Source organism: Eubalaena glacialis, unplaced genomic scaffold, assembly GCF_028564815.1.
Source record: "Eubalaena glacialis isolate mEubGla1 unplaced genomic scaffold, mEubGla1.1.hap2.+ XY scaffold_350, whole genome shotgun sequence".
Classification (NCBI taxonomy): domain Eukaryota; kingdom Metazoa; phylum Chordata; class Mammalia; order Artiodactyla; family Balaenidae; genus Eubalaena; species Eubalaena glacialis.
This window is the reverse complement of record NW_026871305.1, coordinates 164,989-237,077: the sequence shown is the minus strand read 5'-3', so window position 1 is coordinate 237,077 and position 72,089 is coordinate 164,989.

Sequence of the window (72,089 nt, the reverse complement as noted above, 5' to 3'; positions counted from 1 at the left end):
ATATATTGAGGGAAGGCAACGAAGAGGATTTGAAAGCAAGGCAGATTTGCAGGAAACAGATTTCAGGAGGTAGATTCGACTCGCCTTTAAAGCACATGAAAAGCGGCAAAACGTTGACAATGATGCCCTTGGCCAAAAAGGGCGTATGCGTTTTTTCCTGAATATATTCAGGAAAAAACGCATACGCCCTTTTTGGCCAACCAAGCAAGCCGGAAGTGCAAATCAGCGCTACAAAGAAGTGTAGCTTGCCCTCGGTCAAAAGGGCCATGCTGAACAAAGTGTAAAAACCAGAAAAGCAGGACAGGCCATGGAGACATGGGAGCCTTGCTACGCTGATGGGCGGGATGTAAATTGCGAACAGGCACTCTGGAGAAGTGTAAGGTGTGTCCTGAAAAAAGTAATAAACACAGCTTAGAGAGCATACGGCACTTCCACTCATGGGCGTATAAATTGGGAAAACTAAAAATCTACAAGACACAGGCACCTCAACCTTTACGGCTGCTCTGTTTCCAAGAACCTCCACTTCGGTACACCTTCAATATCCCAGGAAAGAGAAAAATGGATAAACAAATGGTGGTACTTGGCACAATGGAATATCACTCAGCCATGAAATCAATGTCATAAGGCTAGTTAGCAGCATGATGAGTGGATTTAGCGACGATGATTCTAAGTGAAATAAGTCACACAGAAAAAGACACTTATCCTAAGATATCGCTTATAGAGGGAATGTCAAAATCGCTACACTTGAACTGAATTACAAAACAGAACAGAGTCACACCTTTAGAAGACACACTATGGCTGCTGAACGGGAATGGTGAGGTGGGGTGATGCATAAAACAAGGGATTGAAATTAGCTCAGAGACGGCTCCATAAGCCAAATATGTAATAGACAAGGCCTACTCCCTGCTCAGTGAACTGGACACAACACCCCCTAGTCACCGCACAAGAATATATCTGACTAGTAAGAATCTGAAAACCTATGTATCGATATCTCTCTGCAAGTGAATCAAGAGGGTGTAAAGCGGCATAAACACAGCAGGGAAAAGCAGCCAAGACCCATTCTAAACATAAATTACTTTAAAAAACCCACAAAACAAAGACAGTGAAAGAGAGAGAAATTCTTACAAAATCTGTTCAGGGTCTCTGATGCAACCTGGATTGACCATATCTAGATCCACAGCTGGATGAGACATAAGGCTGGACACTCTTGGGGCTGAGAGGATTGGTGAGCTTGGTGAGCAAACGCAGATACTTTAAAGTAACACCGCGGGGTACACACCCAATGGGTCTCAAATCTCCAGGTACAAGGGCATCTTCCTACATCAAAACATGCATGGGAAACCCAGAAGATGCTATGCCGTGAGATCGGGAAAGGTTTCTAAAACGCACCTCATTTCTCCTCTCCTTGTGCTCGGGTTCGCCATTCCAGCCGCTTGACTAACCATCTCCCTACTTGGAGAATCAGCACCTTTAACCTCCTGTTTCGTACAGGTTGCAATTTGTCCTGAGGATGAACGCGAAGACGGGCAACCAACGAGAGACTAGCCCTAGGTGTTGGGACAGGCACAGGTCACTCCATTTTCCCATCAGGAAGAAGAATGAACCACAGGCTCAGCCTGCCCCCTAGAAACAAATAGGGCCTGAAGCAATCCTGCACTTTTGCGGCCAGCTCCCAAAAAAGCGAGTAGACAAATGGAGCTCAGGGGCACTTCAATTCACACACGTGCAGAGTTATAAATGATATCTCTCGTCCACAAATATATTGAGGGAAGGCAACGAAGAGGATTTGAAAGCAAGGCAGATTTGCAGGAAACAGATTTCAGGAGGTAGATTCGACTCGCCTTTAAAGCACATGAAAACAGGCAAAACGTTGACAATAATGCCCTTCACCAAAAAGGGCGTATGCGTTTTTTCCTGAATATATTCAGGAAAAAACGCATACGCCCTTTTTGGCCAACCAAGCAAGCTGGAAGGGCAAATCAGCGCTACAAAGAAGTCTCGCTTGCCCTCGGTCTAAGGGGCCATGCTGAAAAAAGTGTAAAAACCAGAAAAGCAGGACAGGCCATGGAGACATGGGAGCCTTGCTACGCTAATGGGCAGGATGTAAATTGCCAACAGCCACTCTGGAGAACTATACGGTGTGTCCTGAAACAAGTAATAAACACAGCTTAGAGAGCATAGGACACTTCCACTCATGGGCGTATAAATTGGGAAAACTAAAAATCAACAAGACACAGGCACCCCAAACTTTACGGCTGCTCTGTTTCCAAGAACCTCCACTTCGGTACACCTTCAATATCCCAGGAAAGAGAAAAATGGATAAAGAAATGGTGGGACTTGGCACAATGGAATATCACTCAGCCATGAAATCAATGTCATAAGGCTAGTTAGCAGCATGATGAGTGGATTTAGGTACGAAGATTCTAAGTGAAATAAGTCACACAGAAGAAGACACTTATCCTAAGATATCGCTTAGAGAGGGAATGTCAAAATCGCTACACTTGAACTGAATTACAAAACAGAACAGAGTCACACCTTTAGAAGACACACTATGGCTGCTTAACGGGAAACGTGAGGTGGGGTGATGCATAAAACAAGGGTTTGAAATTAGCTCAGAGACCGCTCCATAAGCCAAATATATAATAGACAAGGCCTACTCCCTGCTCAGTGAACTGGACTCAACACCCCCTAGTCACCGCACAAGAATATATCTGACTAGTAAGAATCTGAAAACCTATGTATTGATATCTCTCTGCAAGTGAATCAAGAGGGTGTAAAGGGGCATAAACACAGCAGGGAAAAGCAGCCAAGCCCCATTCTAAACATAAATTACTTTGAAAAACCCACAAAACAAAGACAGTGAAAGAGAGAGAAATTCTTACAAAATCCGTTCAGGGTCTCTGATGCAACCTGGATTGACCATATCTAGACCCACAGCTGGATAAGACATAAGGCTGGACACTCTTGGGACTGAGAGGATTGGTGAGGTTGGGTGAGCAAACACAGATACTTTAAAGTAACACCGCGGGGTACACACACCATGGGTCTCAAATCTCCAGGTACAAGGGCATCTTCCTATATCAAAACATGCATGGGAAACCCAGAAGATGGTATGCCGTGAGATCAGAAAAGGTTTCTAAAACGCACCTCATTTCTCCTCTCCGTGGGCTCGGGTTCGCCAATCCAGCCGCTTGACTAACCATCTCCCTACTTGGAGAATCAGCACCTTTAACTTCCTGTTTCGTACAGGTTGCAATTTCTCCTGAGGATGAACGGGAAGACGGGGAACCAACGAGAGACTAGCCCTAGGTTTTGGGACAGGCACAGGCCACTCCATTTTCCCATCAGGAAGAAGAATGAACCACAGGCTCAGCCTGACCCCCAGAACCAAAATAGGGCCTGAAGCAATCCTGCGCTTTTGCGGCCAGCTCCCAAAAAAGCGAGTAGACAATGGAGCTCAGGGGCACTGCAATTCACAAACCTGCAGTGTTATAAATGAGAACTCTCGTCCACAAATATATTGAGGGAAGGCAACGAAGAGGATTTGAAAGGAAGGCAAAATTGCAGGAAACAGATTTCAGGAGGAAGATTCGACTCGCCTTGAAAGGACATGAAAAGCGGCAAAAGGGTGACAATGATGCCCTTGGCCAAGAAGGGCGTATGCGTTTTTTCCTGAATATATTCAGGAAAAACCCATACGCCCTTTTTGGCCAACCAAGCAAGCCGGAAGGGCAAATCAGCGCTACAAAGAAGTCTCGCTTGCCCTCGGTCAAAAGGGCCATGCTGAACAAAATGTAAAAACCAGAAAATCAGGTCAGGCCATGGAGACATGTGAGCATTGCTACGCTGATGGGCGGGATGTAAATTGCCAACAGGCACTCTGGAGAAGTGTACGGTGTGTCCTGAAACAAGTAATAAACACAGCGTAGAGAGCATAGGGCATTTCCACTCATGGGCGTATAAATCGGGAAAACTAAAAATCAACAAGACACAGGCACCCCAAACTTTACGGCTGCTCTCTTTCCAAGAACCTCCACTTCAGTACACCTTCAATATCCCAGGAAAGAGAAAAATGGATAAAGAAATGGTGGTACTTGGCACAATGGAATATCACTCAGCCATGAAATCAATGTCATAAGGCTAGTTAGCAGCATGATGAGTGGATTTAGCGACGATGATTCTAAGTGAAATAAGTCACACAGAAAAAGACACTTATCCTAAGATATCGGTTACAGAGGGAATGTCAAAATCGCTACACTTGAACTGAATTACAAAACAGAACAGAGTCACACCTTTAGAAGACACACAATGGCTGGTTAACGGCAAAGGTCAGCCGGGGTGATGCATAAAACAAGGGTTTGAAATTAGCTCAGAAACCGCTCCATAAGACAAATATGTAATAGACAAGGCCTACGCCCTGCTCAGTGAACTGGACTTAACACCCCCTAGTCACCACACAAGAATATATCTGACTAGTAAGAATCTGAAAACCTATGTATTGATATCTCTCTGCAACTGAATCAAGAGTTTGTAAAGCGGCATAAACACAGCAGGGAAAAGCAGCCAAACCCCATTCTAAACATAAATTACTTTAAAAAACCCACAAAACAAAGACAGTGAAAGAGAGAGAAATTCTTACAAAATCCGTTCAGCGTCTCTGATGCAACCTGGATTGAACATATCTAGACCCACAGCTGGATGAGACATAAGGCTGGACACTCTTGGGGCTGAGAGGATTGGTGAGGTTTGGTGAGCAAACGCAGATACTTTAAAGTAACACTGCGGGGTACTCACCCCATGGGTCTCAAATCTCCAGGTACAAGGGCATCTTCCTACATCAACACATGCATGGGAAACCCAGAAGATGGTATGCCGTGAGATCGGGAAAGGCTTCTAAAACGCACCTCATTTCTCGTCTCCTTGTGCTCGGGTTCGCCATTCCAGCCGCTTGACTAACCACCCCCCTACTTGGAGAATCAGCACCTTTAACCTCCTGTTTTGTACAGGTTGCAATTTGTCCTGAGGATGAACGGGAAGACGGGGAACCAACGAGAGACTAGCCCTAGGTGTTGGGACAGGCACAGGTCACTCCATTTTCCCATCAGGAAGAAGAATGAACCACAGGCTCAGCCTGCCCCCCAGAACCAAAATAAGGCCTGAAGCAATCCTGCGCTTTTGCGGCCAGCTCCCAAAAAAGCGAGTAGACAAATGGGGCTCAGGGGCACTGCAATTCACAAACGTGCAGAGTTATAAATGAGAACTCTCGTCCACAAATATATTGAGGGAAGGCAACGAAGAGGATTTGAAAGCAAGGCAGATTTGCAGGAAACAGATTTCAGGAGGTAGATTCGACTCGCCTTTAAAGCACATGAAAAGCGGCAAAACGTTGACAATGATGCCCTTGGCCAAAAAGGGCGTATGCGTTTTTTCCTGAATATATTCAGGAAAAAACGCATACGCCCTTTTTGGCCAACCAAGCAACCCGGAAGGGCAAATCAGCGCTACAAAGAAGTCTCGCTTGCCCTCGGTCAAAAGGGCCATGCTGAACAAAGTGTAAAAACCAGAAAAGCAGGACAGGCCATGGAGGCATGGGAGCCTTGCTACACTGATGGGCGGGATGTAAATTGCCAACAGGCACTCTGGAGAAGTGTACGGTGTGTCCTGAAACAAGTAATAAACACAGCTTAGAGAGCATAGGGCACTTCCACTCATGGGCGTACAAATTGGGAAAACTAAAAATCAACAAGACACAGGCACCTTAAATTTACGGCTGCTCTGTTTCCAAGAATCTCCGCTTCGGTACACCTTCAATATCCCAGGAATGAGAAAAATGGATAAAGAAATGGTGGTACCTGGCACAATGGAATATCACTCAGCCATGAAATCAATGTCATAAGGCTAGTTAGCAGCATGATGAGTGGATTTAGCGACGATGATTCTAAGTGAAATAAGTCACACAGAAAAAGACACTTATCCTAAGATATCGCTTATAGAGGGAGTGTCAAAATCGCAACACTTGAACTGAATTACAAAACAGAACAGAGTCACACCATTAGAAGACACACTATGGCTGCTTAACGGGAAAGGTGAGGTGGGGTGATGCATAAAACAAGGGTTTGAAATTAGATCAGAGACCGCTCCATAAGCCAAATATGTAATAGACAAGGCCTACTCCCTGCTCAGTGAACTGGACTCAACACCCCCTAGTCACCGCACAAGAATATATCTGACTAGTAAGAATCTGAAAACCTATGTATCGTTATCTCTCTGCAAGAGAATCAAGAGGGTGTAAAGCAGCATAAGCACAGCAGGGAAAAGCAGCCAAGCCCCATTCTAAACATAAATTACTTAAAAAAACCCACAAAACGAAGACAGTGAAAGAGAGAGAAATTCTTACAAAATCCATTCAGGGTCTCTGATGCAACCAGGATTGACCATATCTAGACCCACAGCTGGATGAGACATAAGCCTGGTCCTCTTGGGGCTGAGAGGATTGGTGAGGTTGGGTGAGCAAACGCAGATACTTTAAAGTAACACCACGGGGTACCCACCCCATGGGTCTCAAATCTCCAGGTACAAGGGCATCTTCCTACATCAAAACATGCATGGGAAACCCAGAAGATGGTATGCCGTGAGATCGGGAAAGGTTTCTAAAACGCACCTCATTTCTCCTCTCCTTGTGTTCGGGTTCGTCATTCCAGCCGCTTGACTAACCATCTCCCTAATTGGAAAATCAGCACCTTTAACCTCCTGTTTCGTATAGGTTTTAAATTGTCCTGAGGATGAATGGGAAGACGGGGAACCAACGAGACACTAGCCCTAGGTGTTGCGACAGGCACAGGTCACTCCATTTTCCCATCAGGAAGAAGAAAGAACCACAGGCTCAGCCTGCCCCCTGGAAGCCGAATAGGGCCTGAAGCAATCCTGCGCTTTTGTGGCCAGCTCCCAAAAAAGCGAGTAGACAAATGGAGCTCAGGGGCACTGCATTTCACAAACCTGCAGAGTTATAAATGAGAACTCGTGTCCACAAATTATTGAGGGAAGGCAACAAAGAGGATTTGAAAGCAAGGCAGATTTGCAGGAAACAGATTTCAGGAGGTAGATTCGACTCGCCTTTAAAGCACATGAAAAGCGGCAAAACGTTGACAATGATGCCCTTGGCCTAAAAGGGCGTATGCGTTTTTTCCTGAATATATTCAGGAAAAAACGCATACGCCCATTTTGGCCAACCAAGCGAGCCGGAAGGGCAAATCAGCGCTAAAAAGAAGTCTCGCTTGCCCTCGGTCAAAAGGGCCATGCTGAAAAATGTGTAAAAACCAGAAAAGCAGGACAGGCCATGGAGACATGGGAGCCTTGCTACGCTGATGGGCGGGATGTCAATTGCCAACAGGCACTCTGGAGAAGAGTACGGTGTGTCCTGAAACAAGTAATAAACACAGCTTAGAGAGCATAGGGCACTTCCACTCATGGGCGTATAAATCGGGAAAACTAAAAATCAACAAGACACAGGCACCCCAAACTTTACGGCTGCTCTGTTTCCAAGAACCTCCACTTCGGTACACCTTCAATATCCCAGGAAAGAAAAAAATGGATAAACAAATGGTGGTACTTGGCACAATGGAATATCACTCAGCCATGAAATCAATGTCATAAGGCTAGTTAGCAGCATGATGAGTGGATTTAGCGACGATGATTCTAAGTGAAATAAGTCACAAAGAAAAGACACTTATCCTAAGATATCGCTTATAGAGGGAATGTCAAAATCGCTACACTTGAACTGAATTACAAAACAGAACAGAGTCACACCATTAGAAGACACACTATGGCTGCTTAACGGGAAAGGTGAGGTGGGGTGATGCATAAAACAAGGGTTTGAAATTAGCTCAGAGACCGCTCCATAAGCCAAATATGTAATAGACAAGGCCTACTCCCTGCTCACTGAACTGGACTCAACACCCCCTAGTCACCGCACAAGAATATATCTGACTAGTAAGAATCTGAAAACCTATGTATCGATATCTCTCTGCAAGTGAATCAAGAGGGTGTAAAGCGGCATAAACACAGCAGGGAAAGCAGCCAAGCCCCATTCTAAACATAAATTACTTTAAAAAACCCACAAAACAAAGACAGTGAAAGAGAGAGAAATTCTTACAAAATCCGTTCAGGGTCTCTGATGCAACCTGGATTGACCATAGCTAGACACACAGGTGGATGAGACATAAGGCTGGACACTCTTGGGGCTGAGAGGATTGGTGAGGTTGGGTGAGCAAACGCAGATACTTTAAAGTAACACCGCGGGGTACCCACCCCATGGGTCTCAAATCTCCAGGTACAAGGGCATCTTCCTACATCAAAACATGCATGGGAAACCCAGAAGATGGTACGCCGTGAGATCGGGAAAGGATTCTAAAACGCACCTCATTTCTCCTCTCCTTGTGCTCGGGTTCGCCATTCCAGCCGCTTGACTAACCAACTCCCTACTTGGAGAATCAGCACCTTTAACCTCCTGTTTCGTACAGGTTGCAATTTGTCCTGAGGATGAACGGGAAGACGGGGAACCAACGAGAGACTAGCTCTAGATGTTGGGACAGGCACAGGTCACTCCCTTTTCCCATCAGGAAGAAGAATGAACCACAGGCTCAGCCTGCCCCCCAGAACCAAAATAGGGCCTGAAGCAATCCTGCGCTTTTGCGGCCAGCTCCCAAAAAAGCGAGTAGACAAATGGAGCTCAGGGGCACTGCAATTCACAAACGTGCAGAGTTATAAATGAGAACTCTCGTCCACAAACATATTGAGGGAAGGCAACGAAGAGGATTTGAAAGCAAGGCAGATTTGCAGGAAACAGATTTCAGGAGGTAGATTCGACTTGACTTTAAAGGACATGAAAAGCGGCAAAACGTTGACAATGATGCCCTTGGCCAAAAAGGCCCTATGCGTTTTTTCCTGAATATATTCAGGAAAAAACGCATACGCCCTTTTTGGCCAACCAAGCAAGCCGGAAGGGCAAATCAGCGCTACAAAAAAGTCTCGCTTGCCCTCGGTCAAAAGGGCCATGCTGAACAAACTGTAAAAACCAAAAAAGCACGAGAGGCCATGGAGACATGGGAGCCTTGCTACGGTGATGGACGGGATGTAAATTGCCAACAGGCACTCTGGAGAAGTGTACGGTGTGTCCTGAAACAAGTAATAAACACAGCTTAGAGAGCATAGGGCACTTCCACTCATGGGCGTATAAATTGGGAAAACTAAAAATCAACAAGACACAGGCACCCCAAACTTTACGGCTGCTCTGTTTCCAAGAACCTCCGCTTCGGTACACCTTCAATATCCCAGGAAAGAGAAAAATGGATAAAGAAATGGTGGTACTTGGCACAATGGAATATCACTCAGCCATGAAATCAATGTCATAAGGCTAGTTAGCAGCATGATGAGTGGATTTAGGTACGATGATTCTAAGTGAAATAAGTCACAAAGAAAAGACACTTATCCTAAGATATCGCTTATAGAAGGAATGTCAAAATCGCTACACTTAAACTTAATTACAAAACAGAACAGAGTCACACCTTTAGAAGACAAACTATGGCTGCTTAACGGGAAAGGTGAGGTGGGGTGATGCATAAAACAAGGGTTTGAAATTAGCTCAGAGACCGCTCCATAAGCCAAATATGTAATAGACAAGGCCTACTCCCTGCTCACTGAACTGGACTCAACACCCCCTAGTCACCGCACAAGAATATATCTGACTAGTAAGAATCTGAAAACCTATGTATCGATATCTCTCTGCAAGTGAATCAAGAGGGTGTAAAGCGGCATAAACACAGCAGGGAAAGCAGCCAAGCCCCATTCTAAACATAAATTACTTTAAAAAACCCACAAAACAAAGACAGTGAAAGAGAGAGAAATTCTTACAAAATCCGTTCAGGTTCTCTGATGCAACCTGGATTGACCATAGCTAAACACACAGGTGGATGAGACATAAGGCTGGACACTCTTGGGGCTGAGAGGATTGGTGAGGTTGGGTGAGCAAACGCAGATACTTTAAAGTAACACCGCGGGGTACCCACCCCATGGGTCTCAAATCTCCAGGTACAAGGGCATCTTCCTACATCAAAACATGCATGGGAAACCCAGAAGATGGTACGCCGTGAGATCGGGAAAGGATTCTAAAACGCACCTCATTTCTCCTCTCCTTGTGCTCGGGTTCGCCATTCCAGCCACTTGACTAACCAACTCCCTACTTGGAGAATCAGCACCTTTAACCTCCTGTTTCGTACAGGTTGCAATTTGTCCTGAGGATGAACGGGAAGACGGAGAACCAACGAGAGACTAGCCCTAGATGTTGGGACAGGCACAGGTCACTCCCTTTTCCCATCAGGAAGAAGAATGAACCACAGGCTCAGCCTGCCCCCCAGAACCAAAATAGGGCCTGAAGCAATCCTGCGCTTTTGCGGCCAGCTCCCAAAAAAGCGAGTAGACAAATGGAGCTCAGGGGCACTGCAATTCACAAACGTGCAGAGTTATAAATGAGAACTCTCGTCCACAAACATATTGAGGGAAGGCAACGAAGAGGATTTGAAAGCAAGGCAGATTTGCAGGAAACAGATTTCAGGAGGTAGATTCGACTCGCCTTTAAAGCACATGAAAAGCGGCAAAACGTTCACAATGATGCCCTTGGCCTAAAAGGGCGTATGCGTTTTTTCCTGAATATATTCAGGAAAAAACGCATACGCCCATTTTGTCCAACCAAGCAAGCCGGAAGGGCAAATCAGCGCTACAAAGAAGTCTCGCTTGCCCTCGGTCAAAAGGGCCATGCTGAAAAATGTGTAAAAACCAGAAAAGCAGGACAGGCCATGGAGACATGGGAGCCTTGTTACGCTGATGGGCGGGATGTAAATTGCCAACAGGCACTCTGGAGAAGTGTACGGTGTGTCCTGAAACAAGTAATAAACACAGCTTAGAGAGCATAGGGCACTTCCACTCATGGGCGTATAAATTGGGAAAACTAAAAATCAACAAGACACAGGCACCCCAAACTTTACGGCTGCTCTGTTTCCAAGAACCTCCGCTTCGGTACACCTTCAATATCCCAGGAAAGAGAAAAATGGATAAAGAAATGGTGGTACTTGGCACAATGGAATATCACTCAGCCATGAAATCAATGTCATAAGGCTAGTTAGCAGCATGATGAGTGGATTTAGGTACGATGATTCTAAGTGAAATAAGTCACAAAGAAAAGACACTTATCCTAAGATATCGCTTATAGAGGGAATGTCAAAATCGCTGCACTTGAACTGAATTACAAAACAGAACAGGGTCACACCTTTAGAAGACACACAATGGCTGCTTAACGGGAAAGGTGAGGTGGGGTGATGCATAAAACAAGGGTTTGAAATTAGTTCAGAGACCGCTCCATAAGCCAAATATGTAATAGATAAGGCCTACTCCCTGCTCTGTGAACTGGACTCAACACCCCTTAGTCACCGCACAAGAATATATCTCACTAGTAAGAATCTGAAAACCTATGTATCGATATCTCTCTGCAAGTGAATCAAGAGGGTGTAAAGCGGCATAAACACAGCAGGGAAAAGCAGCCAAGACCCATTCTAAACATAAATTACTTTTAAACACCCACAAAGCAAAGACAGTGAAAGAGAGAGAAATTCTTACAAAATCTGTTCTGGGTCTCTGATGCAACCTGGATTGATCATATCTAGACCCACAGCTGGATGAGACATAAGGCTGGACACTCTTGGGGCTGAGAGGATTGGTGAGCTTGGGTGAGCAAACGCAGATACTTTAAAGTAACACTGCGGGGTACACACCCCATGGGTCTCAAATCTCCAGGTACAAGGGCATCTTCCTACATCAAAACATGCATGGGAAACCCAGAAGATGGTATGCCGTGAGATCGGGAAAGGTTTCTAAAACGCACCTCATTTCTCCTCTCATTGTGCTCGGGTTCGCCATTCCAGCCGCTTGACTAACCATCTCCCTACTTGGAGAATCAGCACCTTTAACCTCCTGTTTCGAACAGGTTGCAATTTGTCCTGAGGATGAAAGGGAAGATGGGGAACCAACGAGAGACTAGCCCTAGGTGTTGGGACAGGCACAGGTCACTCCATTTTCCCATCAGGAAGAAGAATGAACCACAGGCTCAACCTGCCCCCTAGAACCAAAATAGGGCCTGAAGCAATCCTGCACTTTTGCGGCCAGCTCCCAAAAAAGCGAGTAGACAAATGGAGCTCAGGGGCACTGCAATTCACAAACGTGCAGAGTTATAAATGATATCTCTCGTCCACAAATATATTGAGGGAAGGCAACGAAGAGGATTTGAAAGCAAGGCAGATTTGCAGGAAACAGATTTCAGGAGGTAGATTCGACTCGCCTTTAAAGCACATGAAAACAGGCAAAACGTTGACAATAATGCCCTTCACCAAAAAGGGCGCATGCGTTTTTTCCTGAATATATTCAGGTAAAAACGCATACGCCCTTTTTGGCCAACCAAGCAAGCCGGAAGGGCAAATCAGTGCTTCAAAGAAGTGTCGCTTGCCCTCGGTCAAAAGGGCCATGCTGAAAAAAGTGTAAACACCAGAAAAGCAGGACAGGCCATGGAGACATGGGATCCTTGCTATGCTAATGGGCAGGATGTAAATTGCCAACAGGCATTCTGGAGAAGTGTACGGTGTGTCCTGAAACAAGTAATAAACACAGCTTAGAGAGCATAGGGCACTTCCACTCATGGACGTATAAATTGGGAAAACTAAAAATCAACAAGACACAGGCACCCCAAACTTTATGGCTGCTCTGTTTCCAAGTACCTCCCCTTCGGTACACCTTCAATATCCCAGGAAAGAGAAAAATGGATAAAGAAATGGTGGTACTTGGCACAATGGAATATCACTCAGCCATGAAATCAATGTCATAAGGCTAGTTAGCAGCATGATGAGTGGATTTAGCGACGATGATTCTAAGTGAAATAAGTCACACAGAAAAAGACACTTATCCTAAGATATCGCTTATAGAGGGAATGTCAAAATCGCTACACTTGAACTGAATTACAAAACAGAACAGAGTCACACCTTTAGAAGACACACTATGGCTGCTTAACGGGAAAGGTGAGGTGGGGTGATGCATAGAACAAGGGTTTGAAATTAGCTCAGAGACCGCTCCATAAGCCAAATATGTAATAGACAAGGCCTACTCCCTGCTCAGTGAACTGGACTCAACACCCCCTAGTCACCGCACAAGAATATATCTGACTAGTATGAATCTGAAAACCTATGTATCGATATCTCTCTGCAAGTGAATCAAGAGGGTGTAAAGCGGCATAAACACAGCAGGGAAAAGCAGCCAAACCCCATTCTAAACATAAATTACTTTAAAAAACCCACAAAACAAAGACAGTGAAAGAGAGAGAAATTCTTACAAAATCCGTTCAGGGTCTATGATGCAACCTGGATTGACCATATCTAGACCCACAGCTGGATGAGACATAAGGCTGGACACTCTTGGGGCTGAGAGGATTGGTGAGGTTGGGTGAGCGAACGCAGATACTTTAAAGTAACACCGCGGGGTACCCACCCCATGGGTCTCAAATCTCCAGGTACACGGGCATCTTCCTACATCAAAACATGCATGGGAACCCCAGAAGATGGTATGCCATCAGATAGGGAAAGGTTTCTAAAACGCACCTCATTTCTCCTCTCATTGTGCTCGGGTTCGCCATTCCACCCGCTTGACTAACCATCTCCCTACTTGGAGAATCAGCACCTTTAACCTCCTGTTTCGTACAGGTTGCAATTTGTCCTGAGGATGAACGGGAAGACGGGCAACCAACGAGAGACTAGCCCTAGGTGTTGGGACAGGCACAGGTCACTCCATTTTCCCATCAGGAAGAAGAATGAACCACAGGCTCAGCCTGACCCCCAGAACCAAAATAGGGCCTGAAGCAATCCTGTGCTTTTGCGGCCAGCTCCCAAAAAAGCGAGTAGACAAATGGAGCTCAGGGGCACTGCAATTCACAAACGTGCAGAGTTATAAATGATAACTGTCGTCCACAAATATATTGAGGGAAGGCAACGAAGAGGATTTGAAAGCAAGGCATATTTGCAGGAAACAGATTTCAGGAGGTAGATTCGACTCGCGTTTAAAGCACATGAAAAGCGGCAAAACGTTGACAATGATGCCCTTGGCCAAAAAGGGCGTATGCGTTTTTTCCTGAATATATTCAGGAAAAAACGCATACGCCCTTTTTGGCCAACCAAGCAAGCCGGAAGGGCAAATCAGCACTACAAAGAATTCTCGCTTCCCCTCGGTCAAAAGGGCCATGCTGAAATAAGCGTAAAATCCAGAAAACCAGGACAGGCCATGGAGACATGGGAGCCTTGCTACGCTATGGGCGGGATGTAAATTGCCAACAGGCACTCTGGAGAAGTGTACGGTGTGTCCTGAAACAAATAATAAACACAGCTTAGAGAGCATAGGGCACTTCCACTCATGGGCGTATAAATCGGGAGAATTAAACTCAAGAAGATACAGGCACTCCAAACTTTATGGCTGCTCTGTTTCCAAGAACCTCCACTTCGGTACACCTTCAATATCCCAGGAGAGAAAAATGGATAAACAAATGGTGGTACTTGGCACAATGGAATATCACTCAGCCATGAAATCAATGTCATAAGGCTAGTTAGCAGCATGATGAGTGGATTTAGCGACGATGATTCTAAGTGAAATAAGTCACACAGAAAAAGACACTTATCCTAAGATATCGCTTATAGAGGGAATGTCAAAATCGCTACACTTGAACTGAATTACAAAACAGAACAGAGTCACACCTTTAGAAGACACACTATGGCTGCTGAACGGGAATGGTGAGGTGGGGTGATGCATAAAACAAGGGTTTGAAATTAGCTCAGAGACCGCTCCATAAGCCAGATATGTAATAGACAAGGCCTACTCCCTGCTCAGTGAACTGAACTCAACACCCCCTAGTCACCGCACAAGAATATATCTGACTAGTAAGAATCTGAAAACCTATGTATCGATATCTCTCTGCAAGTGAATCAAGAGGGTGTAAAGCGGAATAAACACAGCAGGGAAAAGCAGCCAAGACCCATTCTAAACATAAATTACTTTAAAAAACCCACAAAACAAAGACAGTGAAAGAGAGAGAAATTCTTACAAAATCTGTTCAGGGTCTCTGATGCAACCTGGATTGACCATATCTAGACCCACAGCTGGATGAGACATAAGGCTGGACACTCTTGGGGCTGAGAGGATTGGTGAGCTTGGTGAGCAAACGCAGATACTTTAAAGTAACACCGCGGGGTACACACCCCATGGGTCTCAAATCTCCAGGTACAAGGGCATCTTCCTACATCAAAACATGCATGGGAAACCCAGAAGATGGTATGCCGTGAGATCGGGAAAGGTTTCTAAAACGCACCTCATTTCTCCTCTCATTGTGCTCGGGTTCGCCATTCCAGCCGCTTGACTAACCATCTCCCTACTTGGAGAATCAGCACCTTTAACCTCCTGTTTTGTACAGGTTGCAATTTGTCCTGAGGATGAACGGGAAGACGGGCAACCAACGAGAGACTAGCCCTAGGTGTTGGGACAGGCACAGGTCACTCCATTTTCCCATCAGGAAGAAGAATGAACCACAGGCTCAGCCTGCCCCCTAGAACCAAAATAGGGCCTGAAGCAATCCTGCGCTTTTGCGGCCAGCTCCCAAAAACGCGAGTAGACAAATGGAGCTCAGGGGCACTGCAATTCACAAACATGCAGAGTTATAAATGATATCTCTCGTCCACAAATATATTGAGGGAAGGCAACGAAGAGGATTTGAAAGCAAGGCAGATTTGCAAGAAACAGATTTCAGGAGGTAGATTCGACTCGCCTTTAAAGCACATGAAAACAGGCAAAACGTTGACAATGATGCCCTTGGCCAAAAAGGGCGTATGCGTTTTTTCCTGAATATATTCAGGAAAAAACGCATACGCCCTTTTTGGCCAACCAAGCAAGCCGGAAGGGCAAATCAGTGCTTCAAAGAAGTGTCGCTTGCCCTCGGTCAAAAGGGCCATGCTGAAAAAAGTGTAAAAACCAGAAAAGCAGGACAGGCCATGGAGACATGGGATCCTTGCTACGCTGATGGGTGGGATGTAAATTGCCAACAGGCACTCTGGAGAAGTGTACGGTGTGTCCTGAAACAAGTAATAAACACAGCTTAGAGAGCATAGGACACTTCCACTCATGGGCGTATAAATTGGGAAAACTAAAAATCAACAAGACACAGGCACCCCAAACTTTACGGCTGCTCTGTTTCCAAGAACCTCCCCTTCGGTACACCTTCAATATCCCAGGAATGAGAAAAATGGATAAAGAAATGGTGGTACTTGGCACAATGGAATATCACTCAGCCATGAAATCAATGTCATAAGGCTAGTTAGCAGCATGATGAGTGGATTTAGCGACGATGATTCTAAGTGAAATAAGTCACACAGAAAAAGACACTTATCCTAAGATATCGCTTAGAGAGGGAATGTCAAAATCGCTACACTTGAACTGAATTACAAAACAGAACAGAGTCACACCTTTAGAAGACACACTATGGCTGCTTAACGGGAAAGGTGAGGTGGGGTGATGTATAGAACAATGGTTTGAAATTAGCTCAGAGACCGCTCCATAAGCTAAATATGTAATAGACAAGGCCTACTCCCTGCTCAGTGAACTGGACTCAACACCCCCTAGTCACGGAAAAAGAATATATCTGACTAGTAAGAATCTGAAAACCTATGTATCGATATCTCTCTGCAAGTGAATCAAGAGGGTGTAAAGCGGTATAAACACAGCAGGGCAAAGCAGCCAAGACCCTTTCTAAACATAAATTACTTTAAAAAACCCACAAAACAAAGACAGTGAAAAAGAGAGAAATTCTTACAAAATACGTTCAGGGTCTCTGATGCAACCAGGATTGACCATATCTAGACCCACATCTGGATGAGACATAAGGCTGGACACTCTGGGGGCTGAGAGGATTGGTGAGGTTGGGTGAGCAAACGCAGATACTTTAAAGTAACACCGCGGGGTATCACCCCATGGGTCTCAAATCTCCAGGTACAAGGGCATCTTCCTACATGAAAACATGCATGGGAAAACCAGAAGATGGTATGCCATGAGATCGGGAAAGGTTTCTAAAACGCACCTCATTTCTCCTCTCATTGTGCTCGGATTCGCAATTCCACCCGCTTGACTAACCATCTCCCTACTTGGAGAATCAGCACCTTTAACCTCCTGTTTCGTACAGGTTGCAATTTTTCCTGAGGATGAACGGGAAGACGGGCAACCAACGATAGACTAGCCCTAGGTGTTGGGACAGGCACAGGTCACTCCATTTTCCCATCAGGAAGAAGAATGAACCACAGGCTCAGCCTGCCCCCCAGAACCAAAATAGGGCCTGAAGCAATCCTGCGCTTTTGCGGCCAGCTCCCAAAAATCGAGGAGACAAATGGAGCTCAGGGGCACTGCAATTCACAAACGTGCAGAGTTATAAATGAGAACTCTCGTCCACAAATATATTGAGGGAAGGGAACGAAGAGGATTTGAAAGCAAGGCAGATTTGCAGGAAACAGATTTCAGGAGGTAGATTCGACTCGCCTTTAAAGCACATGAAAAGCGGCAAAACGTTGACAATGATGCCCTTGGCCAAAAAGGGCGTATGCGTTTTTTCCTGAATATATTCAGGAAAAAACGCATACGCCCTTTTTGGCCAACCAAGCAAGCCGGAAGGGCAAATCAGCGCTACAAAGAAGTCTCGCTTGCCCTCGGTCAAAAGGGCCATTCTGAAAAAAGTGTAAAAACCAGAAAAGCAGTACAGGCCATGGAGACATGGGAGCCTTGCTACGCTGATGGGCGGGATGTAAATTGCCAACAGGCACTCTGGAGAAGTGTACGGTGTGTCCTGCAACAAATAATAAACACAGCTTAGAGAGCATAGGGCACTTCCACTCATGGGCGTATAAATCGGGAAAATTAAACTCAACAAGACACAGGCACCTCAACCTTTACGGCTGCTCTGTTTCCAAGAACCTCCATTTGGGTACACCTTCAATATACCAGGAAAGAAAAAATTGATAAACAAATGGTGGTACTTGGCACAATGGAATATCACTCAGCCATGAAATCAATGTCATAAGGCTAGTTAGCAGCATGATGAGTGGACTTAGCGACGATGATTCTAAGTGAAATAAGTCACACAGAAAAAGACACTTATCCTAAGATATCGCTTAGAGAGGGAATGTCAAAATCGCTACACTTGAACTGAATTACAAAACAGAACAGAGTCACACCTTTAGAAGACACACTATGGCTGCTTAACGGGAAAGGTGAGATGGGGTGATGCATAAAACAAGGGTTTGAAATTAGCTCAGAGACGGCTCCATAAGCCAAATATGTAATAGACAAGGCCTACTCCCTGCTCAGTGAACTGGACTCAACACCCCCTAGTCACCGCACAAGAATATATCTGACTAGTAAGAATCTGAAAACTTATGTATCGATATCTCTCTGCAAGTGAATCAAGAGGGTGTAAAGCGGCATAAACACAGCAGGGAAAAGCAGCCAAGACCCATTCTAAACATAAATTACTTTAAAAAACCCACAAAACAAAGACAGTGAAAGAGAGAGAAATTCTTACAAAATCTGTTCAGGGTCTCTGATGCAACCTGGATTGACCATATCTAGACCCACAGCTGGATGAGACATAAGGCTGGACACTCTTGGGGCTGAGAGGATTGGTGAGCTTGGTGAGCAAACGCAGATACTTTAAAGTAACACCGCCGGGTACACACACCATGGGTCTCAAATCTCCAGGTACAAGGGCATCTTCCTACATCAAAACATTCATGGGAAACCCAGAAGATGGTATGCCGTGAGATCGGGAAAGGTTTCTAAAACGCACCTCATTTCTCCTCTCATTGTGCTCGGGTTCGCCATTCCAGCCGCTTGACTAACCATCTCCCTACTTGGAGAATCAGCACCTTTAACCTCCTGTTTTGTACAGGTTGCAATTTGTCCTGAGGATGAACGGGAAGACGGGCAACCAACGAGAGACTAGCCCTAGGTGTTGGGACAGGCACAGGTCACTCCATTTTCCCATCAGGAAGAAGAATGAACCACAGGCTCAGCCTGCCCCCTAGAACCAAAATAGGGCCTGAAGCAATCCTGCGCTTTTGCGGCCAGCTCCCAAAAAAGCGAGTAGACAAATGGAGCTCAGGGGCACTGTAATTCACAAACGTGCAGAGTTATAAATGATATCTCTCGTCCACAAATATATTGAGGGAAGGCAACGAAGAGGATTTGAAAGCAAGGCAGATTTGCAAGAAACAGATTTCAGGAGGTAGATTCGACTCGCCTTTAAAGCACATGAAAACAGGCAAAACGTTGACAATAATGCCCTTCACCAAAAAGGGCGTATGCGTTTTTTCCTGATTATATTCAGGAAAAAACGCATACCTCCTTTTTGGCCAACCAAGCAAGCCGGAAGGGCAAATCAGTGCTACAAAGAAGTCTCGCTTGCCCTCGGTCAAAAGGGCCATGCTGAAAAAAGTGTAAACACCAGAAAAGCAGGACAGGCCATGGAGACATGGGAGCCTTGCTACGCTAATGGGCAGGATGTAAATTGCCAACAGCCACTCTGGAGAAGTGTATGGTGTGTCCTGAAACAAGTAATAAACACAGCTTAGAGAGCATAGGACACTTCCACTCATGGGCGTATAAATTGGGAAAACTAAAAATCAACAAGACACAGGCACCCCAAACTTTACGGCTGCTCTGTTTCCAAGAACCTCCCCTTCGGTACACCTTCAATATCCCAGGAAAGAGAAAAATGGATAAAGAAATGGTGGTACTTGGCACAATGGAATATCACTCAGCCATGAAATCAATGTCATAAGGCTAGTTAGCAGCATGATGAGTGGATTTAGCGACAATGGTTCTAAGTGAAATAAGTCACACAGAAAAAGACACTTATCCTAAGATATCGCTTAGAGAGGGAATGACAAAATCGCTACACTTGAACTGAATTACAAAACAGAACAGAGTCACACCTTTAGAAGACACACTATGGCTGCTTAACGGGAAAGGTGAGGTGGGGTGATGCATAGAACAATGGTTTGAAATTAGCTCAGAGACCGCTCCATAAGCCAAATATGTAATAGACAAGGCCTACTCCCTGCTCAGTGAACTGGACTCAACACCCCCTAGTCACCGCAAAAGAATATATCTGACTAGTAAGAATCTGAAAACCTATGTATCGATATCTCTCTGCAAGTGAATCAAGAGGGTGTAAAGCGGCATAAACACAGCAGGGAAAAGCAGCCAAGACCCATTCTAAACATAAATTACTTTAAAAAACCCACAAAACAAAGACAGTGAAAGAGAGAAATTCTTAAATAATCTGTTCATGGTCTCTGATGCAACCTGGATTGACCATATCTAGACCCACAGCTGGATGAGACATAAGGCTGGACACTCTTGGGGCTGAGAGGATTGGTGAGCTTGGTGAGCAAAGGCAGATACTTTAAAGTAACACCGCGGGGTACACACCCCATGGGTCTCATATCCCCAGGTACAAGGGCATGTTCCTACATCAAAACATGCATGGGAAGCCCAGAAGATGGTATGCCGTGAGATCGGGAAAGGTTTCTAAAACGCACCTCATTTCTCCTCTCCTTGTTCTCGGGTTCGCCATTCAACCCGCTTGACTAACCATCTCCCTACTTGGAGAATCAGCACCTTTAACCTCCTGTTTCGTACAGGTTGCAATTTGTCCTGAGGATGAACGGGAAGATGGGCAACCAACGAGAGACTAGCCCTAGGTGTTGGGACAGGCACAGGTCACTCCATTTTCCCATCAGGAAGAAGAATGAACCACAGGCTCAGCCTGCCCCCTAGAACCAAAATAGGGCCTGAAGCAATCCTGCACTTTTGCGGCCAGCTCCCAAAAAAGCGAGTAGACAAATGGAGCTCAGGGGCACTGCAATTCACAAACGTGCAGAGTTATAAATTATATCTCTCGTCCACAAATATATTGAGGGAAGGCAACGAAGAGGATTTGAAAGCAAGGCAGATTTGCAGGAAACAGATTTCAGGAGGTAGATTCGACTCGCCTTTAAAGCACATAAAAAGTGGCAAAACGTTGACAATGATGCCCTTGGCCAAAAAGGGCGTATGCGTTTTTTCCTGAATATATTCAGGAAAAAACGCATACGCCCTTTTTGGTCAACCAAGCAAGCCGGAAGGGCAAATCAGCGCTACAAAGAAGTCTCGCTTGCCCTCGGTCAAAAGGGCCATGCTGAAAAATGTGTAAAAACCAGAAAAGCAGGACAGGCCATGGAGATAAGGGAGCCTTGCTACGCTGATGGGCGGGATGTAAATTGCCAACAGGCACTCTGGAGAAGTGTACGGTGTGTCCTGAAACAAGTAATAAATACAGCATAGAGAGCATAGGGCACTTCCACTCATGGGCGTATAAATCGGGAAAACTAAACATCAACAAGACACAGGCACACCAAACTTTACGGCTGCTCTGTTTCCAAGAACCTCCACTTCGGTACACCTTCAATATCCCAGGAAAGAGAAAAATGGATAAACAAATGGTGGTACTTGGCACAATGGAATATCACTCAGCCATGAAATCAATGTCATAAGGCTAGTTAGCAGCATGATGAGTGGATTTAGCGACGATGATTCTAAGTGAAATAAGTCACACCGAAAAAGACACTTATCCTAAGATATCGCTTATAGAGGGAATGTCAAAATCGCTACACTTGAACTGAATTACAAGACAGAAAATAGTCACACCTTTAGAAGACACACTATGGCTGCTGAACGGGAATGGTGAGGTGGGGTGATGCATAAAACAAGGGTTTGAAATTAGCTCAGAGACCGCTCCATAAGCCAAATATGTAATAGACAAGGCCTACTCCCTGCTCAGTGAACTGGACTCAACACCCCCTAGTCACCGCACAAGAATATATCTGACTAGTAAGAATCTGAAAACCTATGTATCGATATCTCTCTGCAAGTGAATCAAGAGGGTGTAAAGCGGCATAAACACAGCAGGGAAAAGCAGCCAAGACCCATTCTAAACATAAATTACTTTAAAAAACCCACAAAACAAAGACAGTGAAAGAGAGAGAAATTCTTACAAAATCTGTTCAGGGTCTCTGATGCAACCTGGATTGACCATATCTAGACCCACAGCTGGATGAGACATAAGGCTGGACACTCTTGGGGCTGAGAGGATTGGTGAGGTTGGGTGAGCAAACGCAGATACTTTAAAGTAACACCGCGGGGTACCACCCCATGGGTCTCAAATCTCCAAGAACAAGGGCATCTTCCTACATCAAAACATGCATGGGAAACCCAGAAGATGGTATGCCGTGAGATCGGGAAAGGTTTCTAAAACGTACCTCATTTCTGCTCTCCTTGTGCTCGGGTTCGCCATTCCAGCCCCTTGACTAACCATCTCCCTACTTGGTGAATCAGCACCTTTAACCTCATGTTTCGTACAGATTGCAGTTTGTCCTGAGGATGAACGGGAAGACGGGGAACCAACGAGAGACTAGCACTAGGTGTTGGGACAGGCACAGGTCACTCCATTTTCCCATCAGGAAGAAGAATGAACCACAGGCTCAGCCTGCCCCGCAGAACCAAAATAGGGCCTAAAGCAATCCTGCGCTTTTGCGGCCAGCTCCCAAAAAAGCGAGGAGACAAATGGAGCTCAGGGGCACTGCAAATCACAAACGTGCAGAGTTATAAATGATAACTCTCGTCCACAAATATATTGAGGAAAGGCAACGAAGAGGATTTGAAAGCAAGGCAGATTTGCAGGAAACAGATTTCAGGAGGTAGATTCGACTCGCCTTTAAAGCACATGAAAAGCGGCAAAACGTTGACAATGATGCCCTTGGCCAAGAAGGGCGTACGCGTTTTTTCCTGAATATATTCAGGAAAAAACGCGTACGCCCTTCTTGGCCAACCAAGCAAGCCGGAAGGGCAAATCAGCACTACAAAGAAGTCTCGCTTGCCCTCGGTCAAAAGGGCCATGCTGAAAAAAGTGTAAACACCAGAAAAGCACGACAGGCCATGGAGACATGGGATCCTTGCTACGCTGATGGGCGGGATGTAAATTGCCAACAGCCACTCTGGAGAAGTGTACGGTGTGTCCTGAAACAAGTAATAAACACAGCTTAGAGAGCATAGGGCACTTCCACTCATGGACGTATAAATTGGGAAAACTAAAAATCAACAAGACACAGGCACCCCAAACTTTATGGCTTCTCTGTTTCCAAGAACCTCCCCTTCGGTACACCTTCAATATCCCAGGAAAGAGAAAAATGGATAAAGAAATGGTGGTACTTGGCACAATGGAATATCACTCAGCCATGAAATCAATGTCATAAGGCTAGTTAGCAGCATGATGAGTGGATTTAGCGACGATGATTCTAAGTGAAATAAGACACACAGAAAAAGACACTTATCCTAAGATATCGCTTATAGAGGGAATGTCAAAATCGCTACACTTGAACTGAATTACAAAACAGAACAGAGTCACACCTTTAGAAGACACACTATGGCTGCTTAACGGGAAACGTGAGGTGGGGTGATGCATAGAACAAGGGTTTGAAATTAGCTCAGAGACCGCTCCATAAGCCAAATATGTAATAGACAAGGCCTACTCCCTGCTCAGTGAACTGGACTCAACACCCCCTAGTCACCGCACAAGAATATATCTGACTAGTATGAATCTGAAAACCTATGTATCGATATCTCTCTGCAAGTGAATCAAGAGGGTGTAAAGCGGCATAAACACAGCAGGGAAAAGCAGCCAAACCCCATTCTAAACATAAATTACTTTAAAAAACCCACAAAACAAAGACAGTGAAAGAGAGAGAAATTCTTACAAAATCCGTTCAGGGTCTATGATGCAACCTGGATTGACCATATCTAGACCCACAGCTGGATGAGACATAAGGCTGGACACTCTTGGGGCTGAGAGGATTGGTGAGGTTGGGTGAGCGAACGCAGATACTTTAAAGTAACACCGCGGGGTACCCACCCCATGGGTCTCAAATCTCCAGGTACAAGGGCATCTTCCTACATCAAAACATGCATGGGAAACCCAGAAGATGGTATGCCATCAGATAGGGAAAGGTTTCTAAAACGCACCTCATTTCTCCTCTCATTGTGCTCGGGTTCGCCATTCCACCCGCTTGACTAACCATCTCCCTACTTGGAGAATCAGCACCTTTAACCTCCTGTTTCGTACAGGTTGCAATTTGTCCTGAGGATGAACGGGAAGACGGGCAACCAACGAGAGACTAGCCCTAGGTGTTGGGACAGGCACAGGTCACTCCATTTTCCCATCAGGAAGAAGAATGAACCACAGGCTCAGCCTGACCCCCAGAACCAAAATAGGGCCTGAAGCAATCCTGTGCTTTTGCGGCCAGCTCCCAAAAAAGCGAGTAGACAAATGGAGCTCAGGGGCACTGCAATTCACAAACGTGCAGAGTTATAAATGATAACTCTCGTCCACAAATATATTGAGGGAAGGCAACGAAGAGGATTTGAAAGCAAGGCAGATTTGCAGGAAACAGATTTCAGGAGGTAGATTCGACTCGCCTTTAAAGCACATGAAAAGCGGCAAAACGTTGACAATGATGCCCTTGGCCAAAAAGGGCGTATGCGTTTTTTCCTGAATATATTCAGGAAAAAACGCATACGCCTTTTTTGGCCAACCAAGCAAGCCGGAAGGGCAAATCAGCACTACAAAGAAGTCTCGCTTGCCCTCGGTCAAAAGGGCCATGCTGAAATAAGCGTAAAATCCAGAAAACCAGGACAGGCCATGGAGACATGGGAGCCTTGCTACGCTAATGGGCAGGATGTAAATTGCCAACAGCCACTCTGGAGAAGTGTACGGTGTGTCCTGAAACAAGTAATAAACACAGCTTAGAGAGCATAGGACACTTCCACTCATGGGCGTATAAATTGGGAAAACTAAAAATCAACAAGACACAGGCACCCCAAACTTTACGGCTGCTCTGTTTCCAAGAACCTCCCCTTCGGTACACCTTCAATATCCCAGGAAAGAGAAAAATGGATAAAGAAATGGTGGTACTTGGCACAATGGAATATCACTCAGCCATGAAATCAATGTCATAAGGCTAGTTAGCAGCATGATGAGTGGATTTAGATACGATGATTCTAAGTGAAATAAGTCACACAGAAAAAGACACTTATCCTAAGATATCGCTTATAGAGGGAATGTCAAAATCGCTACACTTGAACTGAAGTACAAAACAGAACAGAGTCACACCATTAGAAGACACACTATGGCTGCTTAACGGGAAACGTGAGGTGGGGTGATGCATAGAACAAGGGTTTGAAATTAGCTCAGAGACCGCTCCATAAGCCAAATATGTAATAGACAAGGCCTACTCCCTGCTCAGTGAACTGGACTCAACACCCCCTAGTCACCGCAAAAGAATATATCTGACTAGTAAGAATCTGAAAACCTATGTATCGATATCTCTCTGCAAGTGAATCAAGAGGGTGTAAAGCGGCATATACACAGCAGGGAAAAGCAGCCAAGACCCATTCTAAACATAAATTACTTTAAAAAACCCACAAAACAAAGACAGTGAAAGAGAGAGAAATTCTTACAAAATCTGTTCAGGGTCTCTGATGCAACCTGGATTAACCATATCTAGATCCACAGCTGGATGAGACATAAGGCTGGACACTCTTGGGGCTGAGAGGATTGGTGAGCTTGGTGAGCAAACACAGATACTTTAAAGTAACACCGCGGGGTACACACCCCATGGGTCTCAAATCTCCAGGTACAAGGGCATTTTCCTACATCAAAACATACTTGGGAAACCCAGAAGATGGTATGCCGTGAGATCGGGAAAGGTTTCTAAAACGCACCTCATTTCTCCTCTCATTGTGCTCGGGTTCGCCATTCCAGCCGCTTGACTAACCATCTCCCTACTTGGAGAATCAGCACCTTTAACCTCCTGTTTCGTACAGGTTGCAATTTGTCCTGAGGATGAACGGGAAGACGGGCAACCAACGAGAGACTAGCCCTAGGTGTTGGGACAGGCACAGGTCACTCCATTTTCCCATCAGGAAGAAGAATGAACCACAGGCTCAGCCTGCCCCCTAGAACCAAAATAGGGCCTGAAGCAATCCTGCACTTTTGCGGCCAGCTCCCAAAAAAGCGAGTAGACAAATGGAGCTCAGGGGCACTGCAATTCACAAACGTGCAGAGTTATAAATGATATCTCTCGTCCACAAATATATTGAGGGAAGGCAACGAAGAGGATTTGAAAGCAAGGCAGATTTGCAGGAAACAGATTTCAGGAGGTAGATTCGACTCGCCTTAAAGCACATGAAAACAGGCAAAACTTTGACAATAATGCCCTTCACCAAAAAGGGCGTATGCGTTTTTTCCTGAATATATTCAGGAAAAAACGCATACGCCCTTTTTGGCCAACCAAGCAAGCCGGAAGGGCAAATCAGTGCTACAAAGAAGTCTCGCTTGCCCTCGGTCAAAAGGGCCATGCTGAAAAAAGTGAAAAAACCAGAAAAGCAGGACAGGCCATGGAGACATGGGAGCCTTGCTACGCTGATGGGCGGGATGTAAATTGCCAACAGGCACTCTGGAGAAGAGTACGGTGTGTCCTGAAACAAGTAATAAACACAGCTTAGAGAGCATAGGACACTTCCACTCATGGGCGTATAAATTGGGAAAACTAAAAATCAACAAGACACAGGCACCCCAAACTTTACGGCTGCTCTGTTTCCAAGAACCTCCCCTTCGGTACACCTTCAATATCCCAGGAAAGAGAAAAATGGATAAAGAAATGGTGGTACTTGGCACAATGGAATATCACTCAGCCATGAAATCAATGTCATAAGGCTAGTTAGCAGCATGATGAGTGGATTTAGATACGATGATTCTAAGTGAAATAAGTCACACAGAAAAAGACACTTATCCTAAGATATCGCTTATAGAGGGAATGTCAAAATCGCTACACTTGAACTGAATTACAAAACAGAACAGAGTCACACCTTTAGAAGACACACTATGGCTGCTTAACGGGAAAGGTGAGGTGGGGTGATGCATAAAACAAGGGTTTGAAATTAGCTCAGAGACCGCTCCATAAGCCAAATATGTAATAGACAAGGCCTACTCCCTGCTCAGTGAACTGGACTCAACACCCCCTAGTCACGGAAAAAGAATATATCTGACTAGTAAGAATCTGAAAACCTATGTATCGATATCTCTCTGCAAGTGAATCAAGAGGGTGTAAAGCGGCATAAACACAGCAGGGAAAAGCAGCCAAGACCCATTCTAAACATAAATTACTTTAAAAAACCCACAAAACAAAGACAGTGAAAGAGAGAAATTCTTAAATAATCTGTTCAGGGTCTCTGATGCAACCTGGATTGACCATATCTAGACCCACAGCTGGATGAGACATAAGGCTGGACACTCTTGGGGCTGAGAGGATTGGTGAGCTTGGTGAGCAAAGGCAGATACTTTAAAGTAACACCGCGGGGTACACACCCCATGGGTCTCATATCCCCAGGTACAAGGGCATGTTCCTACATGAAAACATGCATGGGAAGCCCAGAAGATGGTATGCCGTGAGATCGGGAAAGGTTTCTAAAACGCACCTCATTTCTCCTCTCATTGTGCTCGGGTTTGCCATTCCAGCCGCTTGACTAACCATCTCCCTACTTGGAGAATCAGCACCTTTAACCTCCTGTTTCGTACAGGTTGCAATTTGTCCTGAGGATGAACGGGAAGATGGGCAACCAACGAGAGACTAGCCCTAGGTGTTGGGACAGGCACAGGTCACTCCATTTTCCCATCAGGAAGAAGAATGAACCACAGGCTCAGCCTGCCCCCTAGAACCAAAATAGGGCCTGAAGCAATCCTGCACTTTTGCGGCCAGCTCCCAAAAAAGCGAGTAGACAAATGGAGCTCAGGGGCACTGCAATTCACAAACGTGCAGAGTTATAAATTATATCTCTCGTCCACAAATATATTGAGGGAAGGCAACGAAGAGGATTTGAAAGCAAGGCAGATTTGCAGGAAACAGATTTCAGGAGGTAGATTCGACTCGCCTTTAAAGCACATGAAAAGCGGCAAAACGTTGACAATGATGCCCTTGGCCAAAAAGGGCGTATGCGTTTTTTCCTGAATATATTCAGGAAAAAACGCATACGCCCTTTTTGGCCAACCAAGCAAGCCGGAAGGGCAAATCAGCGCTACAAAGAAGTCTCGCTTGCCCTCGGTCAAAAGGGCCATGCTGAAAAATGTGTAAAAACCAGAAAAGCAGGACAGGCCATGGAGATAAGGGAGCCTTGCTACGCTGATGGGCGGGATGTAAATTGCCAACAGGCACTCTGGAGAAGAGTACGGTGTGTCCTGAAACAAGTAATAAATACAGCATAGAGAGCATAGGGCACTTCCACTCATGGGCGTATAAATCGGGAAAACTAAACATCAACAAGACACAGGCACACCAAACTTTACGGCTGCTCTGTTTCCAAGAACCTCCACTTCGGTACACCTTCAATATCCCAGGAAAGAGAAAAATGGATAAACAAATGGTGGTACTTGGCACAATGGAATATCACTCAGCCATGAAATCAATGTCATAAGGCTAGTTAGCAGCATGATGAGTGGATTTAGCGACGATGATTCTAACTGAAATAAGTCACACCGAAAAAGACACTTATCCTAAGATATCGCTTATAGAGGGAATGTCAAAATCGCTACACTTGAACTGAATTACAAGACAGAAAATAGTCACACCTTTAGAAGACACACTATGGCTGCTGAACGGGAATGGTGAGGTGGGGTGATGCATAAAACAAGGGTTTCAAATTAGCTCAGAGACCGCTCCATAAGCCAAATATGTAATAGACAAGGCCTACTCCCTGCTCAGTGAACTGGACTCAACACCCCCTAGTCACCGCACAAGAATATATCTGACTAGTAAGAATCTGAAAACCTATGTATCGATATCTCTCTGCAAGTGAATCAAGAGGGTGTAAAGCGGCATAAACACAGCAGGGAAAAGCAGCCAAGACCCATTCTAAACATAAATTACTTTAAAAAACCCACAAAACAAAGACAGTGAAAGAGAGAGAAATTCTTACAAAATCTGTTCAGGGTCTCTGATGCAACCTGGATTGACCATATCTAGACCCACAGCTGGATGAGACATAAGGCTGGACACTCTTGGGGCTGAGAGGATTGGTGAGGTTGGGTGAGCAAACGCAGATACTTTAAAGTAACACCGCGGGGTACCACCCCATGGGTCTCAAATCTCCAAGAACAAGGGCATCTTCCTACATCAAAACATGCATGGGAAACCCAGAAGATGGTATGCCGTGAGATCGGGAAAGGTTTCTAAAACGTACCTCATTTCTGCTCTCCTTGTGCTCGGGTTCGCCATTCCAGCCCCTAGACTAACCATCTCCCTACTTGGTGAATCAGCACCTTTAACCTCATGTTTCGTACAGATTGCAGTTTGTCCTGAGGATGAACGGGAAGACGGGGAACCAACGAGAGACTAGCCCTAGGTGTTGGGACAGGCACAGGTCACTCCATTTTCCCATCAGGAAGAAGAATGAACCACAGGCTCAGCCTGCCCCCCAGAACCAAAATAGGGCCTAAAGCAATCCTGCGCTTTTGCGGCCAGCTCCCAAAAAAGCGAGGAGACAAATGGAGCTCAGGGGCACTGCAATTCACAAACGTGCAGAGTTATAAATGAGAACTCTCGTCCACAAATATATTGAGGAAAGGCAACGAAGAGGATTTGAAAGCAAGGCAGATTTGCAGGAAACAGATTTCAGGAGGTAGATTCGACTCGCCTTTAAAGCACATGAAAAGCGGCAAAACGTTGACAATGATGCCCTTGGCCAAAAAGGGCGTATGCGTTTTTTCCTGAATATATTCAGGAAAAAACGCATACGCCCTTTTTGGCCAACCAAGCAAGCCGGAAGGGCAAATCAGCGCTACAAAGAAGTCTCGCTTGCCCTCGGTCAAAAGGGCCATGCTGAACAAAGTGTAAAAACCAGAAAAGCACGACAGGCCATGGAGACATGGGAGCCTTGCTACGCTGATGGGCGGGATGTAAATTGTCAACAGGCACTCTGGAGAAGTGTACGGTGTGTCCTGAAACAAGTAATAAACACAGCTTAGAGAGCATAGGACACTTCCACTCATGGGCGTATAAATTGGGAAAACTAAAAATCAACAAGACACAGGCACCCCAAACTTTACGGCTGCTCTGTTGCCAAGAACCTCCCCTTCGGTACACCTTCAATATCCCAGGAAAGAGAAAAATGGATAAAGAAATGGTGGTACTTGGAACAATGGAATATCACTCAGCCATGAAATCAATGTCATAAGGCTAGTTAGCAGCATGATGAGTGGATTTAGCGACGATGATTCTAAGTGAAATAAGACACACAGAAAAAGACACTTATCATAAGATATCGCTTATAGAGGGAATGTCAAAATCGCTACACTTGAACTGAATTACAAAACAGAACAGAGTCACACCATTAGAAGACACACTATGGCTGCTTAACGGGAAACGTGAGGTGGGGTGATGCATAGAACAAGGGTTTGAAATTAGCTCAGAGACCGCTCCATAAGCCAAATATGTAATAGACAAGGCCTACTCCCTGCTCAGTGAACTGGACTCAACACCCCCTAGTCACCGCACAAGAATATATCTGACTAGTAAGAATCTGAAAACCTATGTATCAATATCTCTCTGCAAGTGAATCAAGAGGGTGTAAAGCGGCATAAACACAGCAGGGCAAAGCAGCCAAGACCCATTTTAAACATAAATTACTTTAAAAAACCCACAAAACAAAGACAGTGAAAGAGAGAGAAATTCTTACAAAATCTGTTCTGGGTCTCTGATGCAACCTGGATTGACCATATCTAGACCCACAGCTGGATGAGACATAAGGCTGGACACTCTTGGGGCTGAGAGGATTGGTGAGCTTGGGTGAGCAAACGCAGATACTTTAAAGTAACACCGCGGGGTACACACCCCATGGGTCTCAAATCTCCAGGTACAAGGGCATCTTCCTACATCAAAACATGCATGGGAAACCCAGAAGATGGTATGCCGTGAGATCGGGAAAGGTTTCTAAAACGCACCTCATTTCTCCTCTCCTTGTGCTCGGGTTCGCCATTCCAGCCGCTTGACTAACCATCTCCCTACTTGGAGAATCAGCACCTTTAACCTCCTGTTTCGTACAGGTTGCAATTTGTCCTGAGGATGAACGGGAAGACGGGGAACCAACGAGAGACTAGCCCTAGGTGTTGGGACAGGCACAGGTCACTCCATTTTCCCATCAGGAAGAAGAATGAACCACAGGCTCAGCCTGACCCCCAGAACCAAAATAGGGCCTGAAGCAATCCTGTGCTTTTGCGGCCAGCTCCCAAAAAAGCGAGTAGACAAATGGAGCTCAGGGGCACTGCAATTCACAAACGTGCAGAGTTATAAATGATAACTCTCGTCCACAAATATATTGAGGGAAGGCAACGAAGAGGATTTGAAAGCAAGGCAGATTTGCAGGAAACAGATTTCAGGAGGTAGATTCGACTCGCCTTTAAAGCACATGAAAAGCGGCAAAACGTTGACAATGATGCCCTTGGCCAAAAAGGGCGTATGCGTTTTTTCCTGAATATATTCAGGAAAAAACGCATACGCCCTTTTTGGCCAACCAAGCAAGTCGGAAGGGCAAATCAGTGCTACAAAGAAGTCTCGCTTGCCCTCGGTCGAAAGGGCCATGCTGAAAAAAGTGTAAACACCAGAAAAGCAGGACAGGCCATGGAGACATGGGAGCCTTGCTACGCTAATGGGCAGGATGTAAATTGGCAACAGCCACTCTGGAGAAGTGTACGGTGTGTCCTGAAACAAGTAATAAATACAGCTTAGAGAGCATAGGACACTTCCACTCATGGGCGTATAAATTGGGAAAACTAAAAATCAACAAGACACAGGCACCCCAAACTTTACGGCTGCTCTGTTTCCAAGAACCTCCCCTTCGGTACACCTTCAATATCCCAGGAAAGAGAAAAATGGATAAAGAAATGGTGGTACTTGGCACAATGGAATATCACTCAGCCATGAAATCAATGTCATAAGGCTAGTTAGCAGCATGATGAGTGGATTTAGGTACGATGATTCTAAGTGAAATAAGTCACACAGAAAAAGACACTTATCCTAAGATATCGCTTATAGAGGGAATGTCAAAATCGCTACACTTGAACTGAAGTACAAAACAGAACAGAGTCACACCATTAGAAGACACACTATGGCTGCTTAACGGGAAACGTGAGGTGGGGTGATGCATAGAACAAGGGTTTGAAATTAGCTCAGAGACCGCTCCATAAGCCAAATATGTAATAGACAAGGCCTACTCCCTGCTCAGTGAACTGGACTCAACACCCCCTAGTCACGGAACAAGAATATATCTGACTAGTAAGAATCTGAAAACCTATGTATCGATATCTCTCTGCAAGTGAATCAAGAGGGTGTAAAGCGGCATAAACACAGCAGGGAAAAGCAGCCAAGACCCATTCTAAACATAAATTACTTTAAAAAACCCACAAAACAAAGACAGTGAAAGAGAGAGAAATTCTTACAAAATCCGTTCAGGGTCTCTAATGCAACCTGGATTGACCATATCTAGACCCACAGCTGGATGAGACATAAGGCTGGACACTCTTGGGGCTGAGAGGATTGGTGAGGTTGGGTGAGCAAACGCAGATAATTTAAAGTAACACCGCGGGGTACCCACCCCATGGGTCTCAAATCTCCAGGTACAAGGGCATCTTCCTACATCAAAACATGCATGGGAAACCCAGAAGATGGTATGCCGTGAGATCGGGAAAGGATTCTAAAACGCACCTCATTTCTCCTCTCCTTGTGCTCGGGTTCGCCATTCCAGCCGCTTGACTAACCATCTCCCTACTTGGAGAATCAGCACCTTTAACCTCCTGATTGTACAGGTTGCAATTTGTCCTGAGGATGAACGGGAAGACGCGGAACCAACGAGAGACGAGCCCTAGGTGTTGGGACAGGCACAGGCCACTCCATTTTCCCATCAGGAAGAAGAATGAACCAAAGGCTCAGCCTGACCCCCAGAACCAAAATAGGGCCTGAAGCAATCCTGCGCTTTTGCGGCCAGCTCCCAAAAAAGCGAGTAGACAAATGGAGCTTAGGGGCACTGCAAATCACAAACGTGCAGAGTTATAAATGATAACTCTCGTCCACAAATATATTGAGGGAAGGCAACGAAGAGGATTTGAAAGCAAGGCAGATTTGCAGGAAACAGATTTCAGGAGGTAGATTCGACTCGCCTTTAAAGCACATGAAAAGCGGCAAAACGTTGACAATGATGCCCTTGGCCAAGAAGGGCGTATGCGTTTTTTCCTGAATATATTCAGGAAAAAACGCATACGCCCTTCTTGGCCAACCAGGCAAGCCGGAAGGGCAAATCAGTGCTTCAAAGAAATGTCGCTTGCCCTCGGTCAAAAGGGCCATGCTGAAAAAAGTGTAAAAACCAGAAAAGCAGGACAGGCCATGGAGACATGGGAGCCTTGCTACGCTAATGGGCGGGATGTAAATTGCCAACAGCCACTCTGGAGAAGTGTACAGTGTGTCCTGAAACAAGTAATAAACACAGCTTAGAGAGCATAGGGCACTTCCACTCATGGGCGTATAAATTGGGAAAACTAAAAATCAACAAGACACAGGCACCCCAAACTTTACGGCTGCTCTGTCTCCAAGAACCTCCACTTCGGTACACCTTCAATATCCCAGGAAAGAGAAAAATGGATAAAGAAATGGTGGTACTTGGCACAATGGAATATCACTCAGCCATGAAATCAATGTCATAAGGCTACTTAGCAGCATGATGACTGGATTTAGCGATGATGATTCTAAGTGAAATAAGTCACACAGAAAAAGACACTTATCCTAAGATATCGCTTAGAGAGGGAATGTCAAAATCGCTACACTTGAACTGAATTACAAAACAGAACAGAGTCACACCTTTAGAAGACACACTATGGATGCTAAACGGGAATGGTGAGGTGGGGTGATGCATAAAACAAGGGTTTGAAATTAGCTCAGAGACGGCTCCATAAGCCAAATATGTAATAGACAAGGCCTACTCCCTGCTCAGTGAACTGGACTCAACACCCCCTAGTCACCGCACAAGAATATATCTGACTAGTAAGAATCTGAAAACCTATGTATCGATATCTCTCTGCAAGTGAATCAAGAGGGTGTAAAGCGGCATAAACACAGCAGGGAAAAGCAGCCAAGACCCATTCTAAACATAAATTACTTTAAAAAACCCACAAAACAAAGACAGTGAAAGAGAGAGAAATTCTTACAAAATCTGTTCAGGGTCTCTGATGCAACCTGGATTGACCATATCTAGACCCACAGCTGGATGAGACATAAGGCTGGACACTCTTGGGGCTGAGAGGATTGGTGAGGTTGGGTGAGCAAACGCAGATACTTTAAAGTAACACCGCGGGGTACCACCCCATGGGTCTCAAATCTCCAAGAACAAGGGCATCTTCCTACATCAAAACATGCATGGGAAACCCAGAAGATGGTATGCCGTGAGATCGGGAAAGGTTTCTAAAACGTACCTCATTTCTGCTCTCCTTGTGCTCGGGTTCGCCATTCCAGCCCCTAGACTAACCATCTCCCTACTTGGTGAATCAGCACCTTTAACCTCATGTTTCGTACAGATTGCAGTTTGTCCTGAGGATGAACGGGAAGACGGGGAACCAACGAGAGACTAGCCCTAGGTGTTGGGACAGGCACAGGTCACTCCATTTTCCCATCAGGAAGAAGAATGAACCACAGGCTCAGCCTGCCCCCCAGAACCAAAATAGGGCCTAAAGCAATCCTGCGCTTTTGCGGCCAGCTCCCAAAAAAGCGAGGAGACAAATGGAGCTCAGGGGCACTGCAATTCACAAACGTGCAGAGTTATAAATGAGAACTCTCGTCCACAAATATATTGAGGAAAGGCAACGAAGAGGATTTGAAAGCAAGGCAGATTTGCAGGAAACAGATTTCAGGAGGTAGATTCGACTCGCCTTTAAAGCACATGAAAAGCGGCAAAACGTTGACAATGATGCCCTTGGCCAAAAAGGGCGTATGCGTTTTTTCCTGAATATATTCAGGAAAAAACGCATACGCCCTTTTTGGCCAACCAAGCAAGCCGGAAGGGCAAATCAGCGCTACAAAGAAGTCTCGCTTGCCCTCGGTCAAAAGGGCCATGCTGAACAAAGTGTAAAAACCAGAAAAGCACGACAGGCCATGGAGACATGGGAGCCTTGCTACGCTGATGGGCGGGATGTAAATTGTCAACAGGCACTCTGGAGAAGTGTACGGTGTGTCCTGAAACAAGTAATAAACACAGCTTAGAGAGCATAGGACACTTCCACTCATGGGCGTATAAATTGGGAAAACTAAAAATCAACAAGACACAGGCACCCCAAACTTTACGGCTGCTCTGTTGCCAAGAACCTCCCCTTCGGTACACCTTCAATATCCCAGGAAAGAGAAAAATGGATAAAGAAATGGTGGTACTTGGAACAATGGAATATCACTCAGCCATGAAATCAATGTCATAAGGCTAGTTAGCAGCATGATGAGTGGATTTAGCGACGATGATTCTAAGTGAAATAAGACACACAGAAAAAGACACTTATCCTAAGATATCGCTTATAGAGGGAATGTCAAAATCGCTACACTTGAACTGAATTACAAAACAGAACAGAGTCACACCATTAGAAGACACACTATGGCTGCTTAACGGGAAACGTGAGGTGGGGTGATGCATAGAACAAGGGTTTGAAATTAGCTCAGAGACCGCTCCATAAGCCAAATATGTAATAGACAAGGCCTACTCCCTGCTCAGTGAACTGGACTCAACACCCCCTAGTCACCGCACAAGAATATATCTGACTAGTAAGAATCTGAAAACCTATGTATCAATATCTCTCTGCAAGTGAATCAAGAGGGTGTAAAGCGGCATAAACACAGCAGGGCAAAGCAGCCAAGACCCATTTTAAACATAAATTACTTTAAAAAACCCACAAAACAAAGACAGTGAAAGAGAGAGAAATTCTTACAAAATCTGTTCTGGGTCTCTGATGCAACCTGGATTGACCATATCTAGACCCACAGCTGGATGAGACATAAGGCTGGACACTCTTGGGGCTGAGAGGATTGGTGAGCTTGGGTGAGCAAACGCAGATACTTTAAAGTAACACCGCGGGGTACACACCCCATGGGTCTCAAATCTCCAGGTACAAGGGCATCTTCCTACATCAAAACATGCATGGGAAACCCAGAAGATGGTATGCCGTGAGATCGGGAAAGGTTTCTAAAACGCACCTCATTTCTCCTCTCCTTGTGCTCGGGTTCGCCATTCCAGCCGCTTGACTAACCATCTCCCTACTTGGAGAATCAGCACCTTTAACCTCCTGTTTCGTACAGGTTGCAATTTGTCCTGAGGATGAACGGGAAGACGGGGAACCAACGAGAGACTAGCCCTAGGTGTTGGGACAGGCACAGGTCACTCCATTTTCCCATCAGGAAGAAGAATGAACCACAGGCTCAGCCTGACCCCCAGAACCAAAATAGGGCCTGAAGCAATCCTGTGCTTTTGCGGCCAGCTCCCAAAAAAGCGAGTAGACAAATGGAGCTCAGGGGCACTGCAATTCACAAACGTGCAGAGTTATAAATGATAACTCTCGTCCACAAATATATTGAGGGAAGGCAACGAAGAGGATTTGAAAGCAAGGCAGATTTGCAGGAAACAGATTTCAGGAGGTAGATTCGACTCGCCTTTAAAGCACATGAAAAGCGGCAAAACGTTGACAATGATGCCCTTGGCCAAAAAGGGCGTATGCGTTTTTTCCTGAATATATTCAGGAAAAAACGCATACGCCCTTTTTGGCCAACCAAGCAAGTCGGAAGGGCAAATCAGTGCTACAAAGAAGTCTCGCTTGCCCTCGGTCGAAAGGGCCATGCTGAAAAAAGTGTAAACACCAGAAAAGCAGGACAGGCCATGGAGACATGGGAGCCTTGCTACGCTAATGGGCAGGATGTAAATTGGCAACAGCCACTCTGGAGAAGTGTACGGTGTGTCCTGAAACAAGTAATAAATACAGCTTAGAGAGCATAGGACACTTCCACTCATGGGCGTATAAATTGGGAAAACTAAAAATCAACAAGACACAGGCACCCCAAACTTTACGGCTGCTCTGTTTCCAAGAACCTCCCCTTCGGTACACCTTCAATATCCCAGGAAAGAGAAAAATGGATAAAGAAATGGTGGTACTTGGCACAATGGAATATCACTCAGCCATGAAATCAATGTCATAAGGCTAGTTAGCAGCATGATGAGTGGATTTAGGTACGATGATTCTAAGTGAAATAAGTCACACAGAAAAAGACACTTATCCTAAGATATCGCTTATAGAGGGAATGTCAAAATCGCTACACTTGAACTGAAGTACAAAACAGAACAGAGTCACACCATTAGAAGACACACTATGGCTGCTTAACGGGAAACGTGAGGTGGGGTGATGCATAGAACAAGGGTTTGAAATTAGCTCAGAGACCGCTCCATAAGCCAAATATGTAATAGACAAGGCCTACTCCCTGCTCAGTGAACTGGACTCAACACCCCCTAGTCACGGAACAAGAATATATCTGACTAGTAAGAATCTGAAAACCTATGTATCGATATCTCTCTGCAAGTGAATCAAGAGGGTGTAAAGCGGCATAAACACAGCAGGGAAAAGCAGCCAAGACCCATTCTAAACATAAATTACTTTAAAAAACCCACAAAACAAAGACAGTGAAAGAGAGAGAAATTCTTACAAAATCCGTTCAGGGTCTCTAATGCAACCTGGATTGACCATATCTAGACCCACAGCTGGATGAGACATAAGGCTGGACACTCTTGGGGCTGAGAGGATTGGTGAGGTTGGGTGAGCAAACGCAGATAATTTAAAGTAACACCGCGGGGTACCCACCCCATGGGTCTCAAATCTCCAGGTACAAGGGCATCTTCCTACATCAAAACATGCATGGGAAACCCAGAAGATGGTATGCCGTGAGATCGGGAAAGGATTCTAAAACGCACCTCATTTCTCCTCTCCTTGTGCTCGGGTTCGCCATTCCAGCCGCTTGACTAACCATCTCCCTACTTGGAGAATCAGCACCTTTAACCTCCTGATTGTACAGGTTGCAATTTGTCCTGAGGATGAACGGGAAGACGCGGAACCAACGAGAGACGAGCCCTAGGTGTTGGGACAGGCACAGGCCACTCCATTTTCCCATCAGGAAGAAGAATGAACCAAAGGCTCAGCCTGACCCCCAGAACCAAAATAGGGCCTGAAGCAATCCTGCGCTTTTGCGGCCAGCTCCCAAAAAAGCGAGTAGACAAATGGAGCTTAGGGGCACTGCAAATCACAAACGTGCAGAGTTATAAATGATAACTCTCGTCCACAAATATATTGAGGGAAGGCAACGAAGAGGATTTGAAAGCAAGGCAGATTTGCAGGAAACAGATTTCAGGAGGTAGATTCGACTCGCCTTTAAAGCACATGAAAAGCGGCAAAACGTTGACAATGATGCCCTTGGCCAAGAAGGGCGTATGCGTTTTTTCCTGAATATATTCAGGAAAAAACGCATACGCCCTTCTTGGCCAACCAGGCAAGCCGGAAGGGCAAATCAGTGCTTCAAAGAAATGTCGCTTGCCCTCGGTCAAAAGGGCCATGCTGAAAAAAGTGTAAAAACCAGAAAAGCAGGACAGGCCATGGAGACATGGGAGCCTTGCTACGCTAATGGGCGGGATGTAAATTGCCAACAGCCACTCTGGAGAAGTGTACAGTGTGTCCTGAAACAAGTAATAAACACAGCTTAGAGAGCATAGGGCACTTCCACTCATGGGCGTATAAATTGGGAAAACTAAAAATCAACAAGACACAGGCACCCCAAACTTTACGGCTGCTCTGTCTCCAAGAACCTCCACTTCGGTACACCTTCAATATCCCAGGAAAGAGAAAAATGGATAAAGAAATGGTGGTACTTGGCACAATGGAATATCACTCAGCCATGAAATCAATGTCATAAGGCTACTTAGCAGCATGATGACTGGATTTAGCGATGATGATTCTAAGTGAAATAAGTCACACAGAAAAAGACACTTATCCTAAGATATCGCTTAGAGAGGGAATGTCAAAATCGCTACACTTGAACTGAATTACAAAACAGAACAGAGTCACACCTTTAGAAGACACACTATGGATGCTAAACGGGAATGGTGAGGTGGGGTGATGCATAAAACAAGGGTTTGAAATTAGCTCAGAGACGGCTCCATAAGCCAAATATGTAATAGACAAGGCCTACTCCCTGCTCAGTGAACTGGACTCAACACCCCCTAGTCACCGCACAAGAATATATCTGACTAGTAAGAATCTGAAAACCTATGTATCGATATCTCTCTGCAAGTGAATCAAGAGGGTGTAAAGCGGCATAAACACAGCAGGGAAAAGCAGCCAAGACCCATTCTAAACATAAATTACTTTAAAAAACCCACAAAACAAAGACAGTGAAAGAGAGAGAAATTCTTACAAAATACGTTCAGGGTCTCTGATGCAAACAGGATTGACCATATCTAGACCCACATCTGGATGAGACATAAGGCTGGACACTCTGGGGGCTGAGAGGATTGGTGAGGTTGGGTGAGCAAACGCAGATACTTTAAAGTAACACCGCGGGGTATTACCCCATGGGTCTCAAATCTCCAGGTACAAGGGCATCTTCCTACATGAAAACATGCATGGGAAAACCAGAAGATGGTATGCCATGGGATCGGGAAAGGTTTCTAAAACGCACCTCATTTCTCCTCTCATTGTGCTCGGATTCGCAATTCCACCCGCTTGACTAACCATCTCCCTACTTGGAGAATCAGCACCTTTAACCTCCTGATTGTACAGGTTGCAATTTGTCCTGACGATGAACGGGAAGACGGGCAACCAACGATAGACTAGCCCTAGGTGTTGGGACAGGCACAGGTCACTCCATTTTCCCATCAGGAAGAAGAATGAACCACAGGCTCAGCCTGCCCCCCAGAACCAAAATAGGGCCTGAAGCAATCCTGCGCTTTTGCGGCCAGCTCCCAAAAAAGCGAGGAGACAAATGGAGCTCAGGGGCACTGCAATTCACAAACGTGCAGAGTTATAAATGAGAACTCTCGTCCACAAATATATTGAGGGAAGGGAACGAAGAGGATTTGAAAGCAAGGCAGATTTGCAGGAAACAGATTTCAGGAGGTAGATTCGACTCGCCTTTAAAGCACATGAAAAGCGGCAAAACGTTGACAATGATGCCCTTGGCCAAAAAGGGCGTATGCGTTTTTTCCTGAATATATTCAGGAAAAAACGCATACGCCCTTTTTGGCCAACCAAGCAAGCCGGAAGGGCAAATCAGTGCTACAAAGAAGTCTCGCTTGCCCTCGGTCAAAAGGGCCATGCTGAAAAAAGTGTAAACACCAGAAAAGCAGGACAGGCCATGGAGACATGGGAGCCTTGCTACGCTAATGGGCAGGATGTAAATTGCCAACAGCCACTCTGGAGAAGTGTAGGGTGTGTCCTGAAACAAGTAATAAATACAGCTTAGAGAGCATAGGACACTTCCACTCATGGGCGTATAAATTGGGAAAACTAAAAATCAACAAGACACAGGCACCCCAAACTTTACGGCTGCTCTGTTTCCAAGAACCTCCCCTTCGGTACACCTTCAATATCCCAGGAAAGAGAAAAATGGATAAAGAAATGGTGGTACTTGGCACAATGGAATATCACTCAGCCATGAAATCAATGTCATAAGGCTAGTTAGCAGCATGATGAGTGGATTTAGGTACGATGATTCTAAGTGAAATAAGTCACACAGAAAAAGACACTTATCCTAAGATATCGCTTATAGAGGGAATGTCAAAATCGCTACACTTGAACTGAAGTACAAAACAGAACAGAGTCACACCATTAGAAGACACACTATGGCTGCTTAACGGGAAACGTGAGGTGGGGTGATGCATAGAACAAGGGTTTGAAATTAGCTCAGAGACCGCTCCATAAGCCAAATATGTAATAGACAAGGCCTACTCCCTGCTCAGTGAACTGGACTCAACACCCCCTAGTCACGGAACAAGAATATATCTGACTAGTAAGAATCTGAAAACCTATGTATCGATATCTCTCTGCAAGTGAATCAAGAGGGTGTAAAGCGGCATAAACACAGCAGGGAAAAGCAGCCAAGACCCATTCTAAACATAAATTACTTTAAAAAACCCACAAAACAAAGACAGTGAAAGAGAGAGAAATTCTTACAAAATCCGTTCAGGGTCTCTAATGCAACGTGGATTGACCATATCTAGACCCACAGCTGGATGAGACATAAGGCTGGACACTCTTGGGGCTGAGAGGATTGGTGAGGTTGGGTGAGCAAACGCAGATAATTTAAAGTAACACCGCGGGGTACCCACCCCATGGGTCTCAAATCTCCAGGTACAAGGGCATCTTCCTACATCAAAACATGCATGGGAAACCCAGAAGATGGTATGCCGTGAGATCGGGAAAGGATTCTAAAACGCACCTCATTTCTCCTCTCCTTGTGCTCGGGTTCGCCATTCCAGCCGCTTGACTAACCATCTCCCTACTTGGAGAATCAGCACCTTTAACCTCCTGATTGTACAGGTTGCAATTTGTCCTGAGGATGAACGGGAAGACGCGGAACCAACGAGAGACGAGCCCTAGGTGTTGGGACAGGCACAGGCCACTCCATTTTCCCATCAGGAAGAAGAATGAACCAAAGGCTCAGCCTGACCCCCAGAACCAAAATAGGGCCTGAAGCAATCCTGCGCTTTTGCGGCCAGCTCCCAAAAAAGCGAGTAGACAAATGGAGCTTAGGGGCACTGCAAATCACAAACGTGCAGAGTTATAAATGATAACTCTCGTCCACAAATATATTGAGGGAAGGCAACGAAGAGGATTTGAAAGCAAGGCAGATTTGCAGGAAACAGATTTCAGGAGGTAGATTCGACTCGCCTTTAAAGCACATGAAAAGCGGCAAAACGTTGACAATGATGCCCTTGGCCAAGAAGGGCGTATGCGTTTTTTCCTGAATATATTCAGGAAAAAACGCATACGCCCTTCTTGGCCAACCAGGCAAGCCGGAAGGGCAAATCAGTGCTTCAAAGAAATGTCGCTTGCCCTCGGTCAAAAGGGCCATGCTGAAAAAAGTGTAAAAACCAGAAAAGCAGGACAGGCCATGGAGACATGGGAGCCTTGCTACGCTAATGGGCGGGATGTAAATTGCCAACAGCCACTCTGGAGAAGTGTACAGTGTGTCCTGAAACAAGTAATAAACACAGCTTAGAGAGCATAGGGCACTTCCACTCATGGGCGTATAAATTGGGAAAACTAAAAATCAACAAGACACAGGCACCCCAAACTTTACGGCTGCTCTGTCTCCAAGAACCTCCACTTCGGTACACCTTCAATATCCCAGGAAAGAGAAAAATGGATAAAGAAATGGTGGTACTTGGCACAATGGAATATCACTCAGCCATGAAATCAATGTCATAAGGCTACTTAGCAGCATGATGACTGGATTTAGCGATGATGATTCTAAGTGAAATAAGTCACACAGAAAAAGACACTTATCCTAAGATATCGCTTAGAGAGGGAATGTCAAAATCGCTACACTTGAACTGAATTACAAAACAGAACAGAGTCACACCTTTAGAAGACACACTATGGATGCTAAACGGGAATGGTGAGGTGGGGTGATGCATAAAACAAGGGTTTGAAATTAGCTCAGAGACGGCTCCATAAGCCAAATATGTAATAGACAAGGCCTACTCCCTGCTCAGTGAACTGGACTCAACACCCCCTAGTCACCGCACAAGAATATATCTGACTAGTAAGAATCTGAAAACCTATGTATCGATATCTCTCTGCAAGTGAATCAAGAGGGTGTAAAGCGGCATAAACACAGCAGGGAAAAGCAGCCAAGACCCATTCTAAACATAAATTACTTTAAAAAACCCACAAAACAAAGACAGTGAAAGAGAGAGAAATTCTTACAAAATACGTTCAGGGTCTCTGATGCAAACAGGATTGACCATATCTAGACCCACATCTGGATGAGACATAAGGCTGGACACTCTGGGGGCTGAGAGGATTGGTGAGGTTGGGTGAGCAAACGCAGATACTTTAAAGTAACACCGCGGGGTATTACCCCATGGGTCTCAAATCTCCAGGTACAAGGGCATCTTCCTACATGAAAACATGCATGGGAAAACCAGAAGATGGTATGCCATGGGATCGGGAAAGGTTTCTAAAACGCACCTCATTTCTCCTCTCATTGTGCTCGGATTCGCAATTCCACCCGCTTGACTAACCATCTCCCTACTTGGAGAATCAGCACCTTTAACCTCCTGATTGTACAGGTTGCAATTTGTCCTGACGATGAACGGGAAGACGGGCAACCAACGATAGACTAGCCCTAGGTGTTGGGACAGGCACAGGTCACTCCATTTTCCCATCAGGAAGAAGAATGAACCACAGGCTCAGCCTGCCCCCCAGAACCAAAATAGGGCCTGAAGCAATCCTGCGCTTTTGCGGCCAGCTCCCAAAAAAGCGAGGAGACAAATGGAGCTCAGGGGCACTGCAATTCACAAACGTGCAGAGTTATAAATGAGAACTCTCGTCCACAAATATATTGAGGGAAGGGAACGAAGAGGATTTGAAAGCAAGGCAGATTTGCAGGAAACAGATTTCAGGAGGTAGATTCGACTCGCCTTTAAAGCACATGAAAAGCGGCAAAACGTTGACAATGATGCCCTTGGCCAAAAAGGGCGTATGCGTTTTTTCCTGAATATATTCAGGAAAAAACGCATACGCCCTTTTTGGCCAACCAAGCAAGCCGGAAGGGCAAATCAGCGCTACAAAGAAGTCTCGCTTGCCCTCGGTCAAAAGGGCAATTCTGAAAAAAGTGTAAAAACCAGAAAAGCAGGACAGGCCATGGAGACATGGGAGCCTTCCTACGCTAATGGGCAGGATGTAAATTGCCAACAGCCACTCTGGAGAAGTGTACGGTGTGTCCTGAAACAAGTAATAAATACAGCTTAGAGAGCATAGGACACTTCCACTCATGGGCGTATAAATTGGGAAAACTAAAAATCAACAAGACACAGGCACCCCAAACTTTACGGCTGCTCTGTTTCCAAGAACCTCCCCTTCGGTACACCTTCAATATCCCAGGAAAGAGAAAAATGGATAAAGAAATGGTGGTACTTGGCACAATGGAATATCACTCAGCCATGAAATCAATGTCATAAGGCTAGTTAGCAGCATGATGAGTGGATTTAGGTACGATGATTCTAAGTGAAATAAGTCACACAGAAAAAGACACTTATCCTAAGATATCGCTTATAGAGGGAATGTCAAAATCGCTACACTTGAACTGAAGTACAAAACAGAACAGAGTCACACCATTAGAAGACACACTATGGCTGCTTAACGGGAAACGTGAGGTGGGGTGATGCATAGAACAAGGGTTTGAAATTAGCTCAGAGACCGCTCCATAAGCCAAATATGTAATAGACAAGGCCTACTCCCTGCTCAGTGAACTGGACTCAACACCCCCTAGTCACGGAACAAGAATATATCTGACTAGTAAGAATCTGAAAACCTATGTATCGATATCTCTCTGCAAGTGAATCAAGAGGGTGTAAAGCGCCATAAACACAGCAGGGAAAAGCAGCCAAGACCCATTCTAAACATAAATTACTTTAAAAAACCCACAAAACAAAGACAGTGAAAGAGAGAGAAATTCTTACAAAATCCGTTCAGGGTCTCTGATGCAACCTGGATTGACCATATCTAGACCCACAGCTGGATGAGACATAAGGCTGGACACTCTTGGGGCTGAGAGGATTGGTGAGGTTGGGTGAGGAAACGCAGATACTTTAAAGTAACACCGCGGGGTACCCACCCCATGGGTCTCAAATCTCCAGGTACAAGGGCATCTTCCTACATCAAAACATGCATGGGAAACCCAGAAGATGGTATGCCGTGAGATCGGGAAAGGATTCTAAAACGCACCTCATTTATCCTCTCCTTGTGCTCGGGTTCGCCATTCCAGCCGCTTGACTAACCATCTCCCTACTTGGAGAATCAGCACCTTTAACCTCCTGATTGTACAGGTTGCAATTTGTCCTGAGGATGAACGGGAAGACGCGGAACCAACGAGAGACGAGCCCTAGGTGTTGGGACAGGCACAGGCCACTCCATTTTCCCATCAGGAAGAAGAATGAACCAAAGGCTCAGCCTGACCCCCAGAACCAAAATAGGGCCTGAAGCAATCCTGCGCTTTTGCGGCCAGCTCCCAAAAAAGCGAGTAGACAAATGGAGCTTAGGGGCACTGCAAATCACAAACGTGCAGAGTTATAAATGATAACTCTCGTCCACAAATATATTGAGGGAAGGCAAAGAAGAGGATTTGAAAGCAAGGCAGATTTGCAGGAAACAGATTTCAGGAGGTAGATTCGACTCGCCTTTAAAGCACATGAAAAGCGGCAAAACGTTGACAATGATGCCCTTGGCCAAGAAGGGCGTATGCGTTTTTTCCTGAATATATTCAGGAAAAAACGCATACGCCCTTCTTGGCCAACCAGGCAAGCCGGAAGGGCAAATCAGTGCTTCAAAGAAGTGTCGCTTGCCCTCGGTCAAAAGGGCCATGCTGAAAAAAGTGTAAAAACCAGAAAAGCAGGACAGGCCATGGAGACATGGGAGCCTTGCTACGCTAATGGGCGGGATGTAAATTGCCAACAGCCACTCTGGAGAAGTGTACAGTGTGTCCTGAAACAAGTAATAAACACAGCTTAGAGAGCATAGGGCACTTCCACTCATGGGCGTATAAATTGGGAAAACTAAAAATCAACAAGACACAGGCACCCCAAACTTTACGGCTGCTCTGTCTCCAAGAACCTCCACTTCGGTACACCTTCAATATCCCAGGAAAGAGAAAAATGGATAAAGAAATGGTGGTACTTGGCACAATGGAATATCACTCAGCCATGAAATCAATGTCATAAGGCTAGTTAGCAGCATGATGAGTGGATTTAGCGACGATGATTCTAAGTGAAATAAGTCACACAGAAAAAGACACTTATCCTAAGATATCGCTTAGAGAGGGAATGTCAAAATCGCTACACTTGAACTGAATTACAAAACAGAACAGAGTCACACCTTTAGAAGACACACTATGGCTGCTTAACGGGAAAGGTGAGATGGGGTGATGCATAAAACAAGGGTTTGAAATTAGCTCAGAGACCGCTCCATAAGCGAAATATGTAATAGACAAGGCCTACTCCCTGCTCAGTGAACTGGACTCAACACACTCTAGTCACCGCACAAGAATATATCTGACTAGTAAGAATCTGAAAACTTATGTATCGATATCTCTCTGCAAGTGAATCAAGAGGGTGTAAAGCGCCATAAACACAGCAGGGAAAAGCAGCCAAGCCCCATTCTAAACATAAATTACTTTAAAAACCCACAAAACAAAGACAGTGAAAGAGAGAGAAATTCTTACAAAATCTGTTCAGGGTCTCTGATGCAACCTGGATTGACCATATCTAGACCCACAGCTGGATGAGACATAAGGCTGGACACTCTTGGGGCTGAGAGGATTGGTGAGCTTGGTGAGCAAACGCAGATAATTTAAAGTAACACCGCCGGGTACACACACCATGGGTCTCAAATCTCCAGGTACAAGGGCATCTTCCTACATCAAAACATTCATGGGAAACCCAGAAGATGGTATGCCGTGAGATCGGGAAAGGTTTCTAAAACGCACCTCATTTCTCCTCTCATCGTGCTCGGGTTCGCCATTCCAGCCGCTTGACTAACCATCTCCCTACTTGGAGAATCAGCACCTTTAACCTCCTGTTTTGTACAGGTTGCAATTTGTCCTGAGGATGAACGGGAAGATGGGCAACCAACGAGAGACTAGCCCTAGGTGTTGGGACAGGCACAGGTCACTCCATTTTCCCATCAGGAAGAAGAATGAACCACAGGCTCAGCCTGCCCCCTAGAACCAAAATAGGGCCTGAAGCAATCCTGCGCTTTTGCGGCCAGCTCCCAAAAAAGCGAGTAGACAAATGGAGCTCAGGGGCACTGTAATTCACAAACGTGCAGAGTTATAAATGATATCTCTCGTCCACAAATATATTGAGGGAAGGCAACGAAGAGGATTTGAAAGCAAGGCAGATTTGCAGGAAACAGATTTCAGGAGGTAGATTCGACTCGCCTTTAAAGCACATGAAAACAGGCAAAACTTTGACAATAATGCCCTTCACCAAAAAGGGCGTATGCGTTTTTTCCTGAATATATTCAGGAAAAAACGCCTACCTCCTTTTTGGCCAACCAAGCAAGCCGGAAGGGCAAATCAGCGCTACAAAGAAGTCTCGCTTGCCCTCGGTCAAAAGGGCCATTCTGAAAAAAGTGTAAAAACCAGAAAAGCAGGACAGGCCATGGAGACATGGGAGCCTTGCTACGCTGATGGGCGGGATGTAAACTGCCAACAGGCACTCTGGAGAAGTGTACCGTGTGTCCTGCAACAAATAATAAACAAAGCTTAGAGAGCATAGGGCACTTCCACTCATGGGCGTATAAATCGGGAAAATTAAACTCAACAAGACACAGGCACCTCAACCTTTACGGCTGCTCTGTTTCCAAGAACCTCCATTTGGGTACACCTTCAATATACCAGGAAAGAAAAAATTGATAAACAAATGGTGGTACTTGGCACAATGGAATATCACTCAGCCATGAAATCAATGTCATAAGGCTAGTTAGCAGCATGATGAGTGGATTTAGCGACGATGATTCTAAGTGAAATAAGTCACACAGAAAAAGACACTTATCCTAAGATATCGCTTAGAGAGGGAATGTCAAAATCGCTACACTTGAACTGAATTACAAAACAGAACAGAGTCACACCTTTAGAAGACACACTATGGCTGCTTAACGGGAAAGGTGAGGTGGGGTGATGCATAGAACAATGGTTTGAAATTAGCTCAGAGACCGCTCCATAAGCCAAATATGTAATAGACAAGGCCTACTCCCTGCTCAGTGAACTGGACTCAACACCCCCTAGTCACCGCACAAGAATATATCTGACTAGTAAGAATCTGAAAACCTATGTATCGATATCTCTCTGCAAGTGAATCAAGAGGGTGTAAAGCGGCATAAACACAGCAGGGAAAAGCAGCCAAGACCCATTCTAAACATAAATTACTTTAAAAAACCCACAAAACAAAGACAGTGAAAGAGAGAAATTCTTAAATAAACTGTTCAGGGTCTCTAATGCAACCTGGATTGACCATATCTAGACCCACAGCTGGATGAGACATAAGGCTGGACACTCTTGGGGCTGAGAGGATTGGTGAGCTTGGTGAGCAAAGGCAGATACTTTAAAGTAACACCACGGGGTACACACCCCATGGGTCTCATATCCCCAGGTAGAAGGGCATTTTCCTACATCAAAACATGCATGGGAAGCCCAGAAGATGGTATGCCGTGAGATCGGGAAAGGTTTCTAAAACGCACCTCATTTCTCCTCTCATTGTGCTCGGGTTCGCCATTCCAGCCGCTTGACTAACCATCTCCCTACTTGGAGAATCAGCACCTTTAACCTCCTGTTTCGTACAGGTTGCAATTTGTCCTGAGGATGAACGGGAAGATGGGCAACCAACGAGAGACTAGCCCTAGGTGTTGGGACAGGCACAGGTCACTCCATTTTCCCATCAGGAAGAAGAATGAACCACAGGCTCAGCCTGCCCCCTAGAACCAAAATAGGGCCTGAAGCAATCCTGCAGTTTTGCGGCCAGCTCCCAAAAAAGCGAGTAGACAAATGGAGCTCAGGGGCACTGCAATTCACAATCGTGCAGAGTTATAAATTATATCTCTCGTCCACAAATATATTGAGGGAAGGCAACGAAGAGGATTTGAAAGCAAGGCAGATTTGCAGGAAACAGATTTCAGGAGGTAGATTCGACTCGCCTTTAAAGCACATGAAAAGAGGCAAAACGTTGACAATGATGCCCTTGGCCAAAAAGGGCGTATACGTTTTTTCCTGAATATATTCAGGAAAAAACGCATACGCCCTTTTTGGCCAACCAAGCAAGCCGGAAGGGCAAATCAGCGCTACAAAGAAGTCTCGCTTGCCCTCGGTCAAAAGGGCCATGCTGAAAAATGTGTAAAAACCAGAAAAGCAGGACAGGCCATGGAGATAAGGGAGCCTTGCTACGCTGATGGGCGGGATGTAAATTGCCAACAGGCACTCTGGAGAAGTGTACGGTGTGTCCTGAAACAAGTAATAAATACAGCATAGAGAGCATAGGGCACTTCCACTCATGGGCGTATAAATCGGGAAAACTAAAAATCAACAAGACACAGGCACACCAAACTTTACGGCTGCTCTGTTTCCAAGAACCTCCACTTCGGTACACCTTCAATATCCCAGGAAAGAGAAAAATGGATAAACAAATGGTGGTACTTGGCACAATGGAATATCACTCAGCCATGAAATCAATGTCATAAGGCTAGTTAGCAGCATGATGAGTGGATTTAGCGACGATGATTCTAAGTGAAATAAGTCACACCGAAAAAGACACTTATCCTAAGATATCGCTTATAGAGGGAATGTCAAAATCGCTACACTTGAACTGAATTACAAGACAGAAAATAGTCACACCTTTAGAAGACACACTATGGCTGCTGAACGGGAATGGTGAGGTGGGGTGATGCATAAAACAAGGGTTTGAAATTAGCTCAGAGACCGCTCCATAAGCCAAATATGTAATAGACAAGGCCTACTCCCTGCTCAGTGAACTGGACTCAACACCCCCTAGTCACCGCACAAGAATATATCTGACTAGTAAGAATCTGAAAACCTATGTATCGATATCTCTCTGCAAGTGAATCAAGAGGGTGTAAAGCGGCATAAACACAGCAGGGAAAAGCAGCCAAGACCCATTCTAAACATAAATTACTTTAAAAAACCCACAAAACAAAGACAGTGAAAGAGAGAGAAATTCTTACAAAATCTGTTCAGGGTCTCTGATGCAACCTGGATTGACCATATCTAGACCCACAGCTGGATGAGACATAAGGCTGGACACTCTTGGGGCTGAGAGGATTGGTGAGGTTGGGTGAGCAAACGCAGATACTTTAAAGTAACACCGCGGGGTACCACCCCATGGGTCTCAAATCTCCAAGAACAAGGGCATCTTCCTACATCAAAACATGCATGGGAAACCCAGAAGATGGTATGCCGTGAGATCGGGAAAGGTTTCTAAAACGTACCTCATTTCTGCTCTCCTTGTGCTCGGGTTCGCCATTCCAGCCCCTTGACTAACCATCTCCCTACTTGGTGAATCAGCACCTTTAACCTCACGTTTCGTACAGATTGCAGTTTGTCCTGAGGATGAACGGGAAGATGGGGAACCAACGAGAGACTAGCCCTAGGTGTTGGGACAGGCACAGGTCACTCCATTTTCCCATCAGGAAGAAGAATGAACCACAGGCTCAGCCTGCCCCCCAGAACCAAAATAGGGCCTAAAGCAATCCTGCGCTTTTGCGGCCAGCTCCCAAAAAAGCGAGGAGACAAATGGAGCTCAGGGGCACTGCAATTCACAAACGTGCAGAGTTATAAATGAGAACTCTCGTCCACAAATATATTGAGGAAAGGCAACGAAGAGGATTTGAAAGCAAGGCAGATTTGCAGGAAACAGATTTCAGGAGGTAGATTCGACTCGCCTTTAAAGCACATGAAAAGCGGCAAAACGTTGACAATGATGCCCTTGGCCAAAAAGGGCGTATGCGTTTTTTCCTGAATATATTCAGGAAAAAACGCATACGCCCTTTTTGGCCAACCAAGCAAGCCTGAAGGGCAAATCAGCGCTACAAAGAAGTCTCGCTTGCCCTCGGTCAAAAGGGCCATGCTGAACAAAGTGTAAAAACCAGAAAAGCACGACAGGCCATGGAGACATGGGAGCCTTGCTATGCTGATGGGCGGGATGTAAATTGTCAACAGGCACTCTGGAGAAGTGTACGGTGTGTCCTGAAACAAGTAATAAACACAGCTTAGAGAGCATAGGACACTTCCACTCATGGACGTATAAATTGGGAAAACTAAAAATCAACAAGACACAGGCACCCCAAACTTTACGGCTGCTCTGTTTCCAAGAACCTCCCCTTCGGTACACCTTCAATATCCCAGGAAAGAGAAAAATGGATAAAGAAATGGTGGGACTTGGCACAATGGAATATCACTCAGCCATGAAATCAATGTCATAAGGCTAGTTAGCAGCATGATGACTGGATTTAGCGACGATGATTCTAAGTGAAATAAGTCACACAGAAAAAGACACTTATCCTAAGATATCGCTTAGAGAGGGAATGTCAAAATCGCTACACTTGAACTGAATTACAAAACAGAACAGAGTCACACCTTTAGAAGACACACTATGGCTGCTTAACGGGAAAGGTGAGGTGGGGTGATGTATAGAACAATGGTTTGAAATTAGCTCAGAGACCGCTCCATAAGCTAAATATGTAATAGACAAGGCCTACTCCCTGCTCAGTGAACTGGACTCAACACCCCCTAGTCACGGAAAAAGAATATATCTGACTAGTAAGAATCTGAAAACCTATGTATCGATATCTCTCTGCAAGTGAATCAAGAGGGTGTAAAGCGGTATAAACACAGCAGGGCAAAGCAGCCAAGACCCTTTCTAAACATAAATTACTTTAAAAAACCCACAAAACAAAGACAGTGAAAAAGAGAGAAATTCTTACAAAATACGTTCAGGGTCTCTGATGCAACCAGGATTGACCATATCTAGACCCACATCTGGATGAGACATAAGGCTGGACACTCTGGGGGCTGAGAGGATTGGTGAGGTTGGGTGAGCAAACGCAGATACTTTAAAGTAACACCGCGGGGTACCACCCCATGGGTCTCAAATCTCCAAGAACAAGGGCATCTTCCTACATCAAAACATGCATGGGAAACCCAGAAGATGGTATGCCGTGAGATCGGGAAAGGTTTCTAAAACGTACCTCATTTCTGCTCTCCTTGTGCTCGGGTTCGCCATTCCAGCCCCTTGACTAACCATCTCCCTACTTGGTGAATCAGCACCTTTAACCTCACGTTTCGTACAGATTGCAGTTTGTCCTGAGGATGAACGGGAAGATGGGGAACCAACGAGAGACTAGCCCTAGGTGTTGGGACAGGCACAGGTCACTCCATTTTCCCATCAGGAAGAAGAATGAACCACAGGCTCAGCCTGCCCCCCAGAACCAAAATAGGGCCTAAAGCAATCCTGCGCTTTTGCGGCCAGCTCCCAAAAAAGCGAGGAGACAAATGGAGCTCAGGGGCACTGCAATTCACAAACGTGCAGAGTTATAAATGAGAACTCTCGTCCACAAATATATTGAGGAAAGGCAACGAAGAGGATTTGAAAGCAAGGCAGATTTGCAGGAAACAGATTTCAGGAGGTAGATTCGACTCGCCTTTAAAGCACATGAAAAGCGGCAAAACGTTGACAATGATGCCCTTGGCCAAAAAGGGCGTATGCGTTTTTTCCTGAATATATTCAGGAAAAAACGCATACGCCCTTTTTGGCCAACCAAGCAAGCCGGAAGGGCAAATCAGCGCTACAAAGAAGTCTCGCTTGCCCTCGGTCAAAAGGGCCATGCTGAACAAAGTGTAAAAACCAGAAAAGCACGACAGGCCATGGAGACATGGGAGCCTTGCTACGCTGATGGGCGGGATGTAAATTGTCAACAGGCACTCTGGAGAAGTGTACGGTGTGTCCTGAAACAAGTAATAAACACAGCTTAGAGAGCATAGGACACTTCCACTCATGGACGTATAAATTGGGAAAACTAAAAATCAACAAGACACAGGCACCCCAAACTTTACGGCTGCTCTGTTTCCAAGAACCTCCCCTTCGGTACACCTTCAATATCCCAGGAAAGAGAAAAATGGATAAACAAATGGTGGTACTTGGCACAATGGAATATCACTCAGCCATGAAATCAATGTCATAAGGCTAGTTAGCAGCATGATGACTGGATTTAGCGACGATGATTCTAAGTGAAATAAGTCACACAGAAAAAGACACTTATCCTAAGATATCGCTTAGAGAGGGAATGTCAAAATCGCTACACTTGAACTGAATTACAAAACAGAACAGAGTCACACCTTTAGAAGACACACTATGGCTGCTTAACGGGAAAGGTGAGGTGGGGTGATGCATAGAACAAGGGTTTGAAATTAGCTCAGAGACCGCTCCATAAGCCAAATATGTAATAGACAAGGCCTACTCCCTGCTCAGTGAACTGGACTCAACACCCCCTAGTCACGGAAAAAGAATATATCTGACTAGTAAGAATCTGAAAACCTATGTATCGATATCTCTCTGCAAGAGAATCAAGAGGGTGTAAAGCGGCATAAACACAGCAGGGAAAAGCAGCCAAGCCCCATTCTAAACATAAATTACTTTAAAAACCCACAAAACAAAGACCGTGAAAGACAGAGAAATTCTTACAAAATCCATTCAGGGTCTCTGATGCAACCTGGATTGACCATATCAAGACCCACAGCTGGATGAGACATAAGGCTGAACACTCTTGGGGCTGAGAGGTTTGGTGAGGTTGGGTGAGCAAACGCAGATACTTTAAAGTAACACCGCGGGGTACCACCCCATGGGTCTCAAATCTCCCGGTACAAGGGCATCTTCCTACATCAAAACATGCATGGGAAACCCAGAAGATGGTATGCCGTGAGATTGGGAAAGGTTTCTAAAACGCACCTCATTTCTCCTCTCCTTGTGCTCGGGTTTGCCATTCCAGCCGCTTGACTAACCATCTCCCTACTTGGAGAATCAGCACCTTTAACCTCCTGTTTCGTCCAGGTTGCAATTTGTCCTGAGGATGAACGGGAAGTTGGGCAACCAACGAGAGACTAGCCCTAGGTGTTGGGACAGGCACAGGTCACTCCATTTTCCCATCAGGAAGAAGAATGAACCACAGGCTCAGCCTGCCCCCCAGAACCAAAATAGGGCCTGAAGCAATCCTGCGCTTTTGCGGCCAGCTCCCAAAAAAGCGAGGAGACAAATGGAGCTCAGGGGCACTGCAATTCACAAACGTGCAGAGTTATAAATGAGAACTCTCGTCCACAAATATATTGAGGGAAGGCAACGAAGAGGATTTGAAAGCAAGGCAGATTTGCAGGAAACAGATTTCAGGAGGTAGATTCGACTCGCCTTTAAAGCACATGAAAAGCGGCAAAACGTTGACAATGATGCCCTTGGCCAAAAAGGGCGTATGCGTTTTTTCCTGAATATATTCAGGAAAAAACGCATACGCCCTTTTTGGCCAACCAAGCAAGCCGGAAGGGCAAATCAGTGCTACAAAGAAGTCTCGCTTGCCCTCGGTCAAAAGGGCCATGCTGAAGAAAGTGTAAAAACCAGAAAACCAGGACAGGCCATGGAGACATGGGAGCCTTGCTACGCTGATGGGCGGGATGTAAATTGCCAACAGGCACTCGGGAAAAGTGTATGGTGTGTCCTGAATCAAGTAATAAACACAGCTTAGAGAGCATAGGGCACTTCCACTCATGGGCGTATAAATCGGGAAAACTAAAAATCAACAAGACACAGGCACCCCAAACTTTACGGCTGCTCTGTTTCCAAGAGCCTCCACTTCGGTACACATTCAATATCCCAGGAAAGAGAAAAATGGATAAAGAAATGGTGGGACTTGGCACAATGGAATATCACTCAGCCATGAAATCAATGTCATAAGGCTAGTTAGGAGCATGATGAGTGGATTTAGCGACGATGATTCTAAGTGAAATAAGTCACACAGAAAAAGACACTTATCCTAAGATATCGCTTATAGAGGGAATGTCAAAATCGCTACACTTGAACTGAATTACAGAACAGAACAGAATCACACCTTTGGAAGACACACTATGGCTGCTGAACGGGAAAGGTGAGGTGGGGTGATGCATAAAACAAGGGTTTGAAATTAGCTCAGAGACCACTCCATAAGCCACATTATGTACTAGACAAGGCCTACTCCCTGCTCAGTGAACTGGACTCAACACCCCCTAGTCACCGCACAAGAATATATCTGACTAGTAAGAATCTGAAAACCTATGTATCGATATCTCTCTGCAAGTGAATCAAGAAGGTGTAAATCGGCATAAACACAGCAGGGAAAAGCAGCCACGCCCCATTCTAAACATAAATTACTTTAAAAAACCCACAAAACAAAGACAGTGAAAGAGAGAGAAATTCTTACAAAATCCGTTCAGGGTCTCTGATGCAACCTGGATTGACCATATGTAGACCCACAGCTGAATGAGACATAAGGCTGGACACTCTTGGTGCTGAGAGGATTGGTGAGGTTGGGTGAGCAAACGCAGATACTTTAAAGTAACACCGCGGGGTACCACCCCATGGGTCTCAAATCTCCAAGAACAAGGGCATCTTCCTACATCAAAACATGCATGGGAAACCCAGAAGATGGTATGCCGTGAGATCGGGAAAGGTTTCTAAAACGTACCTCATTTCTGCTCTCCTTGTGCTCGGGTTCGCCATTCCAGCCCCTTGACTAACCATCTCCCTACTTGGTGAATCAGCACCTTTAACCTCATGTTTCGTACAGATTGCAGTTTGTCCTGAGGATGAACGGGAAGACGGGGAACCAACGAGAGACTAGCCCTAGGTGTTGGGACAGGCACAGGTCACTCCATTTTCCCATCAGGAAGAAGAATGAACCACAGGCTCAGCCTGCCCCCCAGAACCAAAATAGGGCCTGAAGCAATCCTGCGCTTTTGCGGCCAGCTCCCAAAAAAGCGAGGAGACAAATGGAGCTCAGGGGCACTGCAATTCACAAACGTGCAGAGTTATAAATGAGAACTCTCGTCCACAAATATATTGAGGGAAGGCAACGAAGAGGATTTGAAAGCAAGGCAGATTTGCAGGAAACAGATTTCAGGAGGTAGATTCGACTCGCCTTTAAAGCACATGAAAAGCGGCAAAACGTTGACAATGATGCCCTTGGCCGAAAAGGGCGTATGCGTTTTTTCCTGAATATATTCAGGAAAAAACGCATACGCCCTTTTTGGCCAACCAAGCAAGCCGGAAGGGCAAATCAGTGCTACAAAGAAGTCTCGCTTGCCCTCGGTCAAAAGGGCCATGCTGAAGAAAGTGTAAAAACCAGAAAAGCAGGACAGGCCATGGAGACATGGGAGCCTTGCTACGCTGATGGGCGGGATGTAAATTGCCAACAGGCACTCGGGAAAAGTGTATGGTGTGTCCTGAATCAAGTAATAAACACAGCTTAGAGAGCATAGGGCACTTCCACTCATGGGCATATCAATCGGGAAAAATAAAAATCAACAAGACACAGGCACCCCAAACTTTACGGCTGCTCTGTTTCCAAGAACCTCCACTTCGGTACACCTTCAATATCCCAGGAAAGAGAAAAATGGATAAAGAAATGGTGGGACTTGGCACAATGGAATATCACTCAGCCATGAAATCAATGTCATAAGGCTAGTTAGCAGCATGATGAGTGGATTTAGCGACGATGATTCTAAGTGAAATAAGTCACACAGAAAAAGACACTTATCCTAAGATATCGCTTATAGAGGGAATGTGAAAATCGCTACACTTGAACTGAATTACAAAACAGAACAGAGTCACACCTTTAGAAGACACACTATGGCTGCTTAACGGGAAAGGTGAGGTGGGGTGATGCATAAAACAAGGGTTTGAAATTAGCTCACAGACTGCTCCATAAGCCAAATATGTAATAGACAAGGCCTACTCCCTGCTCAGTGAAATGGACTCGACACCCCCTAGTCACCGCACAAGAATATATCTGACTAGTAAGAATCTGAAAACCTATGTATCGATATCTCTCTGCAAGTGAATCAAGAGGGTGTAAAGCGGCATAAACACAGCAGGGAAAAGCAGCCAAACCCCATTCTAAACATACATTACTTTAAAAAACCCACAAAGCAAAGACAGTGAAAGAGAGAGAAATTCTTACAAAATCCGTTCAGGGTGTCGGATGCAACCTGGATTGACCATATCTAGACCCACAGCTGGATGAGACATAAGGCTGGACACTCTTTAGGCTGAGAGCATTGGTGAAGTTGGGTGAGCAAACGCAGATACTTTAAAGTAACACCGCGGGGTACACACCCCATGGGTCTCAAATCTCCAGGTACAAGGGCATCTTCCTACATCAAAACATGCATGGGAAACCCAGAAGATGGTATGCCGTGAGATCGGGAAAGGTTTCTAAAACGCACCTCATTTCTCCTCACCTTGTGCTCGGATTCGCCATTCCAGCCGCTTGACTAACCATCTCCCTACTTGGAGAATCAGCACCTTTAACCTAGTGTTTCGTCCAGGTTGCAATTTGTCCTGAGGATGAACGGGAAGACGGGGAACCAACGAAAGACTAGCCCTAGGTGTTGGGACAGGCACAGGTCACTCCATTTTCCCATCAGGAAGAAGAATGAACCACAGGCTCAGCCTGCCCCCCAGAACCAAAATAGGGCCTGAAGCAATCCTGCGCTTTTGCGGCCAGCTCCCAAAAAAGCGAGGAGACAAATGGAGCTCAGGGGCACTGCAATTCACAAACGTGCAGAGTTATAAATGAGAACTCTCGTCCACAAATATATTGAGGGAAGGCAACGAAGAGGATTTGAAAGCAAGGCAGATTTGCAGGAAACAGATTTCAGGAGGTAGATTCGACTCGCCTTTAAAGCACATGAAAAGCGGCAAAACGTTGACAATGATGCCCTTGGCCAAAAAGGGCGTATGCGTTTTTTCCTGAATATATTCAGGAAAAAACGCATACGCCCTTTTTGGCCAACCAAGCAAGCCGGAAGTGCAAATCTGCACTACAAAAAAGTCTCGCTTGCCCTCAGTCAGAAGGGACATGCTGAACAAAGTGTAAAAACCAGAAAAGCAGGACAGGCCATGGAGACATGGGAGCCTTGCTACGCTGATGGGCGGGATGTAAATTGCCAACAGGCACTCTGGAGACGTGTACGGTGTGTCCTAAAACAAGTAATAAACACAGCTTAGAGAGCATAGGGCACTTCCACTCATGGGCGTATAAATCGGGAAAACTAAAAATCAACAAGACACAGGCACCCCAAACTTTACCGCTGCTCTGTTTCCAAGAACCTCCACTTTGGCACACCTTCAATATCCCAGGAAAGAGAAAAATGGATAAAGAAATGATGGTACTTGGCACAATGGAATATCACTCAGCTATGAAATCAATGTCATATGGCTAGTTAGCAGCATGATGAGTGGATTTAGGTCCGATGATTCTAAGTGAAATAAGTCACACAGAAAAAGACCCTTATCCTACGATATCGCTTATAGAGGCAATGTCAAAATCGCTACACTTGAACTGAATTACAAAACAGAACAGAGTCACACCTTTAGAAGACACACTATGGCTGCTTAACGGGAAAGGTGAGGTGGGGTGATGCATAAAACAAGGGTTTGAAATTAGCTCAGAGACCGCTCCATAAGCCAAATATGTAATAGACAAGGCCTACTCCCTGCCTAGTGAACTGGACTCAACACCCCCTAGTCACCGCACAAGAATATATCTGACTCGTAAGAATCTGAAAACCTATGTATCGATATCTCTCTGCAAGTGAATCAAGAGGGTGTAAAGCGGCATAAACACAGCAGGGAAAAGCAGCCAAGACCCATTCTAAACATAAATTACTTTAAAAAACCCACAAAACAAAGACAGTGAAAGAGAGAGAAATTCTTACAAAATCCGTTCAGGGTCTCTGATGTAACCTGGACTGACCATATCTAGACCCACAGCTGGATGAGACATACGGCTGGACACTCTTGGGACTGAGAGGATTGGTGAGGTTGGGTGAGCAAACGCAGATACTTTAAAGTAACACCGCGGGGTACCCACCCCATGGGTCTCAAATCTCCATGTACAAGGGCATCTTCCTACATCAAAACATGCATGGGAAACCCAGAAGATGGTATGCCGTGAGATCGGGAAAGGTTTCTAGAACGCACCTCATTTCTCCTCACCTTGTGCTCGGATTCGCCATTCCAGCCGCTTGACTAACCATCTCCCTACTTGGAGAATCAGCACCCATAACCTCCTGTTTCGTCCAGGTTGCTATTTGTCCTGAGGATGAACGGGAAGACGGGCAACCAACGAGAGACTAGCCCTAGGTGTTGGGACAGGCACAGGTCACTCCATTTTCCCATCAGGAAGAAGAATGAACCACAGGCTCAGCCTGCCCCCCAGAACCAAAATAGGGCCTGAAGCAATCCTGCGCTTTTGCGGCCAGCTCCCAAAAAAGCGAGGAGACAAATGGAGCTCAGGGGCACTGCAATTCACAAACGTGCAGAGTTATAAATGAGAACTCTCGTCCACAAATATATTGAGGGAAGGCAACGAAGAGGATTTGAAAGCAAGGCAGATTTGCAGGAAACAGATTTCAGGAGGTAGATTCGACTCGCCTTTAAAGCACATGAAAAGCGGCAAAACGTTGACAATGATGCCCTTGGCCAAAAAGGGCGTATGCGTTTTTTCCTGAATATATTCAGGAAAAAACGCATACGCCCTTTTTGGACAACCAAGCAAGCCGGAAGGGCAAAGCAGCGCTACAAAGAAGTCTCGCTTGCCCTCGGTCAAAAGGGCCATGCTGAACAAAGTGTAAAAACCAGAAAAGCAGGACAGGCCATGGAGACATGGGAGCCTTGCTACGCTGATGGGCGGGATGTAAATTGCCAACAGGCACTCTGGAGAAGAGTACGGTGTGTCCTGCAAGAAGTAATAAACACAGCTTAGAGAGCATAGGGCACTTCCACTCATGGGCGTATAAATTGGGAAAACTAAAAATCAACAAGACACAGACACCCCAAACTTTACGGCTGTTCTGTTTCCAAGAACCTCCGCTTCGGTACACCTTCAATATCCCAGGAAAGAGAAAAATGGATAAAGAAATGGTGGTACTTGGCACAATGGAATATCACTCAGCCATGACATCAATGTCATAAGGCTAGTTAGAAGCATGATGAGTGGATTTAGGTACGATGATTCTAAGTGAAATAAGTCACACAGAAAAAGACACTTATCCTAAGATATCGCTTATAGAGGGAATGTCAAAATCGCTACTCTTGAACTGAATTACAAAACAGAACACAGTCAGACCTTTCGAAGACACACTATGGCTGCTTAACGGGAAAGGTGAGGTGGGGTGCTGCATAAAACAAGGGTTTGAAATTAGCTCAGAGACCACTCCATAAGCCACATATGTACTAGGCAAGGCCTACTACCTGCTCAGTGAACTGGACTCAACACCCCCTAGTCACCGCACAAGAATATATCTGACTAGTAAGAATCTGAAAACCTATGTATCGATATCTCTCTGCAAGTGAATCAAGAGGGTGTAAAGCGGCATAAACACAGCAGGGAAAAGTAGCCAAACCCCATTCTAAACATACATTACTTTAAAAAACCCACAAAGCAAAGACAGTGAAAGAGAGAGAAATTCTTACAAAATCCGTTCAGGGTGTCGGATGCAACCTGGATTGACCATATCTAGACCCACAGCTGGATGAGACATAAGGCTGGACACTCTTTAGGCTGAGAGCATTGGTGAAGTTGGCTGAGCAAACGCAGATACTTTAAAGTAACACTGCAGGGTACCCCCCCCATGGGTCTCATATCTCCAGGTACAAGGGCATCTTCCTACATCAAAACATGCATGGGAAACCCAGAAGATGCTATGCTGTGAGATCGGGAAAGGTGTCTAAAACGCACCTCATTTCTCCTCTCCTTGTGCTTGGGTTAGCCATTCCAGCCGCTTGACTAAGCATCTCCCTACTTGGAGAATCAGCACCTTTAACCTCCTGTTTCGTCCAGGTTGCAATTTGTCCTTAGGATGAACGGGAAGACGGGGAACCAACGAGAGACTAGCCCTAGGTGTTGGGACAGGCACAGGTCACTCCATTTTCCCATCAGGAAGAAGAATGAACCACAGGCTCAGCCTGCCCCCCAGAACCAAAATAGGGCCTGAAGCAATCCTGCGCTTTTGCGGCCAGCTCCCAAAAAAGCGAGGAGACAAATGGAGCTCAGGGGCACTGCAATTCACAAACGTGCAGAGTTATAAATGAGAACTCTCGTCCACAAATATATTGAGGGAAGGCAACGAAGAGGATTTGAAAGCAAGGCAGATTTGCAGGAAACAGATTTCAGGAGGTAGATTCGACTCGCCTTTAAAGCACATGAAAAGCGGCAAAACGTTGACAATGATGCCCTTGGCCAAAAAGGGCGTATGCGTTTTTACCTGAATATATTCAGGAAAAAACGCATACGCCCTTTTTGGCCAACCAAGCAAGCCGGAAGTGCAAATCAGCACTACAAAGAAGTCTCGCTTGCCCTCGGTCAAAAGGGCCATGCTGAACAAAGTGTAAAAACCAGAAAAGCAGGACAGGCCATGGAGACATGGGAGCCTTGCTACGCTGATGGGCGGGATGTAAATTGCCAACAGGCACTCTGGAGACGTGTACGGTGTGTCCTAAAACAAGTAATAAACACAGCTTAGAGAGCATAGGGCACTTCCACTCATGGGCGTATAAATCGGGAAAACTAAAAATCAACAAGACACAGGCACCCCAAACTTTACGGCTGCTCTGTTTCCAAGAACCTCCACTTTGGCACACCTTCAATATCCCAGGAAAGAGAAAAATGGATAAAGAAATGGTGGTACTTGGCACAATGGAATATCACTCAGCTATGAAATCAATGTCATAAGGCTAGTTAGCATCATGATGAGTGGATTTAGGTCCGATGATTCTAAGTGAAATAAGTCACACAGAAAAAGACACTTATCCTAAGATATCGCTTATAGAGGGAATGTCAAAATCGCTACACTTGAACTGAATTACAAAACAGAACAGAGTCACACCTTTAGAAGACACACTATGGCTGCTTAACGGGAAAGGTGAGGTAGGGTGATGCATAAAACAAGGGTTTGAAATTAGCTCAGAGACCGCTCCATAAGCCAAATATGTAATAGACAAGGCCTACTCCCTGCTCAGTGAACTGGACTCAACACCCCCTAGTCACCGCACAAGAATATATCTGACTCGTAAGAATCTGAAAACCTATGTATCGATATCTCTCTGCAAGTGAATCAAGAGGGTGTAAAGCGGCATAAACACAGCAGGGAAAATCAGCCAAGACCCATTCTAAACATAAATTACTTTTAAAAACCCACAAAACAAAGACAGTGAAAGAGAGAGAAATTCTTACAAAATCCGTTCAGGGTCTCTGATGCAACCTGGACTGACCATATCTAGACCCACAGCTGGATGAGACATACGGCTGGACACTCTTGGGGCTGAGAGGATTGGTGAGGTTGGGTGAGCAAACGCAGATACTTTAAAGTAACCCCGCGGGGTACCCACCCCATGGGTCTCAAATCTCCATGTACAAGGGCATCTTCCTACATCAAAACATGCATGGGAAACCCAGAAGATGGTATGCCGTGAGATCGGGAAAGGTTTCTAAAACACACCTCATTTCTCCTCTCCTTGTGCTCGGATTCGCCATTCCAGCCGCTTGACTAACCATCTCCCTACTTGGAGAATCAGCACCCATAACCTCCTGTTTCATCCAGGTTGCAATTTGTCCTGAGGATGAACGGGAAGACGGGCAACCAACGAGAGACTAGCCCTAGGTGTTGGGACAGGCACAGGTCACTCCATTTTGCCATTAGGAAGAAGAATGAACCACAGGCTCAGCCTGCCCCCCAGAACCAAAATAGGGCCTGAAGCAATCCTGCGCTTTTGCGGCCAGCTCCCAAAAAAGCGAGGAGACAAATGGAGCTCAGGGGCACTGCAATTCACAAACGTGCAGAGTTATAAATGAGAACTCTCGTCCACAAATATATTGAGGGAAGGCAACGAAGAGGATTTGAAAGCAAGGCAGATTTGCAGGAAACAGATTTCAGGAGGTAGATTCGACTCGCCTTTAAAGCACATGAAAAGCGGCAAAACGTTGACAATGATGCCCTTGGCCAAAAAGGGCGTATGCGTTTTTTCCTGAATATATTCAGGAAAAAACGCATACGCCCTTTTTGGCCAACCAAGCAAACTGGAAGGGCAAATCAGCGCTACAAAGAAGTCTCGCTTGCCCTCGGTCAAAAGGGCCATGCTGAACAAAGTGTAAAAACCAGAAAAGCAGGACAGGCCATGGAGACATGGGAGCGTTGCTACGCTGATGGGTGGGATGTAAATTGCCAACAGGCACTCTGGAGAAGAGTACGGTGTGTCCTGCAACAAGTAATAAACACAGCGTACAGAGCATAGGGCACTTCCACTCATGGGCGTATAAATTGGGAAAACTAAAAATCAACAAGACACAGGCACCCCAAACTTTACGGCTGTTCTGTTTCCAAGAACCTCCGCTTCGGTACACCTTCAATATCCGAGGAAAGAGAAAAATGGATAAAGAAATGATGGTACTTGGCACAATGGAATATCACTCAGCCATGACATCAATGTCATAAGGCTAGTTAGCAGCATGATGAGTGGATTTAGGTACGATGATTCTAAGTGAAATAAGTCACACAGAAAAAGACACTTATCCTAAGATATCGCTTATAGAGGGAATGTCAAAATCGCTACTCTTGAACTGAATTACAAAACAGAACACAGTCAGACCTTTCGAAGACACACTATGGCTGTTTAACGGGAAAGGTGAGGTGGGGTGCTGCATAAAACAAGGGTTTGAAATTAGCTCAGAGACCACTCCATAAGCCACATATGTACTAGGCAAGGCCTACTACCTGCTCAGTGAACTGGACTCAACACCCCCTAGTCACCGCACAAGAATATATCTGACTAGTAAGAATCTGAAAACCTATGTATCGATATCTCTCTGCAAGTGAATCAAGAGGGTGTAAAGCGGCATAAACACAGCAGGGAAAAGTAGCCAAACCCCATTCTAAACATACATTACTTTAAAAAACCCACAAAGCAAAGACAGTGAAAGAGAGAGAAATTCTTACAAAATCCGTTCAGGGTGTCGGATGCAACCTGGATTGACCATATCTAGACCCACAGCTGGATGAGACATAAGGCTGGACACTCTTTAGGCTGAGAGCATTGGTGAAGTTGGCTGAGCAAACGCAGATACTTTAAAGTAACACTGCAGGGTACCCCCCCCATGGGTCTCATATCTCCAGGTACAAGGGCATCTTCCTACATCAAAACATGCATGGGAAACCCAGAAGATGCTATGCCGTGAGATCGGGAAAGGTGTCTAAAACGCACCTCATTTCTCCTCTCCTTGTGCTTGGGTTCGCCATTCCAGCCGCTTGACTAACCATCTCCCTACTTGGAGAATCAGCACCTTTAACCTCCTGTTTCGTCCAGGTTGCAATTTGTCCTTAGGATGAACGGGAAGACGGGGAACCAACGAGAGACTAGCCCTAGGTGTTGGGACAGGCACAGGTCACTCCATTTTCCCATCAGGAAGAAGAATGAACCACAGGCTCAGCCTGCCCCCCAGAACCAAAATAGGGCCTGAAGCAATCCTGCGCTTTTGCGGCCAGCTCCCAAAAAAGCGAGGAGACAAATGGAGCTCAGGGGCACTGCAATTCACAAACGTGCAGAGTTATAAATGAGAACTCTCGTCCACAAATATATTGAGGGAAGGCAACGAAGAGGATTTGAAAGCAAGGCAGATTTGCAGGAAACAGATTTCAGGAGGTAGATTCGACTCGCCTTTAAAGCACATGAAAAGCGGCAAAACGTTGACAATGATGCCCTTGGCCAAAAAGGGCGTATGCGTTTTTACCTGAATATATTCAGGAAAAAACGCATACGCCCTTTTTGGCCAACCAAGCAAGCCGGAAGTGCAAATCAGCACTACAAAGAAGTCTCGCTTGCCCTCGGTCAAAAGGGCCATGCTGAACAAAGTGTAAAAACCAGAAAAGCAGGACAGGCCATGGAGACATGGGAGCCTTGCTACGCTGATGGGCGGGATGTAAATTGCCAACAGGCACTCTGAAGACGTGTACGGTGTGTCCTAAAACAAGTAATAAACACAGCTTAGAGAGCATAGGGCACTTCCACTCATGGGCGTATAAATCGGGAAAACTAAAAATCAACAAGACACAGGCACCCCAAACTTTACGGCTGCTCTGTTTCCAAGAACCTCCACTTTGGCACACCTTCAATATCCCAGGAAAGAGAAAAATGGATAAAGAAATGGTGGTACTTGGCACAATGGAATATCACTCAGCTATGAAATCAATGTCATAAGGCTAGTTAGCATCATGATGAGTGGATTTAGGTCCGATGATTCTAAGTGAAATAAGTCACACAGAAAAAGACACTTATCCTAAGATATCGCTTATAGAGGGAATGTCAAAATCGCTACACTTGAACTGAATTACAAAACAGAACAGAGTCACACCTTTAGAAGACACACTATGGCTGCTTAACGGGAAAGGTGAGGTAGGGTGATGCATAAAACAAGGGTTTGAAATTAGCTCAGAGACCGCTCCATAAGCCAAATATGTAATAGACAAGGCCTACTCCCTGCTCAGTGAACTGGACTCAACACCCCCTAGTCACCGCACAAGAATATATCTGACTCGTAAGAATCTGAAAACCTATGTATCGATATCTCTCTGCAAGTGAATCAAGAGGGTGTAAAGCGCCATAAACACAGCAGGGAAAAGCAGCCAAGACCCATTCTAAACATAAATTACTTTTAAAAACCCACAAAACAAAGACAGTGAAAGAGAGAGAAATTCTTACAAAATCCGTTCAGGGTCTCTGATGCAACCTGGACTGACCATATCTAGACCCACAGCTGGAGGAGACATACGGCTGGACACTCTTGGGGCTGAGAGGATTGGTGAGGTTGGGTGAGCAAACGCAGATACTTTAAAGTAACCCCGCGGGGTACCCACCCCATGGGTCTCAAATCTCCATGTACAAGGGCATCTTCCTACATCAAAACATGCATGGGAAACCCAGAAGATGGTATGCCGTGAGATCGGGAAAGGTTTCTAAAACACACCTCATTTCTCCTCTCCTTGTGCTCGGATTCGCCATTCCAGCCGCTTGACTAACCATCTCCCTACTTGGAGAATCAGCACCCATAACCTCCTGTTTCATCCAGGTTGCAATTTGTCCTGAGGATGAACGGGAAGACGGGCAACCAACGAGAGACTAGCCCTAGGTGTTGGGACAGGCACAGGTCACTCCATTTTGCCATTAGGAAGAAGAATGAACCACAGGCTCAGCCTGCCCCCCAGAACCAAAATAGGGCCTGAAGCAATCCTGCGCTTTTGCGGCCAGCTCCCAAAAAAGCGAGGAGACAAATGGAGCTCAGGGGCACTGCAATTCACAAACGTGCAGAGTTATAAATGAGAACTCTCGTCCACAAATATATTGAGGGAAGGCAACGAAGAGGATTTGAAAGCAAGGCAGATTTGCAGGAAACAGATTTCAGGAGGTAGATTCGACTCGCCTTTAAAGCACATGAAAAGCGGCAAAACGTTGACAATGATGCCCTTGGCCAAAAAGGGCGTATGCGTTTTTTCCTGAATATATTCAGGAAAAAACGCATACGCCCTTTTTGGCCAACCAAGCAAACTGGAAGGGCAAATCAGCGCTACAAAGAAGTCTCGCTTGCCCTCGGTCAAAAGGGCCATGCTGAACAAAGTGTAAAAACCAGAAAAGCAGGACAGGCCATGGAGACATGGGAGCGTTGCTACGCTGATGGGTGGGATGTAAATTGCCAACAGGCACTCTGGAGAAGAGTACGGTGTGTCCTGCAACAAGTAATAAACACAGCGTAGAGAGCATAGGGCACTTCCACTCATGGGCGTATAAATTGGGAAAACTAAAAATCAACAAGACACAGGCACCCCAAACTTTACGGCTGTTCTGTTTCCAAGAACCTCCGCTTCGGTACACCTTCAATATCCGAGGAAAGAGAAAAATGGATAAAGAAATGATGGTACTTGGCACAATGGAATATCACTCAGCCATGACATCAATGTCATAAGGCTAGTTAGCAGCATGATGAGTGGATTTAGGTACGATGATTCTAAGTGAAATAAGTCACACAGAAAAAGACACTTATCCTAAGATATCGCTTATAGAGGGAATGTCAAAATCGCTACTCTTGAACTGAATTACAAAACAGAACACAGTCAGACCTTTCGAAGACACACTATGGCTGTTTAACGGGAAAGGTGAGGTGGGGTGCTGCATAAAACAAGGGTTTGAAATTAGCTCAGAGACCACTCCATAAGCCACATATGTACTAGACAAGGCCTACTCCCTGCTCAGTGAACTGGACTCAACACCCCCTAGTCACCGCACAAGAATATATCTGACTAGTAAGAATCTGAAAACCTATGTATCGATATCTCTCTGCATGTGAAACAAGAGGGTGTAAAGCGGCATAAACACAGCAGGGAAAAGCAGCCAAACCCCATTCTAAACATACATTACTTTAAAAAACACACAAAGCAAAGACAGTGAAAGAGAGAGAAATTCTTACAAAATCCGTTCAGGGTCTCTGATGCAACCTGGACTGACCATATCTAGACCCACAGCTGGATGAGACATACGGCTGGACACTCTTGGGGCTGAGAGGATTGGTGAGGTTGGGTGAGGAAACGCAGATACTTGAAAGTAACACCGCGGGGTACCCACCCCATGGGTCTCAAATCTCCATGTACAAGGGCATCTTCCTACATCAAAACATGCATTGGAAACCCAGAAGATGGTATGCCGTGAGATCGGGAAAGGTTTCTAAAACGCACCTCATTTCTCCTCACCTTGTGCTCGGATTCGCCATTCCAGCCGCTTGACTAACCATCTCCCTACTTGGATAATCAGCACCCATAACCTCCTGTTTCGTCCAGGTTGCAATTTGTCCTGAGGATGAACGGGAAGACGGGCAACCAACGAGAGACTAGCCCTAGGTGTTGGGACAGGCACAGGTCACTCCATTTTCCCATCAGGAAGAAGAATGAACCACAGGCTCAGCCTGCCCCCCAGAACCAAAATAGTGCCTGAAGCAATCCTGCGCTTTTGCGGCCAGCTCCCAAAAAAGCGAGGAGACAAATGGAACTCAGGGGCACTGCAATTCACAAACGTGCAGAGTTATCAATGAGAACTCTCGTCCACAAATATATTGAGGGAAGGCAACGAAGAGGATTTGAAAGCAAGGCAGATTTGCAAGAAACAGATTTCAGGAGGTAGATTCGACTCGCCTTTAAAGCACATGAAAAGCGGCAAAACGTTGACAATGATGCCCTTGGCCAAAAAGGGCGTATGCGTTTTTACCTGAATATATTCAGGAAAAAACGCATACGCCCTTTTTGGCCAACCAAGCAAGCCGGAAGGGCAAATCTGCGCTACAAAAAAGTCTCGCTTGCCCTCAGTCAAAAGGGACATGCTGAACAAAGTGTAAAAACCAGAAAAGCAGGACAGGCCATGGAGACATGGGAGCCTTGCTACGCTGATGGGCGGGATGTAAATTGCCAACAGGCACTCTGGCGACGTGTACGGTGTGTCCTAAAACAAGTAATAAACACAGCTTAGAGAGCATAGGGCACTTCCACTCATGGGAGTATAAATCGGGAAAACTAAAAATCAACAAGAGACAGGCACCCCAAACTTTACGGCTGCTCTGTTTCCAAGAACCTCCACTTTGGCACACCTTCAATATCCCAGGAAAGAGAAAAATGGATAAAGAAATGGTGGTACTTGGCACAATGGAATATCACTCAGCTATGAAATCAATGTCATAAGGCTAGTTAGCAGCATGATGAGTGGATTTAGGTCCGATGATTCTAAGTGAAATAAGTCACACAGAAAAAGACACTTATCCTAAGATATCGCTTATAGAGGCAATGTCAAAATCGCTACACTTGAACTGAATTACAAAACAGAACAGAGTCACACCTTTAGAAGACACACTATGGCTGCTTAACGGGAAAGGTGAGGTAGGGTGATGCATAAAACAAGGGTTTGAAATTAGCTCAGAGACCGCTCCATAAGCCAAATATGTAATAGACAAGGCCTACTCCCTGCTCAGTGAACTGGACTCAACACCCCCTAGTCACCGCACAAGAATATATCTGACTCGTAAGAATCTGAAAACCTATGTATCGATATCTCTCTGCAAGTGAATCAAGAGGGTGTAAAGCGCCATAAACACAGCAGGGAAAAGCAGCCAAGACCCATTCTAAACATAAATTACTTTAAAAAACCCACAAAACAAAGACAGTGAAAGAGAGAGAAATTCTTACAAAATCCGTTCAGGGTCTCTGATGCAACCTGGACTGACCATATCTAGACCCACAGCTGGATCAGACATAAGGCTGGACACTCTTGGGGCTGAGAGGATTGGTGAGGTTGGGTGAGCAAACGCAGATACTTTAAAGTAACACCGCGGGGTACCCACACCATGGGTCTCAAATCTCCATGTACAAGGGCATCTTCCTACATCAAAACATGCATGGGAAACCCAGATGATAGTATGCCGTGAGATCGGGAAAGGTTTCTAAAACGCACCTCATTTCTCCTCACCTTGTGCTCGGATTCGCCATTCCAGCCGCTTGACTAACCATCTCCCTACTTGGAGAATCAGCACCCATAACCTCCTGTTTCGTCCAGGTTGCAATTTGTCCTGAGGATGAACGGGAAGACGGGCAACCAACGAGAGACTAGCCCTAGGTGTTGGGACAGGCACAGGTCACTCCATTTTGCCATTAGGAAGAAGAATGAACCACAGGCTCAGCCTGCCCCCCAGAACCAAAATAGGGCCTGAAGCAATCCTGCGCTTTTGCGGCCAGCTCCCAAAAAAGCGAGGAGACAAATGGAGCTCAGGGGCACTGCAATTCACAAACGTGCAGAGTTATAAATGAGAACTCTCGTCCACAAATATATTGAGGGAAGGCAACGAAGAGGATTTGAAAGCAAGGCAGATTTGCAGGAAACAGATTTCAGGAGGTAGATTCGACTCGCCTTTAAAGCACATGAAAAGCGGCAAAACGTTGACAATGATGCCCTTGGCCAAAAAGGGCGTATGCGTTTTTTCCTGAATATATTCAGGAAAAAACGCATACGCCCTTTTTGGCCAACCAAGCAAACTGGAAGGGCAAATCAGCGCTACAAAGAAGTCTCGTTTGCCCTCGGTCAAAAGGGCCATGCTGAACAAAGTGTAAAAACCAGAAAAGCAGGACAGGCCATGGAGACATGGGAGCCTTGCTACGCTAATGGGCGGGATGTAAATTGCCAACAGGCACTCTGGAGAAGAGTACGGTGTGTCCTGCAACAAGTAATAAACACAGCATAGAGAGCATAGGGCACTTCCACTCATGGGCGTATAAATTGGGAAAACTAAAAATCAACAAGACACAGGCACCCCAAACTTTACGGCTGTTCTGTTTCCAAGAACCTCCGCTTCGGTACACCTTCAATATCCCAGGAAAGAGAAAAATGGATAAAGAAATGATGGTACTTGGCACAATGGAATATCACTCAGCCATGACATCAATGTCATAAGGCTAGTTAGCAGCATGATGAGTGGATTTAGGTACGATGATTCTAAGTGAAATAAGTCACACAGAAAAAGACACTTATCCTAAGATATCGCTTATAGAGGGAATGTCAAAATCGCTACTCTTGAAGTGAATTACAAAACAGAACACAGTCAGACCTTTCGAAGACACACTATGGCTGCTTAACGGGAAAGGTGAGGTGGGGTGCTGCATAAAACAAGGGTTTGAAATTAGCTCAGAGACCACTCCATAAGCCACATATGTACTAGACAAGGCCTACTCCCTGCTCAGTGAACTGGACTCAACACCCCCTAGTCACCGCACAAGAATATATCTGACTAGTAAGAATCTGAAAACCTATGTATCGATATCTCTCTGCAAGTGAAACAAGAGGGTGTAAAGCGGCATAAACACAGCAGGGAAAAGCAGCCAAACCCCATTCTAAACATACATTACTTTAAAAAACACACAAAGCAAAGACAGTGAAAGAGAGAGAAATTCTTACAAAATCCGTTCAGGGTCTCTGATGCAACCTGGACTGACCATATCTAGACCCACAGCTGGATGAGACATACGGCTGGACACTCTTGGGGCTGAGAGGATTGGTGAGGTTGGGTGAGGAAACGCAGATACTTGAAAGTAACACCGCGGGGTACCCACCCCATGGGTCTCAAATCTCCATGTACAAGGGCAACTTCCTACATCAAAACATGCATGGGAAACCCAGAAGATGGTATGCCGTGAGATCGGGAAAGGTTTCTAGAACGCACCTCATTTCTCCTCACCTTGTGCTCGGATTCGCCATTCCAGCCGCTTGACTAACCATCTCCCTACTTGGAGAATCAGCACCCATAACCTCCTGTTTCGTCCAGGTTGCTATTTGTCCTGAGGATGAACGGGAAGACGGGCAACCAACGAGAGACTAGCCCTAGGTGTTGGGACAGGCACAGGTCACTCCATTTTCCCATCAGGAAGAAGAATGAACCACAGGCTCAGCCTGCCCCCCAGAACCAAAATAGTGCCTGAAGCAATCCTGCGCTTTTGCGGCCAGCTCCCAAAAAAGCGAGGAGACAAATGGAACTCAGGGGCACTGCAATTCACAAACGTGCAGAGTTATCAATGAGAACTCTCGTCCACAAATATATTGAGGGAAGGCAACGA